This window comes from Vicia villosa, linkage group LG4 (genome assembly GCF_029867415.1).
Source record: "Vicia villosa cultivar HV-30 ecotype Madison, WI linkage group LG4, Vvil1.0, whole genome shotgun sequence".
In the NCBI taxonomy this organism is placed as follows: Eukaryota; Viridiplantae; Streptophyta; class Magnoliopsida; order Fabales; family Fabaceae; genus Vicia; species Vicia villosa.
Genome location: NC_081183.1, coordinates 122400752 through 122472840, shown reverse-complemented (window position 1 = coordinate 122472840; position 72089 = coordinate 122400752). Strand labels below are relative to the sequence as shown.

General features: G+C 34.6%; 2 protein-coding genes and 1 pseudogene across 2 annotated transcripts; 2 read left to right on the top strand and 1 right to left on the bottom strand.

Annotated features, from left to right (window-relative positions):
* The first annotated feature begins 14735 nt into the window (after positions 1-14735).
* Positions 14736-21076, top strand: LOC131599606 (uncharacterized). Its single transcript, XM_058871899.1, has 6 exons — positions 14736-14768; positions 15232-15772; positions 16300-16779; positions 18443-18601; positions 18693-19114; positions 20224-21076. The coding sequence occupies exons 2-6, from the start codon at positions 15253-15255 to the stop codon at positions 20848-20850; spliced, it is 2208 nt and encodes a 735-aa protein (XP_058727882.1). The 5' UTR covers positions 14736-14768; positions 15232-15252; the 3' UTR covers positions 20851-21076.
* Positions 21077-35593: 14517 nt separating this feature from the next.
* LOC131597770 (nucleobase-ascorbate transporter 2-like) lies at positions 35594-57429 on the bottom strand (annotated as a pseudogene).
* Positions 57430-64103: 6674 nt separating this feature from the next.
* On the top strand, positions 64104-67078 carry LOC131597769 (uncharacterized). Its single transcript, XM_058870442.1, has 2 exons — positions 64104-64184; positions 66488-67078. Exons 1-2 carry the CDS (start codon positions 64104-64106, stop codon positions 67076-67078), a joined length of 672 nt encoding a protein of 223 aa, XP_058726425.1.
* The last annotated feature ends 5011 nt before the right edge of the window (positions 67079-72089 follow it).

Here is a 72089-nt window from a genome sequence, read left to right as displayed (position 1 = left end):
CTCTCTAATCAAGAGTCTTCGCTAATGATGTTCCTTTTCGGTAAGATATATTTTTATTTTGGCTTAATTGCAACTTTAGTCCCCCTATTCTTTCTTATTTTGAGTTTTAATCCCTCTATTTTAAAAACCAGGATTTTGGTCCCTTTTTTAAGTTTTGTTTTGAAAATTGTAATGAAATTTTTTTTAGATATTTATTAACTTTTGTTTTAAGTTTTTTTCAAAATTGTAATGAAAAAAAAAACCCTCCAGAGAACTTTAGATATTTATAACTATTGCTTTATTTCATTAGTATGGGACAACTTGTAATCGATTTGGTGTTTTGTTAGGCCTAAATAAAACTATTTAGGTCAAGTGAGCGACAACTAACTTAATAAATAAATTTCTTAAGTTAGTTAGTACACATAGACGATCTAAGAAATTAAGGTGAATTATATATATTTTTTATTTAATAATTGTTAGGTCATTTTTAAATGCACCCGACCTAACTAAGTTACAAATATTTACAAAATTGCCACCGTAACGCTTCTTAAGTCAGGTGGCAGGTGAATTGACATAAAAACCTATGTTAAAAAGATATTTTAGTACTAGTGAGATTACTTCACCTCTTTAGTATTCTTGTCATACCCCAAAATTTGCCCATCATATTTATGCATATTTCAGACTTTCAAATGCTCAAAGATACACAAGAAGGAAGCATGCAGTCTCTCTCCTAAACAACAACCTCTAAACTAGGGTTTTGATTCTCTCAAAGTAAAATCAACTTCTGATATCTCAAGTGTACTTCATGGTCTCTCATATGCCTCAAATGATCCTCACGCCTAATTGCAAGCTTTGATTCACAAGATTGATTAATCAACTGCTCAAATGATCAATAGTCGACCAGTTTGACCTAAAAGTCAACTGTAGTCAAAGTATAGTCAAAACTTCTGATTTTTGGTCAACATCCTCATTATGAAGTATCATTCATCATTTGATCAAGGATCGATCATGATTCATCAAGAAAAGATCATAAATCAATACATTCAAAGGTTTCTAAATTAGGGTTTTCTAGGAGAAAGTCAACTGATCTTTGACCAGCCATAACTTTCACATGGAACGTCAGAAATTTTCCATCCAAAGCTCAATTTGAAGGAAATTGAATTCCCTACAATTTTCTTGATTCGTAATAACACGTTTTCTTTCCAAAATCATAACCCTAGCATGCTCTCCTATATATATCCAAAGCATTCAACACATAAGGACAAGGATGGCTGCCTAAAAAAAACACGTACAGAACTCTCAAAATTCTCTCACAAATTAGGGCAAACGAGTTCTTTCCTTACAGCCGTTCTCATTCAATTCTAAGCGTCTAAAACGCTTCATGAGGCTCTCAGGAGTTGATCCATGTTCTCCATCACCTTTAAAGACAATCCAGAAAGCTTCTCATCGTTTGCACCATTTAGGTACGAACGTTCGCCATTGATAGAGCTCCAAGGTCTTTCTTTCTCGTTTTCATAGTTACGAGCGTCTTTATCAAAAACTAACCATGCCATTGAATTCCTAGCATGCCAATTAGTGGGGCTGGGTACGATTTATACTTGTTCAATGCGTTTTGTTTGAGTTTCAATGATTGCAGGAAATTGAAGGAATTTTCGCAGGAAAAGTCATGGGAAAAACCGTAGGTATTTCCGCAGGTTCATGAGGTTAGAGATGATGAACAGTATTCTTGACTCTTGGACCATACGCGTGGCTGTTTCACGCATCCTCATTCGCTGGCCAAATATCACATTATCTCTCTTCCACGCGTGTCCCCATACCACTCGCTAGTCAACCTGCGCTGAATCTGTCTCCCATTCTATTGGCTAGTCAACAAAAACAACACACTCACTCCAACTCTCATTGGCTGCAGCGCGCGACAGTGGACCCCAATTTTGGTCTTTTGAATTTTCTATTTAGTTCTTTGAATTTCGTTATTATAGTTTGTTGTGCGTCATATTTACAAAACAAAATATTTTGCTTGTTGGTGAGGACTATTGGGGAGTGAGCGAAGAGACTGTCGTTCGAGTCTTACCAGCGACATTGTTTTTTTTCATTTAAATGTCACAGGTTTATTCCAGGTTCCGTACCTACTGCTTACGCGGACTATCATGTGCACGCTGTTTGTAGCCGATTGATCACCCCCAGATCAAATCTAATGCTCCAGCACTCACCAGTACACCATGGACCTTCAGATCCACACCACAGGGAATAAACGCCCAGGTTTCTTACTTTTATTTATTTATAAATCTTGTTTTAATTTTGTTTTTTTGTTTGTTTAAAACCATTTATTTATAAATTTTCTTTTTCCTTTTTTAAACAAAATTGTGATTTAGAATTAGTTTATTAAATTAGGATTAGTATTTAATTGCCAATTTAGATATATATTTTTTTTAATTAAATTAATTAGATAATTAGGAGTGGTACATAATTTTCTCTTAAATATTTAATTTAGTTTTAAATTAGGATTTAGTCAAATAATAAAATTAATTTAAGTTTTTCTTTAATCCTGATTTTTCCAATACGATTCTCTTCTCATCTCAAAAATCCATTGAATGTCGCATGTATGAGTATTTGCTATTTAATTTCCGTCATTAGTTAAAGTATGTTTTTTATTTATTTAATTATTTAATTTTCGTCATTATTTAAATCATGCTTTTATTTAGCTATGCTATTCATTTAATTATTTAATTTCTGCCCTTTAAATTCTAGAAGGTGTATAGGTCGCTTATTCAGTTTTTGATGTAATAGTAATTAGGACATTTTAATTTCCCGCACTTTATGCTTTCTGCATTTTACTTTCCGCACCCATAAACTGTTTTAAATTTCTGTATACTATTAACTGTGTGGTTAGTAAAATAGGGAGTGGCAAGATAAATGGACATAGATCACTAATACAAGATAAATATTCGAATTAATCACATGATTGCTGCACACACACACCTTTAGGGTAACTCCTCCTACGTTGCCTTTCGATCAAAATAGTCAAGTCCCTTCGAGCGTAGGGACTCCTTAGCCTGTTGCCTTCGATAAAATCATCATAGTCCCTCAATATAAAGATCATAGTCCCTTCGAGTTGCCTACGATACATATGATCTCGTCCCTCGATGTTGCCTCGATAAATGATGATCGTCCCTTCGAATGCTAAGGAGTCTTTACATGTTGCCTAAAAAGACTATTATATCCTTCCCTTAGACTACCTACCCTCTTTATGGTAGGGACAGTCTTGTGGTGAACGATTATTCTCGATGACCCGCACATCCAATTGAAAGACTTCCTGCCCTCTCATGGTATGGATAGATCCTTTCGCCCGAAAGACTTAAAGAACAAGAAAGACGAACTTAGGGTAGTTAGTTCTCAATTGCTTGCTCAATTCAAACAAATTCAAAATACTTTTCACACCTCTTTTCAAATACTTTCAAACAAGGTCACGCTTATTTACAAGCTAAAGTCCTTAATGAAATCTTTTTACTATTCACACACGACACTTCAAACTTTTCAAACATTCAAGCAAGTGAGCTAAGCAATTAAGAGCCCATGGATAACCATGGATGCAAAGGGTGCCTTACACCTTCCCTTTGTATAACTTACCCCCCGAACTCAAAATCTTTCAAAGGCCTTTCCTGTTCTTTTTGCCTTTCCAATTGGAAAAAATAAAAGTCGGTGGCGACTCTTGCTATCCGCAACATTTCGATATAAAAGTCAGTTCACCGTATTACAATTCTCACTAGACATAATTAGAGATATGAGATGAGATTTTTTAAAATTTTCAATGTGGTGGAGAAACTGCTATAACTGTTAGATGTATGTTAATAGGATTGTATGACAAGATAAAACTGAACATAGCTAACAACTAATCCAAGATAAAATATGTGAATCAAAACGCATCTCACACACTCACCTTTAGGGTAACCTCTCTCGTTTCCTTTCGATTAACATCGTCAAGTCCCTCGAACGTGAGGATACTCTTAGCAAATGTTGCCTACAATTCAAATCAACATAGCCCCTCCGATATAAAGATCATAGTCCCTTCGAGTTGCCTATGAGAAAATGATCTTGTCCCTCGATGACGCTATGGTAAAATGATGATAGTCCCTTCGAATTGGTGAGGTATCCTTGCATGTTGCCTTCTATGACCCTTCAATGTCCCTTAACATCCAATGCTTAGGATTACCTACCCATTAATGGTATGGATAGTACTATCACTCAAGAAAAGGCATAGAATAGGAAAGACAATCTTTAATAGGTAGGTCCTCCTGATTGCTTATTCACAATACTCTTTAAACCTCACATTTCTTAAAACAACTTCAAACAAATACTATGTATATATCCGTACAAGGATCATTATAAAGTAAAAGCCTTTTCAAGAATCTTTCTCAAATATTTTCAAGATAATAGATGTCTCTGAGTGAGACCAGCTTTTTGAGGGCGCATGTGACAAAAAAAATCTGGTTAGTCGCTAACAGATGTCTCTTCTCTCATACCGTATGCATGGTTAGGGTAATCTCCTTCATAGCAATAGTGTAGCGTAAAATCTGGTAGAGGATAGAGTGAGAAACAAAAGTACAGAGGAAGAATCTGATGTGGAAATGACGCTCCTGGAATCATAGGTACGACCCACTATTTTTGCGCAAGATTTGTGTTTTTTTTTAGTAGTGAATCGATTTGCACAGGGTAGCAATCGATTGCACCAGAGCGAAACGTGAAGAATGAAGGAAATTTTCAGCTTTTTGAGGGTGATGTCACCATTTGCATGTGTGGGAAGAATGTTATAGATCTCATATTTAATTCCCTACTTCAAAATGATCAAATCTTATCATGTACCCTCGTTTGATAACATGTGCACCACTTGATCATAATTTTGGCTCCAAATTCATTTACCAAGCCTAATTTCATTTACCAAGCCTAGCTCCAAACCACCACTAATGCCAAGCCTAAATCCTATAAATAGAGGCCTCTACCTCTTCATTTGACAAACTTTGATAGTCAAACTTACCTTGCTAGAATTTCTCTTGAATCTTTTCTCTCTCCAACTCTCTCCAAAAACCACCTCACTCAAAGTTCATTTTTTATAAAGTTAGTAAGATACACATTGAATATTACTAATCTTTGAACTAAACCTTCAACTATTCCCTCTCTTCTTTCATTTGTCCATCATTAATTGTGGAATATCAAAGCATTGTTGTTTGTTCTTGAAGTAGATTTAAAGTTTTGAGCAAGAAAGTGGTAAATCACTAGATTCATTCCTTTCTTCAAGATGTGATCTATTGTTGATTATGTTTGCTACACCTCAAGATCACAAGGTGTTTGGTATAATGTTTAAACAAATTTTTCTCCCTTTGATTGCTGTTTTTTACAAAAATGCATAGTGCAATCGATTGCTCTCTGTGCAATCGATTGCACAATTGTTTTTATGCGCAGATTTTGAAAAACTAAAGAGGTGCAATCGATTGCGTGCTGACAAAATGATGTTTTTTGCCTTTTTTAAACTTGTTTTGGTTCTAACTCTTCTTCTACTCCTTTCTTTTGATATTTTCTTTGAATCACAAGTTTAGATGTATAATTCCTCTCCAATGTCAATGGACTTAGGGCGTTGATAGCATGAAAATCCGAATCCGCAATATTACGTGATTGAACTTGAAGATGGAAGGAACTTTTGAATGTGGTTCCATCTTTCATTTCTTTTTTATTTTGGTCGATCAAAATCTTCAACATTATTGGAATTCTTTTGGATTCTAGATGAAGATGAGACCGCTACCTTTTTTCTTTTCGTGCGGTATTGCTTTTGGAGAACGATCTACATATCGTTTTCTAGCATGCATTAGCACTAAAATTGTTGACCGGCCTCGTTGTAGGGTGAATTCTACCTTAGTCACTTGAAGATCGCTTAACATAGCGCAACATTTCGTGTACCGAATTAAAATATCCAATATGGCAAGGATTGTATGCGGTTGGTTTAAGACTTATGATTTTAGCAAGCTTTAGATGAACTTTCATTGAATTTAAACCCGAGATCATCATTACTAACATTTCGATGATATACTTAAGAAGTTTCAAGATGGTCATCTTGCTAACAATTAACAATTGACTTTAATTTCTGCACTATATTATATTGTTCTTTATATTTTCGCTTTATGCTTTCTTTTATTTTCTCCTTTATCATTCATCATGTTTATGTTTCCGCTATTTTTCCTTTGTCCATTTGGACGTTTTGTTTATGTTTCCGCTATTTTCCCTTTGTCCATTTGGACGTTTTGTTTATGTTTCCACTATTTCCCTTTTTCCATTTGAACGTTTTGTTTATGTTTCCGCTATTTTCCTTTTGTCCATTTGGACCACACTCTATTTTGTGCTAAAACATTAATAAACAACTTAAAACGATAAAAAACACTTAAGGCTCTATGGACTATTGGTTACTATCCCGAGAATTTTGGAGACCTGGACCTTTTGGACTTAGAACCTTTGGACCTTGTTATTCTGTTGTTGTTTTGGCTGGCATTGGATTGTTGTGTATTTGTGTGTGCAGGTATTTCCTTGAAAGTCCTTGATGGTTAATTCCAAGGCATTGTGATAAGGAAATCATCTGTACACAGCCGTTACTCTGCTAAATTTCCGTCAGAGTTTTATCATATATTCCAAAGGCTTGGTGCAAGTGGTGCTAAAGATAATCAAGTTCATCTGGATCTCCAAGTGGTAATGTGTTGGTTTAGTGTTGGTAGTCCAAAGGATTGGAAATCTTCCTTGACTCTTAATGTCAAGTATTGGCTTCTTATTTTGGTTAGATAGTTCTTTCCTTAACCTTTTATTTTGTGGTCTAGGATATTCCCTTCATCTCCTTCCCCCTTCTTAGATTTTCAAAATCTTCTCCCTTTTTCAAAAACCTTCTTATGTTTGCAAAACTCTTTTAAATATCTTTGTTTAAAAATATCTTTGTCCTTTGCTGGCATTTCTTTCAAAGTTTAGACGCGATTAATCGTTGTAGTGAGTTGCGATACCCCATGATCTTGATATTGATTGATATGATGGAATATTTTCCACTTGAGAGAACTAGTGGCATACTTGTTGATTTTATCCAAGTTGGAGCCCTTCTTTCATTTGTGACGCAAAGAAACTATATGTTCTCATGTTTAAGATCAATGGCTGAGTATTCTCTCCGACACGATAAAGTGTTTATTCCTTTTAAAAAAAATTATTCCCTTCTAAGTGGAACTACATTAGTTTTGACTTCCGCATTGCACTGAGGAGATATGTAGGCACAAGATGTAATGTCTTGCCGAGCTTATTTTAAAAATCAAACAAAACCCTTTTCTTTTCACACATAATATCTTAAAACACAGATTTTCAAAAAGGTTCATGTGGAGTACCACAGATATGAGGGGTGCTTAAAACCTTCTCCTTGTATAATCAACACCCGTACCTAAGAGCTCTTTTTGTTTTAAAAACAAACGTTTGGTTTATTTCGCTCTTTTCCCATTTTCTTTGGAAACAATAAAGCGCGGTGGCGACTTTCATTGAAATAATGAGTCAAGTCAGTCAATGGCTTTGATCTCAGATTTTCTCCGCCATAACAAGGGGTTAGGGAATATCTTAATTTAGTGTGGAAACTGAAAGTTCCCTCAAATGTCAAACTGTTTGCTAGGAGGTTATTGTTGGGAAGATTGCCTATTAGAGATCAATTGAGGAGAAGAGGAATTGTCATGGATGAAAGGGGTTGTCGTTGTGCATTTTGCTTTAGAGAAGATGAGAATTCTAGTCACTTGTTCGAGTCTTGTTCCTTACTAGTAGGATATGGAATAAGATTTGTGAATGGATTGGGGGATCGACGATTTTATAAGCGGAACAGTTGAGATCATACCTATTCTTCAACCATAAAGTTAAGGATGTAGAAGAAAGATTAACTATAAGGATGATTTGGTTAGCGGTTGTGTGGAACATCTGGTTGATGAGGAATGCAATTTTGTTCAATGTTAAGTTTTCAATTTCGATGATTATATAAGCGCTATAGTGTTTGCCTCTTCGAAGTGGTTCAAATAAGTTAACGAGTCTTTTTTGTTTCGTAATTTCCACTTTTGGAACACTTTACCTCTCTCTTTTGTATAAAGAGGTGAGGTTTGTTTATGGTTGATCCCGAATTGTTGTACTCCTTGTATTCAAATCTAATGGTTCTAATGAAACATTAATTATTAAAAAATATATATGATAGTGAATTGGTGGGGTTGAAAAAACATTCTTACTATTTAAAAAGAAGCTTTAGACCAAAGACTCAAGTTGCAAGAATCATAAATTTATTAAAGTAAAAATGTCGTGTCTAGAAGCTTTAGACTAGAGAATCAAGTTGCTAGAATCGTAAGTTTATTAAAGTATATATGTTGTGCCTGAAGTAAAGAACTTAATAGAGAATTCGAAATGTGTTTAAAAATTGTTGGGCATAGGAAAGTAAGTATCTTTGGGTTATCTTGGATGATTTATTGGAGCATAAAAAACCTCATAATTCATCAAAAATAGAGTATAAAAAAAATAATTCATGCCAAATGTCGAGCATGCCTATTGCAAAATTTGGAGTTTATAGAAATGGTTTTTTTTATAGGCAATGGGATTTATCATGACAGAAATATATAAACAACTCTATCATGACAGTGTCAAAAATAAAATAAAAAACTCTATCATGATCAATTTTCATTTTTATGTAAATTATTTTCAAACTTTCATTAAATGACAATTTCTATATTTTATTACTTTGTACTTTAAAATGTCTCTAAGGTGTCAACTAAGCCGTACAAATCAATTTTCATTTTTATGTAAATTATTTTCAAACTTTCATTAAATGACAATTTCTATATTTTATTACTTTGTACTTTAAAATGTTTCCAATCCCTATTTTCTATTCTTTTAGTAACAATTTAAATATTGTCCTAAGTCATGTGTTTTGGATTTTTTTTTGGTGCAGACAGTAGCAAACATAGTCTACATAGTCTATATGATTCGTTTGAAATAAATATTCTTCTTTGACTGCCCCGAAAATTTGAGCAGTAAAAGTAGAAATCAAGTTGGATGGTGTCAATATACAATGGATTGAAATTACTAGGTTATGCTTGCGCAAGTTTTGTCGAAATTGTAGATATTATAATATGTAAATAACATGATATCTTATATTAACTCATAGAATGAACTTTAATTTTTTATATTTTAAGTGCAAATGTTAATAAATAAATCTCATAGATTGATTGATTGATTTTATGTTTGAGTGATATTTATATTAAATCTTAGTAATTATCGAAATTGTAGATATTATAATATGTAAATAAGATAATATTTTAGATTAGATTAATTCATAGAACTAACGAATATTTTAGTTAGGTCAAATTAAGAAATTAAGTTATCAATATATATATAAAATATTATTGATATTTATTTATTGTAAGGTCGAACAAAACAAAAAATAAAGATATAATATAATAAAATATTACAAATAAAAAATGTATACATAATTTTGAAATGTATAAGAAAATAGAATCAAAGAATAAAGAAAAAAATAGTATATTATAATATATAAATAACATAATATTGTATATTAATTCATAGAACTAAAGAATATTTTAGTTAGATCAAATTAAAAAATTAAGTTTATATATATATATATATATATATATATATATATATATATATATAATTTATAAAGTTAGTTTTATACAATATTATTGATATTTAATTATTGTAAGGTCGAACAAAACAAAAAAGTTAAAGATAGAATATAATAAAATATTACAAATTAAAAATATATACATAATTTTGAGATGTATAATAAAATAGAATCAAAGAATAAAGAAAAAAACAGTACATTTTTTTAGGTAAATAAAGAGTTTAGAATGAAAAGACATAAATCATTTCCCTATAAAAAAGTTAAATATCATAATTACCTTTAGTAATCATTGATTAATATGTTGCAACTTTTATTTTATAATTTAATGCATGTGATTGCAAATTTTGATTTCTTATTCTTTTAGTACTTACGATATGTATTTTTAAATTATTATATTTGAGAAAATATTGTACTTTTATATCTTACAAAATTATACTGCTTTTACAATATTGTATGATTTACCTAAAAAAATATAATTTTGAGAAAATATTATAAAATAAATAAATCCAGGACATTAATGATACATTGCTGCAAGCTTACCACCAAACCATGCTTGTTTTGTTGTTTATAATTGCAAATCAGTTCTATATATTAATACTCTATTATTTTTCAATAATATATAATTTAAAAAAGCTGTACATATATAAATATAAATGTATTTTAATTAATGTTTTTTTTATAAAATATTTAATTAACGTTTTTAATTATCGTTTTTAATTAACTTTTTTTTATAATTACGTTTTTTTAATTAACTTTTTTCAATAATTACGTTTTTTTAATTAACTTTTTTTAATATATAAATGTTAATTAAAACCTCTTTTTAAATATGTTAAAAATTTATAAAATGTTATAAAATTTATAAAATGTTATAAAATTTATAAAATGTTAAAAATTTAAATTTTTTTTAATTAAATCTATATATATATATATATATATATATATATATATATATATATATATATATATATATATTTATTAACGTTTTTATTTACGTTTTTATTAAAAATATTTAAATTTTTTTTAGCAGAAATATTTATAAATTTTTAAAAAATATTTAGCAAAAATATTTAAAAAATTTATTAACGTTTTTAATAAAATATTTTAAATATTTATAATAAATTTATTAACGTTTTTAATAAAATATTTATTAACGTTTTTAATAAAATATTTTAAATCTATATATTTATTAACGTTTTTAAATATTTTAAATCTATATATTTTAAATATTTTAAATCTATATATTTATTAATGTTTAAAAGTATTTTAATTAACGTTTTTTTATAAAATATTTAATTAACGTTTTTAATTAACTTTTTTTATAATTATGTTTAAATGTATTTAATATGTACAGCTATTTTATATAAACATTATATATTATTAATTTTAAATAATGATTTTAATATTTTAATAAACATTTTTTTAATAATAAACATTTTTAACATTTTAATAAACGTTTTTTTAAATATGTTATAATATGTTAAAAATTTATAAAATGTTATAAAATTTATAAAATGTTATAAAATTTATAAAATGTTAAAAATTTAAATTTTTTTTAATTAAATCTATATATATATATATATATATTTATTAACGTTTTTATTTACGTTTTTATTAAAAATATTTAAATTTTTTTTAGCAGAAATATTTATAAATTTTTAAAAAATATTTAGCAGAAATATTTAAAAAATTTATTAACGTTTTTAATAAAATATTTTAAATATTTATAATAAATTTATTAACGTTTTTAATAAAATATTTATTAACGTTTTTAATAAAATATTTTAAATCTATATATTTATTAACGTTTTTAAATATTTTAAATCTATATATTTTAAATATTTTAAATCTATATATTTATTAATGTTTAAAAGTATTTTAATTAACGTTTTTTTATAAAATATTTAATTAACGTTTTTAATTAACTTTTTTTATAATTATGTTTAAATGTATTTAATATGTACAGCTATTTTATATAAACATTATATATTATTAATTTTAAATAATGATTTTAATATTTTAATAAACATTTTTTTAATAATAAACATTTTTAACATTTTAATAAACATTTTTAATATAACATTTTAATAAACATTTTTAACATTTTTATTGCCCAGGTTTTTTGAACACGTTTTATACATATATAGGTATATATAGGTAGTTTATTAACGTTTTTGTTTTATTAACATATATAGGTAGTTTACTGAATTAGTATACTTGGCAATTAACTGAAACAAGCATGGCAATAAAATTAGTATACTGAATTAGTATAGAAGAAGTACTTGGCAATTAAAATCAACAAGACAAACATGGTTTGGTGGTAAGCTTGCAGAAATATAATCTTAGTGACCTGGGTTCGAAATATGGTACGCGCATATGGTACTCATATTAACATATTTAATTAAATGTTGAATAATAACGAGAAAAAGTTTACAATTCATTTAAATAGTTTTACAAATAATTCCAAAACAAAAACATTTATATATAGGAATAATTAACTATTGATTCAAATATTTTTATCTATGGAATAATATATTTGATTTGTAAATTGAGTTTAATCAATTATATTAAATATTTATTATTAATTGTATTATATAATTTGATAGAATATTTCTTCATTATAATTTGTCAATTTAAGATTTTTGTTATTATAAAATATTTTAATTATCATCAAATATTTTTAAACAATGTTAAAATTAATTTATTTTTGTTTTAAAAATAGCATCAAAATATTGAATATTAATAAAAACATGAAGTTATTGGTAAAAGAAATTGAATATTAATGGGAACATGTAGTTATCCATCAAAATATTGAATATCAATAGTTTTTTCGGTACATGAAGTTATTAATCAAAATATTGAATATTAAAGGGAATATTAAATTACCGGTCAAAATATTAATGTATTGAATATTAACTGAAACATGAAGTTACTGATAAAAAAATGACATGTTAACGAGAGCATAAAATTACTGCTCAAAATATTGAATATTTACGAGAACACGAAATTTTTGATCAAACTATTGAATATTAACGGGAAAACAAAGTTATTGATCAAACTATATGGAATATTAACCGGAACATGAAGTTATTAATCAAAATATTGAATATTAACGAGAACATGAAGTTAGTAATCAAAATATTGAATATTAACGTGAGTATTAAATTTCAGAGCAAAGTATAAAATATTAACGGGAACATGAAGATACTGCTAAAAATATTGAATAATAACGGAAACATGGCATTATTAATCAAACTATTGAATATTAACAGGAACAAATTTGGAATATTAACGGAAACAAGAAATTAGTTATCAAAATATTCAATATTAACGGGAACATGAAGTTATTGATCAAAATATTAAATTTTAACAGGAACATGAAGTTACTGAATAAAATATTGAATATCAACGAGAACACGAAGTTACTGATCAAAATATTAAATATTAAGGGGAACATGAAGTTACTGGTCAAACTATTTAATATTAACGGGAAATGAAGTTTATTGATCAAAATATTGAATATTACTGGGAACACGGAGTTACTGATCAAAATATTGAATATTAACGGGAGCACGAAGTTATTGATTAAAATATTAAATATTAACGGGGGCACAAAGTTAATGATCAAAATTTTGAATATTATCGAAAACATTAAGTTACTGATCCAAATTTTAAAAATTAACGGGAACAAATTTTGAATATTAACGGGAACACGAAGTTACTGATCAAAATAATAAATGTTGGCAGGAACTCGAAGTTATTGACAAAATATTGAATATTAACAGGAACACGAAGTTACTGATAAATTTTTGAATATTAACAGAAACATTAAGTTACTGATAAATTTTTTGAATATTAACGGAAACGAATTTGGAATATTAACGGGAACACAAACTTATTGATCAAAATAATGAATATTAATGAGAACAAGGAGTTACTGATCAAAATAATGAATATTAACAAGAACATGAAGTTACTGATCAAAATATTGAAAATTAACGGGAATACGAAGTTACTTATCAAAATAATGAATATTAACGAGAACATGAAGTAACTGGTCAAAGTATTTTTCTATTAATTATGTATTTTGAATGAATCATTATTATAAATGGAGTTTGTAGTGGTTTCTCACTGGCATACAAGGGAGAGCTGATAGTTTGAGATTGGGCTGATAGTTTGTAGTTATAATTGAGCCAAAATAATTAATTTTCTCCTTAGCTAGCAAAAAATAATCGATTCTCCTTAGCTGATAGTTTGAGATTGGACTAATAGTTTGTAGTTTAATCAATTATATTAAATAGTAGGGCCGTCTTTGAGGGCGTGCAAGGCGAGCTACCGCACAGGGCCTCAAATTTTTTACGATTAAATTGTAACTAAATAGGGTCTCATAAATCTTTGTCACAGTTAAAATGAGGGTAAATAGAGCCTCTAATTATTTTGTCATGGTTGAACCATGACTAATCTACACAGAGCCTCCAAAAAATTGAGACGGCCTTGTTAAATAGTTATCACTAATTGAATTATATAATTTGATTGAATATTTCTTCACTATAATTTGTGAATTTGCGATTTTAAAATTTTCCTTCATTATAATTTGTCAAATAAAATATTATTATTTTTATAATTTTTTTAATTTTAATCAAAACTTAAACTTTTACTAATATCTTTTATTTTTCTCAATCACAATGCGCGAAAACGACGCGCGCCCGTGCGAACGCACGGGTAAGACACTAGTTTTGGTCAATGAAAACTTCTAAAGATATAAAGTATTAATGTTGATTAAAAAGTTAATTAAACACGCTTGTGGTGTTAGCTCAGAAAATAGGAGCTTAGTTTAGTAATTATAAGATGCTGAGTTTGAATTTTTTTTACTGAAATTAACTGAAATTATTTTTACTGTAGATTTACTTTTGAAAAGATATTTTTCCTGGCATTCATTTCTTTATGCTTAAGGGATGTTGTCCTATTATACCTTGCTTCATTTATCACAATCTCCTTTTTATCTATGCTTGCTTCACCTTTGAGATTTGTGGTGTGTATATAACTCCAACCACTACAACACATATTTCTATCTCTCCCCTTCACTCTCCAGTTTCCACTTTCCACTCTATCTTTGGTATGTTGTGCCACAAATTACTACAACAAAAATCAGTCTATTATACATATATTTATTACTTTAAAAATCTGTGTTCTCTCTTATACATTGCTTTATTAATTGTTAATTTCATTTTTTATAATATTTCTTAGTAGTGAAAACTACATGTTAGCCGCTGACTGAACATAAATTTTCGTTATATTTGTGTTCTGTGCTTGGAGTATTTAACATCCATGACGTTTTTCTTATATTAATTTAAGTTAAATTGTAAATTTTAAATTCATTCACATTTATTTTTTTATTTTAAGGAAAGGTGAACCTATATTTTATTTCTTTATTAAATTTAATATGAATTTTATAAAGAATTTTTAATTAATTGAGTTTATTTTTCAGCATGAGCTTAATCTTTTTATGTTATACTTTCAAGTCGTTATCACTTATCTCGTATATAGAATAGATTAACAGAAAACATACATCATTGCAGATAATACAATTTTCTAGAAAAATGGATACGACCATGAGCATCGTTGAAAGACGGTCCGTTTCAGAGCCACCATGCTTCGATGCTAAAAATTGTGCGGAATGGAAGAAGAGTATGATGATATACATACAATCTGTCGACTACAAACTTTGGCTTGTGATCAAGAATGGACCAAAAGTTCCGAAGAAAACAATAAACGGTGAAGAAATTGAGAAATCTGAAGATGAGTTCAATGATGAAGACATGAAGATGATGGAACAAGAAGCAAAAGCAAAACATATTTTATGTTGTGCCTTAAATCCAGTTGATCTTAAAAGAGTTTCAAGTTGCCATACCGCAAAGGAAATGTGGCAGAAGTTTGAAAACATAACTAAAACAGATAGCCTTATGTCAAAATTTCGCCACACGGCGTACTTAATCCATGCGGCAAATCGTATAAAGAAAAGGAGGGCTCATGAAAGTTATTTAGAGGCAGTATCAGGAGTACACGTCCAAGCAGAGGCAGCTCCCAACACTTCTAACTCAGTAATTTTGGAAGAAACAAGTATTGTTCTCTCTCACAAAATGTTTGGTACTTATATATAATGTCAGTTATTACTGAACACTCAATTTAATAATTTTGTTCTAATGTTAAAAATTAGGTTCTTATCAAAATGACGCACACAAATTCAGAAAGAGAAATTCTATTTATAGAATTAAGGAATATTTTCAATTATTATCAACTACATATTCAACAATAAATTTTCTTTTATTTTACTTTTAAATTGATACTAAAATGACATATATTAGAAACCAATTTTATATTAAATTTTTAAATTTTGAGATCTTGTTTAGGTATCGGCCCTTATATTTTTCAACCTCAAATTCAAAAGTATTAATTTCTATAGCTGCGTAGAGATCAAAGTTCTGAGCGCGATTACTATGGCCATTGTTGGTCTCGCAAAAATCTCAGCCCTAGTGTAATATTGATATGAAATATTGCATAACAAATTGGAAATATGTATTTTCAATTTTTATCCACCACTTCTATATTATTTAGATCTTTTAATTGTTTGTATAATTTTGTTTTAGGTGATGATCTTGAGAAAGGGTTTTCCCACCTTTGTGTTTCCATTGAGAAGCTTGCATTAGAAGGGAATTGGCAAGCAGCAAAGGGCATGATAGAAAAAGAAAAAAAGTTGATAAATGCTCCCATAACAACTTCGAAGTTTAGACTACTGCATATTGCAGCAGCTGCAAATCAAATTGAATTTGTGAAGCAGCTATTAATAATGATGGATAGAGATGATTTAGAATTGAAAGATCACAATGGCCATACTGCTTTCTGTTTTGCTGCTGCAGCTGGAAACATAAAAATTGTTGACTTAATGCTGCGAAGAAACGACAAGTTACTAACAATAAGAGATGTAGATGGATATACTCCTATTCAGAATGCTGCTCTGCTAGGAAGATGCAAAATGACATGGCATCTATATGAATCCACCAGACCTTATTTTCAAGATGAAGATTGGAATTTATTATTCTTTACTTGTATAGACGCTGGCATTTATGGTAAGTTCTACTAACAATTGTAATTCATTATTTTTCTCCAAAATGGGCAAGTTTTTTTAAATTTGGATATTAGCTGCTATCAATAAATACCGCACTCAGAACATCAATAGTCATTCGTTTAAGATCAAACGATAAAAAATGCATTTAGTAATTTTTTATTTATTAGTAAAAAACAAACTTGGTTTCAAATTATTTGATCTTGATAGGTTGACCGTCAATATTCTGATCACGTGAATGTAAAGAATAACTTATTGCAGGGAATATTGAGTTCAACATTTAATCTTTATTTGGGAGTTGAATTTTTGAAGGGTTTTATAATGGAAGACTATGTCTATAAGTGTTGATATTTTTAAAAACTTTAAAAAAAATATGATTTTATATGATAATGTAGTTTTTTTATTTTATTTTAAGTAAAGAGATATAGAAACAACCCTACAATACCTTTTCCTCCAAAAACTACCTCCAAATCCAAAAACAGTAAACAAACAATTATCAATGCCTTAAACTCATCTTATGATTAGAGGTGTCAATTTAAGGGGCCAATTAATTTGGGCCCTAAGCCCCTATAAAGAGAGGGCCTAAAATAATTTTAAAATAGTAAGCCCTCAAATACATAGGGCCTAATATTAGAAGACCCCAAAATTTGAAAAAGGGCTATAAGGCCCCAAATAAAATAAAAAACTTAATTTTAAAAAATAGAATAAAATCAAAAAAATAAATAACTTAAAATAAAAAATTTTAAAAATATGTTTAAAATTTTCAAAAAAAAAAACTTGTTAAATTAGTTTTTTTTAAAAAATTTAACAAAAAATAAATTAAAAATTCATTTAAAAAATTCCAGCCTGTGATACATATGCTTAAAGGTACTGCTGATGTGCAGGTTCCACCATACCCCTCTCCTGTTAGTATTCAATATTCTCTAATTTAATAACTTGGTAAGCAAGGTTGGCAGTAGGTGCTAAATGCTAACATTGTTGTGTTGTTTTAATTGATTTGGATTTGGATTTATGTTTCTTCAAAATTAGTTTTTCTTTGATATAAATAAAGATTACACAATTATTTTGTTTTGTTTTGGATAAAGTTAGCTTGAGTATATTAATAATCAAATTTTATGTACAAAAATGCATGAGTATGATAGACTTCGTGCGTGTATGATCACAAGAGTGTTTATGTTCTAATTATGTGAGATTATGAATGAATCTCCAACTCTTGGGCTGGAATATTAATAATATTAATAGGTGGCTTCACGGTGCAGGGGAAGCTTTGCTGAACGGAAAAAGATAGAGTCTTGTGCTATTATGCTACAGGAAATGAAGTTTCTATTAGTTTTTGGATTAAAATAAGGCCCCTTCAATAGGGCAAAAAAAATGCATTATATAAAGGGCCTAAAATTTTAGGGCCCAATATAAATCTCAAAAATTTGAGGCTCAATATAATAGGGCTTTAAGACTTTTAATTATAGGAGTTCTATTGATTTTGTCATTTCAACATTGATCAATTGAAAGAATGTGAATGACTCTTAAATCCTACTATTTAAAGACGGTGATGTCAACTGTCATCATAGTTTTGACGTGATTTTTAAGCATTTGACTTAATATATTAGTCTTTAAATTATCAATTATGAAAACGTTGATCCTAATATTATTTTTTTCCGTAATTTAAGACTTAGCCTTAAAAATGGTAAAAGATAGGAATGCACTAGCTTTTGCACGCGATTCAGAAGAAAATACAGCTCTGCATGTCTTGTCTCAAAATCAAACATCCATGGATTCTTGTTGTCATGATCCAGAACATGATGATAGTTCCAGAATGATCAATCCTGGTAAATAGATACAATTCCATTTGATTTTATTAATATTTTTTTACAATTCTTTAATGAATTTTATGTCGATTAATAAAGTTTTTTATTGCAGACGTGAGAAAAGCTGTGGTTTTCCAATTGGTTAAATTTCTCTGGACTACTATTCTTGATAAACACAAAAACTCGAAGGATGAGTTAAAAAAAATAAGAAATGAACCTTCTAAACTAATATTTGATGCTGCAAAAGTTGGAAATTTTGAGTTGTTATCAGAGCTTGTTAGTGGTTATCCTAATTTGATATGGGATGTGGATAGCGAAAATCGAACTATATTACACTTTGCTGTTTTGCATCGCCATACCAGTTTCTTCCACCTTGTAAATAAAATAGGACAAATAAAAGGTGCCATCGGGGAATATAAAGATAAACATGGGAACACGATATTGCACTTAGCTGCAAAATTAGCACCAAAAGGTCAACTTGACTGGGTTTCTGGAGCAGCTTTTCAAATGCGTCTCGAGTTGTTATGGTTTGAGGTACAATTCCTTTTTCTTGTTGCTTTTAATTTTCATAAAGTACTGGATGGTTATGAACTTTAAGGCTATGTTTGGGAGTTTGGAGGGGAAGGGAGGGAAGGGTTTTGGAAAATAGGAAGAATTAAGTGAAAATAAGAAAAGGATTTTGGGTAGGAGGGTTTTGGAGGGTTTGGTTTTATTCATAACACCAAAAACCCCATAAAATGGGGGAACTCAAAAATTGTATTGAATGAGGGTTTTGGAGGGTTTTGGAGGGCTTACATAAATCATCCAAATATCCTTTAGGTTGTTATACTATTTTGAAAATTAAGAATTTTGTAATGATAATGACTCTTTTATCATTCTAAACAAAATCATTTTTTCAAAAAATGTCAAATATTTTTCTATATTTTTTAAAAAATTCGTTTTCGGAAGCCTTCCCCTCCCCTCCCCTCCAAACTCCCAAACATAGCCTAACTGTTTTATTTAATTATAAAATAATAAACTCTAGCTTCCTAAAATATTTTGGTGGGATAATTAATTTGGCTTAATACCAATTTATTACTATAACACTTTATGACAATGATTAAATATTTTTTTTATAATTAGGTGGATGTTTTTAATTTGATATATATGTATTATATGTAATAACTTTAATATTGCTCAATATGAAGTAAATTTGTACAATTAAGTCGATTTCACCTAAACTAAACAAATTAATGAAAAAATTTGAGTTTGATGTGAGAAGACAGTATTCACATTCATGTCCTATGTATAAATAAAAATTTATATTATAGGTGAAATCCAAGACATGTAGAAGCTCATTGTTCCAACTTTGAGAGTTGTATATAACTAACTACTATAACAATGTAAGATTAGCCATTTAATACACAGGGATCATCAATTATACATGATATAGTACATCTAACTAAGATATACATAGTTTAGATGGACAAGGGTTTGTGATTCTTAGGATAACTAAAAATGAAAGTACAAAATGTTAATGCTTAAGAATCTTTATTCTTTATAGCCAAATTTACTGTTTTATGTAAATTATATCCTATTCTACTACATAAATTAAACACAAACATATTTTTACATATCTAATTTACTACATTGTCATATGATAGAAAGTAAAACAGGTAATGATGCCAGCACAAATAAAGTTGAGAAATTCAGAAGACCTCACTGCACAAGAACTATTTTCAAAGGAGCATAATAATCTAAGGGAAAGTGGAGAGGAGTGGATGAAAAAAACTGCTGAGTCTTGTACGCTAATTTCAACTGTCATTGCTACTGGAGTTTTCACTGCTGCAACTAGTTTACCAGGAGGAACTAATGATGACACGGGAAAACCAAACTATTTATCTAACACATCATTTTTGGTGTTTGCAATATCAGATGCATTGGCACTCATCTCATCTTCAACGGCAATATTGATCTTCTTATCTATTCTTGTCTCACGCTATAGAGAGTATGATTTTAATAAATCATTGCCTTTAAAGCTAATATTTGGATTGATCACATTATTCATCTCTATCGCAAGCATGATGGTAGCATTTAGCAGTGCCTTCTTCATTATATACTATCATGGTTTAAAGTGGGTTCCTAGTTCCATTGCAATACTTTCTTCCATCCCGATACTTTTGTACATATGTTTGCAGTTTTCACTATTTTCAGATATTATTTACCCAAGCTACTATTGGAGGAAGATATCTATGTCTGGTAAAAACATGCTTGATGTACTCAAGAAGTAAAGGATCATTATTGTAAGGAAAATGCTTACGGTAAAAGACAAGTGTGACACCAAAAAATGCAAGAATCTTATTTTTTGGATGGTGTCAATTGAAATTTGAAGCATCTAAATGATTTTCATTTTGTTGAGGTGGTGAGTGTTTTCATTCTACATTTTGGCTTATGTAACCTTGGATTTGTATTCCCCTCTCTCCGTCTATAAATCATTAGTAACAAACATCATTACTCTCGTTGTAATATGTACTGAATTTATTTCTATAAATTGTTGATTTAAGTTATAATATTGAAATTGTTCCGTTTTTAGTCATATTTGTTTGATAATTCATATCATGATATTACCCTTAGTTCAGTATATAATATCACTCTCTAATTTATTGAGAAATGATGTTAGTGACGAAAGATTACTCATAACTAGTTCCATGAAGAAGTATACCTATCTAAAAAGTATAAAAAAAGTATAAATATTAACGATTTCCTAATTTTTAAATAAGACTTTAATATGGGGCACTTATATATTTTCGAATCCCTCCAAATTTTGAAAATAACTATTTTCCTTTATTTGAACCTGTTGCGGTTTGGGAAAAAGAAATGATGGGACACTGATGATAATCTTCTTGAATGAGGGCTTTGATCTCCTTTACAGCTGCAAGGAGTGGACCTGCATGGTTAACACTCCAACGCTCAAGCCAGGTCAATATTAAAAAAGAGTAAAGTGAAATTAGAGACCAGAGATTGTGTACTTTCTAAGAGAATTTGAATTGTTTTATATGATGAGTTGAGTATAGTGGGCTTGAGACGGATTGGCCCTTGGCCCATTGGGTCTTTGGTCGGTCATTGAGGGAGAAGGGGTTAGTCTTACATACCATTGGTGTATTCCTTTTCCACCTTCAGTAAAAGTTGTTGTGTCTTTTGTATCTACATCTTCAGTAAAAGACGATGTTTTGATTCTTTCCTACCTTCAGTAAAAGCAGGTAGTCCACCTTTAGTAAAATTCGGTGCATCTTTTGTATCTACATCTTCAATAAAAGTCGATGTTTAGATCCTTTCCAACCTTCAGTAAAAGATGGTAGTCCACCTTCAGTAAAAGTTTGTGCATCTTTTGTATCTACAGTAAAATGTCCATGTTTAGATCCTTTCCTACCTTCAATAAAAGCTGGTAGTCCACCTTCAGTAAAAGTCGGTGCCTCTTTTGTATTTACTGTAAAAGTCGATGTTTAGATCCTTTCCTACCTTCAATAAAAGCTAGTAGTCCACCTTTCATTAAAAGTCGGTGCATCTTTTGTATCTTCATCGTCAATTAAAGTTGATGTTTAGATCATTTCCTACCTTCAGTAAAAGTCGGTAGTCCACCGCCAGTAAAAGTTGGTGTATTATTACATCTCTAGTGAAAGATGATGCTTTAACCTTTTTTGTGCGTAATATTTTCCCCAATAAAGTATCTTTTCCCAGCAAAGTCTTGTTTTCCCCAGTGGAGTTCTTCCCACAAGACATTTGTCTTCCACGGTCAATTTCTTTCTTCTTACTGGTGATGTTAGGTTTCCCAATATTTCACAATCATGACTAATGCATTCATTAGCATTGCATTACATCTTAGGTTAAAAAATTTGTGTTTTATATTTAAGTCTCTTCAATCGTGTCGAAACAAAGAATTCCAATCATCGTTTCATTTTCATCTTTTGACCCTAAGATCATAATCCCAATTTTTCACAATCACAATTTTTCGTGTCTACATCTTTTGACAATCCCAATATTTCACAATCCTAATTTTTGACCCTAAGATCATACATCATTTGCATCTTAATCATTAATCAAGAGCTTCATCTTAAAGCTTTATTTTTGGTGTTATGCTCACTTCATCACTGAGGGGAACCATCAAGCACCAATGTTTGTTTTGATTGTATATGTTATACTAACCAAAATACCAAAAATATTGCTTAATTTCTTTTGTATGTTTGTGTTTTGTAGGTATCAAGCCAAAACATCCATTAAACAAGGCATCTTCAAAAAATCTGACAGGGGAAATCGATTTCCCTTTGGATGAAATCGATTTCCATAGTGCCAAATTCTCACTTTTTCACAGTGGAAATCGATTTTCCTCCTGGGTAAATCGATTTCATGCAGCAAATTTAGGCCAAAAAGAAACAATTCTCAAGCTTAGTGATATTTGACACCATTTTTTGGGAGAATATTCTTGATCTCATAATTTCATGCCTCATCATAATTAAATCCTATCATACACCCTCATTTGATGACATGTGCACCACTTGATCATTTCTTGGATCACTTTTTATTATTATCAACATTCCACATCATTGCTATAATTAATTTCTTTCATAAACCTCATTTAAATCCCATTTCTTACCAATTAAATTCAAGTTAATCTCCAAGGGACAATTACCAATTTGCCACTACCCTCACTTCCAATTCTATAAATAGAGGCATCCTCTCCTTTAATTCACAAGCTTTTGATAGCCAAACTCACCTTGCAAAAATTTCTCTAGAAGCTTTTGAGAGCCAAAATCAGTCTTGCGAATTCTCTTCCCAACCTTTCCCAAATCACTCAAAGCTCTCCCTCTCCAAAAAAGTTAGTGAGATTCACAGTGAATCTTAATAATCTTTGAGCTAAACCTACATCCAAACACATTTTCTTCATCGAATCTTGGTAGATCAAGGCTTGTTGGTGTTTGTTCTTGGAGAAGTTGATTTCAATTGGTAATTTCTAGATCCACTTCCTTCCTTCAAGATGTAATCCTTTGTTGATTATGTGTGTTACATATATGGTGTTATTTTGGTGCTATTTGATGGTAGTTTTCATGCACAATTGTATCTAAGATCACAAGGTGTTTGGTTTTATGTTTAAACAAGTTTTCTCCCTTTAGAAAGTGCACTATTTTTCTGAAAAATGCACTGATGAAATCGATTTCCCTCTGGATGAAATCAATTTCATGCTGTTGTTTTGCGCAGTTTTTGAAAAATGCAGTTGATGAAATCGATTTCCCTCTGAATGAAATCGATTTCATGCTGACAGAATCCTGTTTTTTGCCTTTTTAAACTTATTTTTGATGATTCCTCTTCTCCTACTCCCTTCTTTTGATGTTTACTTTGAATTGCATGTTTAGAGATCTAATTCGTCTTCAAATTCAATGGAATTAGGGTGTTGATGTGATTCTCTTTTAAATCAAATTTGAATTTCTCTTTTTCCTCCATTATGCTTGAAATTGATATCCATTAATCACTTGAATCACAAAGTTGAGTTCAACAAGAAACCAATCAATTTCTCCAATTGAACTTGAATGAATACCAATCCAATGATAATTCCAAATCAATTCCAATCCTTAATGAACACAAACCATTCTACGTGCAACTTCAATGTACCCGTAATTCGATTCAATTAAACTAGCAATAATAAGATTGCCTCGATCAAGATTGAGCCCACAAATTCATATCTCGCGCCATGGCCCAAAGATTTAACGATTCAATCCACTAACAACTTACATTGAAAAGAAAAAGCTAATACCCTTGATGAATTAAGATGTCCATGAATCAACCCGAATTCCACATTTCAATGCATACAGAAGAACCAGTCGACACAATCTTATCTGAAGTAGGAAACTCAAAGATTTAGAGAAACCCTAACACTCGAAACCCTTGATCCCATGTTAGATTTATTGATGAATGAATGCCATATGCAAATGATCTAACAGAAAGTATGCAAATGAAATGCAAAGCCTAAGCCAAATAAAACTAGAATCAGGAGGGCAAATTTTGGGGTGCAACAGACACGGGCGCCCGCGTCAGCTTCTGTTAGCTTAAATTTTATTTTTTTGGTCCCATGCCTCCTAACACGTCCCGTGTCAGCCCCCTACTTTAGAATTATGCTTTGAGGTTCTCATCAAAGTTATAGCCCTTTTTGTTAGCAAAATTTTGCCGCTAGAACCACCTCATTCCGAGTTACAAAGCTCTAGTTATGATCAAAATACTACACGCTTGTCACGAGATGAGAAACATGCTGAAAATTTCCAAATCCCACACTTGCTAACACGGGCCTTGTCAGCCCCGTGACTTTCATCTCTTTTGCACTTTCTTGGCCACGCTTCATCCTAACATGGCCAGTGCCAGGTTACCTGGGTGGTCGCGTCAGGCCTCTTGTAGCATGATTTTTCACTTCCTTAAAAACTCCGCTTGTTGTACCTTTTCACATTGATTTGTCTCGATTTATTCCTTTGAGCCTGCAAACTGTACAATACACAAACAAAGCATAAAATGTAGAAGAATGAAGTAAAATGCTTGACAATATAAAGCAAAGATGACTAAAATAAACGGTAAATAAACATGTAAAAACCACTGATCAGTACCGTACATCTGTTCGTACTTCAATAGGGGCAACTCCCTTTTCTCTGGTTTATGGTATGGAAGCAGTGCTCCCCATTGTGGTTGAGATTCCATCGTTGAGGGTTTTAAGGGAACCCGAATTATCTAAGGCGGAATGGTGCCAGAGCAGGTTTGATCAATTGAAATTTGATAGAAGAATAGAGAATGACGGCTTTATGCCATGGTCAGTTGTAGTAGAAAAGAATGAAGAAAGCTTTTTATAAGAAGGTTCAACCTCGTGTATTCAGAGAAGGTGAACTCATGATCAAAAGGATGTTGTCTTTCACCTCTAATTCAAGAGGCAAGTGGACTCCTAATTTTGAAGGACCGTATGTTGTTAAGAAATCCTTCTCTGGAGGTGCATTAATTCTTGCAACTATGGATGGAGAGGAGCTCCCACGTCCCGTGAATGGTGATGTAGTAAAGAAATACTTTGCCTAAAAATAATAAAAGAACAGCTCGCTAAGTTGAAAACCCGAAATGGCGGCTTAGGCAAAAAGGAGCGTCTCGGCTTAATTCTTTCCAAGCCGTCAAAATTTTGTTCTGACAACTATTGGCTCATTTTTTGCAGATGATACCTCGAGTGTCCTGCTTGAGACATGCTTAAATGTACTACTGTTGTATTCTGTCTATAATGAATCGATTATTGAGCTAGTTTTGGAAGCATATACATCAATAGCATGCATAAAAAAAAGTCATACATTCATTTTGCCGTCGGGGAAAGTTTACTTTCACCTGAGTCTCCTTTCACATAGAGAATCTCTAGGCAAAAAAGTGTTCACTTCCTTTTAATTCCCCACTGAATTCGTTCATCAAGGATGATCTATTTTTCAGTACTTCTGTTCGAGCCTATTCATGAACTGAAAAATCTAGTGAGCTATGCCCTCACTCGATCAAGTCTTATTTGACAGTTTCATTCTAGTTGTTCGTGGATTTAATTTCAGTTGTGGATGACTCTTGTTGAAATCGTGAACTTGTGTTTGCAACCTTGATCTTTGAAAAACAAAGTTTGTTGATATACCTTTGTTTTCTTTCCTACCTTCAGTAAAAGCTGGTAGTTCATCTTTAGTAAAAGTCGGTGCATCTTTTATATCTACATCTTCAGTAAAAGTCGATGTTTAAATCTTCTCTACCTTCCGTAAAAGCTGGTAGTTCACCTTCAGTAATAGTCGGTGCATCTTTTGTATCTACATCTTCAGTAAAAGTCGATGTTTAGATCTTTTCCTACCTTCAGTAAAAGTCAGTAGTCCAACTAAAGTAAAAGTTGGAGTATTCCTTTTCTACCTTCAGTAAAAGTCGGTAGTCCACCTTCAGTAAATTTTGGTGAATCTTTTGTATCTACATCTGCAGTAAAAGTCGATGTTTAAATCTTTCCTACCTTCACTAAAAGCTGGTAGTCCACCTTCAGTAAAAGTTGGTGTATTCCATTTCCACCTTCAGTAAAAGTTGGTGTGTCTTTTGTATCTAAATCTTTAATGAAAGTCGATATTTAGATCCTTTCCTACCTTCAGTAAGAGCTAGTAGTGCACCTTCAGTAAAAGTTGGTCCATCATTTTTATCTACATCTTCTGTAAACGTCGATGTTTAGATCCTTTCTTACCTTCAGTAAAAGCTAGTAGTCCACCTTTAGTAAAAGTTGGGTATTCCTTTTCTACCTTCAGTAAAAGCTGGTAGTCCACCTTCAGTAAAAGTCGGTGCATCTTTTGTATCTTCATCTTTAGTAAAAGTCTTTATTTAGATTATTTCCTACCTTCAATAAAAGTCGGTAGTCCACCGCCAGTAAAAGTTGGTGTATTCTTCCATCTCCAATGAAAGATGATGCTTTAACCTTTCTTGTGCAAAATATTTTCCCCAGTAAAGTATCTTTTCCCAAAAAAGTCTTGTTTTCCCCAATGGAGTTCTTCCTACAAGACATTTGTCTTCCATGGTGGATTTATTTCTTCTCCCTAGTGATGTTAGGTTTCCCCATATTTCATAATCATGTCTAATGCATTCATTAGCATTGCATTACATCTGAGTTTCAAAAATTGTGTGTTTTATATTTAAGTCTCTTTGATCGCGTCGAAATGAAGATTTCCAATCATCGTGTCACTGGATAGAAGAAACTTAAATAAGGGCATCTGTCATACCCCAATTTTTGACCCTAAGATCATACATCATTTGCATATCAATCATTAATCAAGAGCTTCATCTTAAAGCTTTGTTTTTGGTGTTATGCTCACTTCATCTCTGAGGGGAACCATCAAGCACCATTGTTTGTTTAGTTTGTATATGTTATACTAACCAATATACCAAAAATATTATTTTCTTTCTTTTGTATCTTTGTGTTTTGTAGGTATCAAGCCTAAGCATCCATTAAACAAGGCATTTTCAACATTTCTTACAAGGGAAATCGATTTCCCTTCGGATGAAATTGATTTCCGTAGTACATTTTACGCCAGATTCTCACTTTTTCATAGAGGAAATCGATTTACCTTCTGGGTAAATTGATTTCATGCAGCAAATTTTGGCAAAAAAGGAACAATTCTCAAGCTTAGTGATATTTGGCATCATTTTTTGTGAGAATATTCTTGATCTCATAATTCCATGTCTCATCAAGATTAAATCCTATCATACACCCTCATTTGATGACATATGCACCACTTGATCATTTCTTGGATCACTTTTTATTATTAGCAAAATCACATTGAATCTTACTGATCTTTCAGCTAAACCTTCATCCAAACACTTTTTCTTCATCCATTCTTAGTAGATCAAGGCTTGTTGGTGTTTTTTCTTGAAGAAGTTCATTTCAATTGGTAATTTCTAGATCCACTTCCATCCTCAAAGATTGATCCTTTGTTAATTATGTGTTCTATATCTATGGTGTTGTTTTGGTGTTATTTGATGGTATTTTCGTACACAATTGTATTCAAGATCACAAGGTATTTGGTTTTATGTTTAAACAAGTTTTCTCCCTTTAGATGCTGTTTTTTTCTGAAAAATGCACTAATGAAATCGATTTCCCTCTAGTTGAAATCGATTTCATGTTGTTGTTTTGTGCAATTTTTGAAAAATGCACCTGATGAAATCGATTTCCCTCTAGATGAAATTGATTTCATGTTGACAGATTCCTGTTTTTTGCCCTTTTCAACTTATTTTTGATACTTCCTCTTCTCATACTCCCTTCTTTTGATGTTTACTTTGAATTGTAAGTTTAGAGGTGTAATTCTTCTTCTAATTCAATGAACTTACGGTGTTGATGTGATGAAAATCATAATCCACAATATTAAGTGATTGAACTTGAAGATGGAAGGAAACTTTAATCTAATTCCACCTCTTCTTCTCTTTTATTTTGGTCGATGAAAATCTTCGATATCATTGGAATTATTTTGAGTTCTTAATGAAGATGAGACCATTACCTATTTACTTTTTGTGCAACATCGCTTTCGGAAAATGATCTACATATCGTTTCTCTCGCATGCATTAGCACACAAATCGTTATTTACCGGCCTCGTTGTAGGGTGACTTCTATATAAGTTACTTGGCGATTGCTCAACATAGCGCTACATTACTTATCCCGAATCGGAAAGAAGATAAAAAATGGCAGAGATTGTATGCGGTTGGTTTATGACTTATGAAAGCTTATCGTGTAGTTGTTTTGATTCTATCAATCTTCTGATGAGCTTTCATTGAATTTAAACCCAAGTTCATCATTCACTCACCATTGATCTTTAAAAACTTACAATTAACAACTAACAATTAACTTTACTTTTTACGCTCTTTATTACATTGTCTTTTATTTTATTTTCCGCTTTCTTCTTTTATTTTCTCATTTATCATTCATCATCTTTATGTTTATGCCATTTTTTTCCTTTGTCCATTTGGACGTATGTTTATGTTTCCGCCATTTTTCTTTTGTCCATTTGGACCATACTTTACCTTTGTGCTTAAAACACTAATAACAAACTTGAACAATAAAGTAGACTTAAGGCTCTTTGTGGACTATTGGTTACTATCCTGAGCACTTTGGAGATTTAGACCTCTTGGACTTAGCATTAAGGATCCTTGTTACCTTGACAACTCTGGACCTTGTTATCTTACTGTTATTTTGTCTCGAAGTCCTTGGAGTTTACTCCAAGGAGTTGGGCTGTTTTCTCTATGTGTATGCAAGTGGTTCTTTGAAAGTCTTTGATGGTTAATTCCAAGGTATTGTGATAAGGAATTCATATGTACACAGCCGTTACTTTGCCCGATTTTTGTCAAGAGCTTATGATGCATTCTAAAGGCTTGGTGCACGTTGTGTTAAAGATAATCAAGTTCATCTGGATCCCTAATTGGTATTTTGCTGGTTTATTGTTGGTAGTCTAAAGGATGGGAAATCTACATTGACTCTTAATGTCAAGTGTTGGCTTCTTATTGGTTAGATCGTTTTTTTACTTAGCTCTTATTTTATGATTTAGGATAGTCCCTTCATCTTCTTCCCCCTTCTTAGATTTTCAAAATCTTCTCCCTTTTTCCAAAACTTTCTTATGTTTGCAAACACTTTAAAAAAAATATTTCTTTAAAATATCTTTTGCACTTGTTGGCATTTCTTTCAAAGTTTAGACACGATTAATTGTTGTAGCGAGTTGTGATACCCACGATTTTGATATCGATGAATGTGATGGAATCTTTTCCACTTGAGAGAGCTAGTGGCATACTCGTTGATTTTATCCAAGTTGGAGCCCTTCTTTCATTTGTGATGCAAAGGGTCCATTTGTTCTCATGTTTAAGATCAATGGCTGAGTATTCTCTCCTACGATAATAAAGTGTTTATTCCTTTTAAAAATCTCCCCTTTTAAGTGGAACTACATTAGCTCTGACTTCTCCATTGCACCGAGGAGGTATGTAGGAACAAGATGTAATGTCTTGCCGATCTTATTTTAAAATCAAACAAAACCCTTTCTTTTTGCACACAACATCTCTTTTACACAGATTTTCAAAAAGGTTTCTGTGGAATACCACAGATATGAGGGGAGCTTAAAACCTTCCCCTTTTATAATCAACATTTGTACCTAAGATCTCTCTTTTTTGTTGTTTTTGTTTCAAAAACTTTTTTTTGGGTTTATTTCGCTCTTTTCCCATTTCCTTTGGAAACAATAAAGCGCGGTGGCGACTTTCACTGAAATAATGAGTCAAGTCAATCCAATGGCTTTGATCTCAGATTTTCCCCACTACACCATTCTTGACATTAGCGGTGACGTGACCAGCGAGTGCAACACAATCCATAGAGTGCATAAGTCTACTTGAGTGGGTGTGTATCCATGAGTGGAAATATAGTCATTGATCTTTTTGTTCTCTGTTTGCAGTTATTTTTAATCCTTCAACTCTTGTGGCTTATAAATAGGGGTGAATTGAACAGTTGGGAATTTACGCAAATTTTTCAGCTTTCAAACTTTCATCTACATTCTGAAAAATGTCCTAGTTCCTCTTTCTTTGAAAACCAATTTCTCACATCCTTGCCATAGAAATTTCAACTCTTGCATTCGAAGCGTACCTTATGGTTTTTGTGGCCACTTTGATAGCGGGGAAAGAAACATCTCCTCTGATTACTACAAAGAGTGTTCGGGACGAGGAACAAACATTTCTCCTGGGTGAGACTTCTCCAAAACTGGTTCATGTCGGTAAGGGCAATATTTCTCCCTTTATAGAGATGACGTACTTTTTCTCTTCCCAGCTTTCATGCGTTGTTGAGGAGGCTGCTATTGTTTTTTTGTCATCAGATTTATCATTCGTCCAAAATATCTTTTTGAAAGGAATAAGATGCAAATGGCTTATGTGATTACTCACAACATGTTTAAAGTTGCATGTATCTTTTCTCTTGTCTCTATTGGACAGGGTGACGTATAGTCCCATGTAAATCCTTAAAGGAAACACATATTTGGAAGAACAAAGCAGAAGCTATGGAATTGAAGTACACAAATCTTCACAAAGAACTCCTTGTACTGTAGGAGCAAATTAAAGCTACTACTTCTTTGCAAGAAGAAGTGAAAGAACATGGATCTCGTTCTATCTTGGTTGCTCGTGTGACTGAGTTGGATGGCTCTCTCCAAGATGAAGAGTAAAGATACATGGTTTCTTCTAGGTCTCTTGAGGAAATGGCTCGTCAAGCGGAAGAGCATCAGAAAGATGTAGAGGCCTTGAAAGTTATTTTGGACGAAGTGGTCGGTCTAAAGACGGCTTTCCCTGATGTACTTTTTCAAATTATGAAGGATGTGATTGAAGTTCGTAAGCTAGTGGGGGAGATGGAAAACAAGTTCTATATGAGTTCAACAATTTTTGTTGAGAACCTAGATCCATTTAGATTCACTTCTAAAGTGAATTTGTGAGGTAGCCCCGGTGCCTCAATTTCAAATGCTCCAAGTTAACTTACTTTTTGCAATGTATCATTTACTTTCATGTAAAGTTCATTGGTTTTTGCACTGTGGGTGTAACAATTTTGGATAATTAATGAGATGTTTACCTTGATATCTCAAATGTTGTTAGATTTAACGCCCTATGTTGGTATTTGCTTTATTATTATCCTTATTCAATATTTGTTACGGCTCTAGGCTAGCTCTCTTTATCTCCAAGGTATTTATTTAATTTTTCAATTCTTATTATGACGGTTTCCAACTATCATTATTTATTTTACATTTAATTTTAAAAGAAATTATGGAGGTTTGTAACCCCCACTAAATATATTAATATAAAAAAACTAACCAATGTGTAGAAGCTTATAAAAAGAGCCAAAATCATGCCATTGAAAATATCTTATAATTTAAACAATACTAATAATAACAATAAGTATTATTGCTTGATACTAACTAGAATGGAACTGAATACAAGAAAAAGGTCAAGAAAAGGCCTTATACATTAGTTCAACAGATGTAAAATGAAGATTCATATCTCTGACAAACTTACTAGTGTAGTAAAACAACTTAAAATAACTAACACATACAAAACTTTGAGATGGTAACTAGTCAGAGACCCGTGCTGTCGTCCGGGTGTATTATTTGTGGTGTAGTATTTTTTGAAAAATACGAAAAAAATATAAAGGAAAGAAGTTTGACCAGATTGCATATGTAAAATGGAAATTAACCATTTAAAAAAAGTTTAACTAATAAAATATTAGTAGTATAAAAATTAGGTTCTAAGTTAAAATAATGATCCACAAAAAAGTTTAAGATAGGTCAAGTAATCAAGAGCAAGAGAATATATACTTCGTAATGAGATTTAATAGATAAAATAGCTAAGTTATAATGAGAAATTTTAAATTGTGTAATCAAAATAATTTGATTGTTAATACATATTCTAATGGTTATAATTTATTCTCTCGTGTAATATGATAAAAAATTTTGAAATCAAAATATTACAACAAATAATATGATTATACAAAATATAATGGTAAACTTGACAAATGATATATTTAGATACACATGTGAATTTAAATAGAATTACATAATTATAAAATAAACAATTACTATAAAAACTCAATTGTATTAAATAATAATAAAAAACTTGTGACATGGAGAAAGAAAAAAAAAGTTGCTTGGAGCTGGATCTGTAGGGATCGCTTTGTATTCGCACTATGTTTTTGATCTATTGATATATCCTTATTTAAAAATAATAATAATTTGATAGTGACCCGTAAGATAAAAAATTGGTTGTACTGACACATTTTTAATGATAATAATCAAAAATATGATAAAAATATTGAATTATTACATTTTAAAATATTGATTATAAAGTACTTTCAAGTGGTTATGTATAATATAAAACTAATTAAAGTCCTATAGAAGCTATGAAACAAATAGACATGAAACAACAAATAGAAATTAAGGAACAAAATTGCACCCAAAAGTGATAATGCATACAAACTACAACTCTGCAAGGTAATAACACAATAAAAATGATAAGACATAAATTTTTTTCAAACATCCTGATATATCTATTCTACACTTTCCAAAATAAATAACTAATATATTCTTCATAACATTGTAAACCAAAAAATTAGTATCATTTTCCGATGCACTTTGGAATAAAAAATTAGAATAGATGTATATATAGAGTTTTAGTCTATCTCTTCCTTTATAATTCAAGACGATGTCAGTTATTTTTCTTAGTTGAATTACAGCCAATTGCAAAGAAATACTAAGACAAAAGCATCACATTTAAGTCATATAATGTGGCACGACCTTATACATACCATATTGAAAAATATATCTAGCACTTCTCCGAATTCTTGTTAAGTATTAGAAATTCAAACATGCAATTACATTCTGGCAGGTTTTGTGTTAGATTAAGTGATGATAGTAGGAGTAAAATTATATTAAACCTATGTAACCTTAAATAAGGTTTTAAATTTTAATTGGTGTCAAATTCACTACTTTGAGTATATCTTTGTTGTTAAAAAAATATGGTTAGCCCTATTTATCATTTGAACTAATAAACTCAGATAGTAAGATTCAAATCCAATAAGATTATTACCACAAGAAAATGCAGTCAAATGGAATCCTACACTTTAGTTGGTACACCTTCACAGTTTCATTGTAGTAAGGCAAACAAATTAACAATAATGCACACAACATAAGTCTTACTCAAAGTATAAGTCTTACCTAAACCTCATTCACTCAATTCAAACATCATGCCATAACCAAAACCAATACAAATTCTGATGTAAACTAACAGCCACACCATTTAATCCATGCCAAATATCATAGCTGCACCAATTAACTCCAAACAAAACACTGCATGAACACAAAAAAAACTTCCAAACATAACTTTAGTATTGTAGCATAGTGTTTACGGTGATTTCCGGTAAATAACCGCTAGTCTTCCAAATTATGAATATCCTTGGTTACTTGCAGGATCAACTAGATTGATCCTAGGACATGTGTCGAAAAGTTGTCTTTTGAGATGATTTGGTTCATGTTCTCTTGGTTTTTTATTCTTCTATAATGAGATGGTGTAAATCTATGAATAACTTGCGAAATAAACTAAGTAAATGTATGACGAAACATAAATTGGTTAGACAATAAACATAAATAAACTTCAACGAGAATGTAAAGAAAATGTAAATTGCTAGAATAAAATGACTTAACGAAAAAGTAAAGGAATGTAAAAGATACTTCGATTCGATAATAGAAATACAAACATATGTAAGGTGTTGGTGTTACACGTACATTTCTCAGCGAAAACTCGTTCTCTTAACACTTGATACTTGAGCGATTTGTGTGTAATTTGTACAAAATGAACACCCTGGATCCTGATACTAAGACCCTTATTTATACTAATTCGACCCTAACGGTCCTACACTAACGAAATGCCACGTTGTCGACATGCATGCGTTTCGAATCCCTGGGGTGCCATCTGTCCTCGTTGATTTAAACAGAACATTTCGAAATTCAAAACTTCCCGCTCGAACCTTATTCGATACATGGCAACGTGTTCTTCATGAGAATGGGTCAAAATACTTTAAGTTCCAACAACTTTGTATTTCGAAGGCCATTAAAAGCTTTGAGGACTACCTATCTCGATTCAGCTTCGATTCTAGGAATCTCCAACATATATAATATTTTCCAGAATAACAATCCAAAGCCATTCTCTCTTCAAAAAACTTAAATCTTCGAAGAACATACATAGCGGTCGAAATCTCCAGCTAACACATAGTGACTATTCTAAGCCTTAGTATGCCAAAAAAATGTAGTAAGACTATTAGCATATCCTCCGAAACATATATTTCACCCCTTCACCCTTGCACTGTAAACATATATTTCAAGTATACCAGTTCATGTATATCTGTCTCATCTACACGAAAATGAACAGTTGTTAGTGCATATCCTCCGGCATCGGTTGCAACGGAAACAGGCTGGTGGACAACTGCAGCTTTTAGCATCAGTTGATGCCTTCCATAGCTGCCATTGCTGATAATGCCCAACAACTTCCTGCATCAAGTTTTATACCATCATCATCCCAGCTAGTCTCTAAACACAAATTTAAAAAATGTTAAAGCATGATCTTTAGCTCTCGAAATCGTCAGTAGATAAATTTTAGAAGACTTAAATTTCTAATTGCAAACATTGAAACATTTCATATAAAGATCTTATAGATTTAACATTAGGTCATGTTTGGAAGTGAATTCTCTACCGTTGGACAACTAACTACATGAGGCTCAATTATAACTCTGCAACTAATTAAACTATTGAGGACTATGAATTGTGTATGTATGTATATTGTAGTGTTATTGTTACTATGGAGATTTTTTTAATGGCTGCAATCTTCTACAGTTGAAATTTAACTATTAAGGATCATGGTTAGTGTATGAACGTATATCATAGTGTTATATTTGAGAAAACACAACAATATAGTTTGTCACTCACCTAACATTGAGAAGAATATCATAAAGCCAACAGAAACTTGAATGACTCTTCGACTTCCGACACGGTTGCTTCCTAGAAGTCCTACATTCTCTCTGTCATGATATTAAAAGAATCAATTTCTGTCTCTAAAAAATGAAAACTATGAATGAGAATATGTTTAATAGCACATACACTAAAATGATTAAACCAGTCAGTGTTCTGAAAAGGCCATTTAGCAAAATTCTAATTCCCTGCCAACTGATACCACGACTTAGTACACGAGCAGGAGGTGGTGTGGCACTCGCTAGACGCGAAGCTGCCTTGAATGCTCCAGCTAACTGTCAAAACATCAAAGGCGGTGACCGTTTGTTTAGAAGTTATACGGCAGAGCATCAAATGTTTATGTATTTGAAAATACCTCGATTAATGAGACTAAAACAGCAGCCATCATTCCAAAAGAATGTCCAGCATCAAATGTAGGAGCACCCCATTCAAGAGGGTATGGGATCTTTATCCTGCAGTAACATGTTCAAGAAATCAACATCATTTTTGCTACCCTAATACATAATAACATAAACATATTAAACAATCAAGATGATATTGGTACCAACCAAGGAGCAGAAGAAATGAGATTAGCCCTATCTGTCCTGCAATTATGTTGCGTTAAATCCGGTTGGTGTTTGTATGGTTCACTCTCTATAAATAGATGTGCATATGCCATATCACCGTTGTCGATATGAGTAGCGCAAATCACTCTAGTATCAGTACATGTCTTGTCTGAAAAATTTTCAAGTACTACAAACAACATTTCATAATACTTTAAAATCAATTTCAAATCAATGCAGGTGTAACAATTTGAACAAAAAAGAGTAAGACAATTAAAAGCAATTTTCTTACTAAACACTAATCCAAATTTTCTAATCCAATTATTTAATTTGTACCTTGTCATACCCCAATTTTTGACCCCCCTGAGATGACATATCTTCAGGATTTTCATCAATTCAAAGCAAGTACCCAGAGCAGCCTGACATTCAATCGAGGGTGTTCATAGACAAGAAAACTCAGGCAAAGGATCAATCAATAGAGGGATTAGTCTCTAATACAATCATAAAACTCAAAAGCCTCATTATTACACCTATGATTGATTAAGACACCCAGTCATCTAAGCACATGATTACTCAGATCAACAGACTAGGGTTTGGAGCCTATCAAGGACTAAAATCAGGGATCACCTTTGGGAAACCCTAAAAAGCCCCAGGGAACCATTCAAAGACATTAATCATCTTCAAATAACTCTTATTACAAGATCTACTGGACATCACACTTCAATTCAAAGTCTACAGTCATTATTTTCACATGGTCGACAAATTAGGGTTTTGACCTAATTCACCAAGATAGTTGACTTTTTAATCAGGGCATGAATCCAAAACTCAAGACATGATTCAAGAATCTCTACTACCTCAATATAATCCATTTACATCATTCATTTGAGGAAAAGATCTTGTTTCTACACAAAAGCCCAAAAATTCACTTTGTCAGGAAAAGTCAACTGTGTGGGATCATCATTGACTTTTAAGGTTTTTGGTCAAAAAATGACTTTCAAAGATCAATATCATCAATATATGGATGTCAAAGTCATTTGACCAAAGAAATTCAAAGAAATTCATCAAGGAGCAAAAAGTCGGGAATTAGGGTTTTTTAAGGCATGGTGAGAACTCAAAATTTCACCTACACAACTCAAAAAACTTCCAACATGAAAGTTGTAGATCTTGCAAAATAAAACAACATCTTACAAAGGAAATTTTTTCAAAAGATCAACCATTTAAGGGTTTTGACCTCCAAATTCCTGTTTGAACGTAGTCGACATCAGAACTCATATGGTGAGTAGAGGAGGAATTCAAGGATTGCCCTCCAAATTCCTGTTTGACCAAGCTCGGTACTTCGTCAGCATCCAAGATATGAGCGCTTTTGAGGAAGTCTTGGCTTTGCTTATCTACGGATTGTTTTTGTTCCCTAACATTAACGATTTCGTCGACATCAACGCAATTAAGATCTTCTTAATTGGAAATCCAGTTCCAACCTTGCTTGCGGATGCTTATCACTCTGTGCATTCAAGAAACCTGCAGCGAGGAGGATTAATCACATGCTGCGTACCGTTGTTATACGAATGGTTCGTTTCGCACCTGCCAAAGTCTAGCACTTTCTGGAATATGAGGGATGGCCTTTACTGGTCACAGAAAATCATGTCTCTCACTCATACAGACATTGATTGGTGTAGTCCTGACAACGATGAAACCAAGATCATCTTCAGTTGCGGAAGTTTTCCCAACATACCCCTTATTGGAACTAAGGGAGGAATAAGTTACAATCCAGCTTTAGCCCGTCGTCAATACGGCTATCCCATGAAAAACATTCCAAGTAACATCCAATTGGAGGGTCTGTTCTTCAAGAACATCGACGATCATGGCAACATGCTGAAGAAGGAAATTGTTCAAGCCTGGCGTCTTGTACACAGCAAAGGGAGAAGATTGTTAGGAAAACATCTTTGCATCTCCCTGGATCCTTACCTTCAATGGGTACGCGTCAGAGCGTTCAAGCTCAGGATGCCATATCAACATCAAGAACCTATTCCCCTAAGGGAACCAATTTACCTTTTCTCCACCGATGTTGAAAAACTGCAAGCGGCATTAAACAAGGTATGCCAAGAAAGGAATGCTTGGAGGAACAAGTATCGAATTGTCAACACGGAAAATGTTGAAATTCAGAACATCCTAAGAAGGAAGGATGAGTTACTTGAAGTACTCGATCGACAAGTGACACAAACGTCACTTTCTCATCATATCCCTCCTGCTTCCTGGATCATCGATCAGCTCACGTCAGAGAACGCTCAGCTCAAGAAACAAAAGAAGATATTAGAACTTGAAGTCGGCTCTTCATCAAAGTTTTAGAGTCCTTTAAAAGTGTGTAAAAACGGCGTTTTCGCTTAATTAATAAAAGTTTGATGTTTCATAACGTAATTATGGTGTTTCCTTGAAAAATAATAACTTAATTGCATATCATACATCGCTTTAGTCGTACGCACTGACACGAGAATTGTCGCGGATCTAATAGTCACTTTCCTTTCTCCAGAAAGAGAGGAGGAGAAGGAGGTGAACCAAGACTTTCAAGCTGTCTCATCCATACAACACTCGTTCAAGTCGCAAGAAAAGAATGGAAGACTTTGAGCAAGAGAATGAAGAACTCAGGGAAGAGATTAATACTCTCAAAGGTACTGTTGAAAGGCTCAATAGTATGGTAGAAGCCCTGGTAGTTGCGCAGAATCGACCAACGCCAGAAGAACCACAAAGGACTGTGGTTTCCGAGATTGTTTCTACTCCTATTCCTCAGTATACCATGCCGCCTGATCGACCTTGGGGCATGCCGTATAACTTTACTCCAGAAGGGTACATACCTCCAGTTTCTGAAGCTCCAAAAGTCACCATGGATATGCGTCCACCGGAGGGTTACAAACCTCTGGAAATTGAAGTTCCAAGAGCAACGGCAATGGGTTTCGCACAACAGAACGCTGAGATTCCAAGATCTGCTGTCATGGCTTCTCCACGGCCTGACTGGTGCTGCACTCAAATGGTACATGAACTTGGACAGTTCAGAGATTCGTACTTTTCGAGACCTCGGAGAGGCCTTCGTCAAACAGTATAAGTACAATCTGGATATGGCTCCCGACAGAGATCAACTCCGGGCCATGACTCAAAAGGATAGAGAAAGCTTCAAGGAATACGCTCAGAGATGGCGTGAAGTTGCTGCTCAAATCTGTCCACCACTTGAAGAGAAAGAAATGACAAAAATCTATCTCAAAACTTTGAGTCCATTTTACTACGGACGAATGGTTGCAAGTGCACCAAGTGACTTTACCGAGATTGTAAACATGGGTGTGCGTTTAGAAGAAGCAGTTCGAGAAGGACGCTTGAACAAAGAACCAGAATCTTCTGTTGGTCCAAGGAAGTATGGAAGTTCTTTCCAGAAGAAAAAGGATCAAGATGTCAGCAATGTCTTACACAAAATCAAGAAGAAATTCCAACCTCAAGTTGCAACAATAACTCCGGTTGTTAACTCAGCGCCAGCTTATCAACCTCAGGTCTCGCAACAACAAACTCAACAAAGGTCGCAGCAACCTCAGCAGCAGGTTCGACCTCCAAATTACAACAATCGGGCTCCAAGGTATCCTGCCTTTGACCCCGTACCAATGCCGTATGCAGAATTGTTTCCAACATTACTGGCAAAAGGACTCATTCAGACAAGGAGTCCTCCAAATCCTACAAACAGTTCCTCACCATGGTATAAGGCTGACCAATCTTGTCCCTATCATCAGGGGGCACCAGGTCACAATATTGAGAACTGTTTCTCTTTCAAGATTGACGTCCAACGATTAGTGAAGAGCGGAATGCCATCCTTCAAAGATACTAATCCAAACGTCCAAGCAAATCCTTTGCCGCAGCACAAAGAAGCTTCAGTAAATCTGATAGATCAACACCCCAATGTCATTCAAATCTACGACATTCGTCAGATAGGGGAAAATCTTGTCAGGATGCACGCTAAACAAGCTGGGTACGGTCATGTACCACCTCACAACTACTTCACATGTGAAATTTGTCCAAAGAATACTCAAGGATGTGCCGTAGTTCAAGCTGCATTACAAGAACAAATGGACTTAGGATGGATTCAACATATCCGAGTAAGAACTGAACATGACATCAACATGGTTCAAGGATGTCCAGGAGAATACAAAATCTACAAAGTTGAAGACCTTGAAGGATCGGTAGTCAGGTTCCACAAAACTTTAAATGGACTTGCCTACTTTGGAACAGATTTCCACGCTTACAGTAGATGCAGAATCTGTCGAAGAAATTCACGAGGATGTTTGCGTGTTCGTAACGACATTCAAAAGCTAATGGATGACAATACCATTACTGTTCTTGCCAACAGAGAAGATGATGAAGTCTTTACCGTATCTCCTCAAATTAATCAAGATGAACCTATGCAAGTTAAGTATGACAGCAGGAAGACAGCAGTTGCACCACTAGTCATCTACTTACCAGGTCCTGTACCGTATGAGTCCAGCAAGGCTATACCATACAAGTACAACGCTACATTCATTGAAAATGGTAAGGAAATACCATTACCGTCTGTTGTCAACATTGCTGATGTTAGTCGAGTCACCAGAAGTGGACGAGTCTTCAACAGAACAACGGAAAATGTGGAGAAACCTTCGGAGGAAGTACCACATAGGCAAGATAATCATCCAACCAATGCTGTTCAAGCGAAAGAAAATGATGAGATCTTGAAGTTAATCCAGAGGAGTGAATACAACATTGTAGATCAATTACTACATACTCCGTCTAGGATATCTGTTCTCTCCCTGCTATTGAGTTCTGAAGCTCATAGGGAAGCTCTACAGAAAGTTTTGGAACAAGCTTTTGTAGAACCAAGTGTTACAATAAGCCAATTTAACAACATCGTTGCCAACATCTCTGCGGGAACTAGCCTAAGTTTCTGTGACGAAGATCTTCCTGAAGAAGGGGTGGACCACAATCTTCCACTTCACATCTCAGTTGGCTGCATGGGTGATACACTCACAGGAGTCCTAATAGACAATGGATCCTCTCTCAACGTCATGCCGAAATCAACATTGTCAAGATTATCTTTCGAAGATTACCCTCTAAGAAAAAGTCATGTCATCGTCAAAGCATTTGATGGATCAAGAAAGTTAGTTTTCGGAGAAGTAGATCTTCCCATAACTATTGGACCTCAGACGTTCAAAATCACTTTCCAGGTTATGGACATTCCAGCACAATACAGTTGTTTGCTAGGTCGCCCATGGATTCATGAGGCTGGGGCAATTACTTCAACACTTCATCAGAAACTGAAGTTCATAAGAAATGACAAATTGGTAACCGTATGTGGAGAACGAGCTCTGATCGTCAGCAACCTGTCATCATTCTCCGACATAGAACCAAAAGAAGTTGTTGGAACTAAATTCCAAGCACTTTCCTTGGACAAAGGAAAGGAGAAAGCAGCGTCTATTTCTTCATACAGAGATGCAATCCAAGTTGTAAAGGATGGCACTACCAGTGGTTGGGGGCACATTAATATTCCTACCAACAACAAGAACAGAACAGGAATTGGATTCTTCCCGACATCATCAAGAGCTATCCCAGGGATTGAGGTAGTTCTCCCAATTCAAGAAACTTTCTGCAGTGGAGGTTTTCTTCAACCTGTTCAACAAACAGTCAATACCATCGGTACGAAAAACACCGATGAAGAGGAATGGTTATTCTATCTTAACAAAGCAGGATACATCTCCCTACCAGAGTCTGATTCACCTTGCTGTTATCCGACTAAAGGATCTGAAAGTAAGACTCAACCAAGCAGGGATGAAGTTACTGACAGCTTCACCACCAGAAGTCATGGTTCATCAGAAGAAGTTCCTCCTATCCCCGAAGAGACTTGGGATACATTAGGAGAACCAAGCGGAAAATTCGACTACATGGTGAAATACTCCGCTCCTGAAAGTTCAAGAATCTCTCTTGAAGACATTGTTCCAACTGGATGGAACATTGATTATGAGTACCTCTCTCAGCCAAAAGAGATGTATAACCCTTGCTATTCATCATCAGCATCTGGTGAAGTCATCATTGAGGATTATATCCCCAAGTCACCTTCCGAGGCTACGGATCTAGAGTTCACATATCTAGTCAATGCCATCTTGGGAGAAGAGCAAGACCAAAATACAGAAGAGGATGATCTCGAAAGTGTCTCCGACAACGAGTCTCTCCATTCAGAAGATTGGAAGTTTCCTCAAAAGAAAGTTCGACATACTCCACTTGGAAAGGGGTATGCTCACACCGCTCAGTCTGCTGAAGTAGAAGAAGATCGTCTGAGTGTTGCAAAGACAGTGGTTGGTAAATCAAGACCTACCACAGGCCAGCTTAAGCCTAAGGTTCCAGATTACTTAGTGCACAATGGGGTTCGCCACTATTGGACAGCTGTTGAAGTTTCAACTGTTGTTCGCACTCCTAAGTAGGAACTTTCACCGTTATTTTGTCCTCTCACCATAGCCCAGGGTGAAGAGATGTTTCATAGGGCTTTGCATTTTACTATTTCTTAGGAAAATGTCCCTCTTTGCTTCGCCCAAAGCAATAGAGTTTTGTTTTATAGGGTCTTCGTTTCAAGAAGTGACTGTCAATAAATAAAAATGTCATTCTGTTCATTCGTTAGTTTTCCCTTTTCTTTTTTCGGAAATTGGTAATCCTAAAAAACACCCTTAAAAAACATCAAGTATTCCATTAACTGCATACACCGAGTCTTCCCTCGTTGTCTAAATAAAACTTATCACACATATGCAGATTAATCATAAAATACCCCGTTGAAACGTGCGATCGTATGACTTCTCCAAGCTTTGAGTTTCCTGTATTCGAGGCAGAGGAAGAAGAAGACGAAGAAATATCAAAGGAAATTTCACGGTTACTTCAACAAAAGGAAGAGGCCATTCAGCCATACAATGAGCCTCTAGAGATCATTAACCTTGGTTCCGATGGAAACAGAAAAGAGGTTAAGATTGGCGCTTCGCTCAGTTCAGAGATCAGAGAGAGTTTGGTACAGCTGCTCAAAGAATTCTCAGATGTCTTCGCTTGGTCTTATCAAGATATGCCAGGGTTGGATATCAGTATAGTGGAGCATCACTTGCCATTAAAAGCAGAATGCCCTCCGGTCAAGCAAAAATTGAGAAGAACTCATCCGGAGATGGCCATGAAAATCAAAGAGGAAGTTCAAAAGCAGATCAACGCAGGTTTCCTCGTCACTTCAGAATACCCTCAGTGGTTAGCTAACATTGTTCCCGTTCCTAAGAAAGACGGAAAAGTCCGCATGTGCGTCGACTACAGAGATTTGAACAAAGCTAGCCCTAAGGATGATTTTCCTTTACCACATATTGATATGTTGGTGGACAGTACAGCAAAATCCAAAGTCTTCTCATTCATGGACGGATTTTCAGGATACAACCAAATCAAAATGGCACCTGAAGACATGGAAAAAACAGCTTTCATCACCCCCTGGGGCACGTTCTGCTATCGTGTTATGCCTTTTGGACTAAAGAACGCAGGGGCAACTTATCAAAGAGCCATGACTACGCTTTTCCACGACATGATGCATAAGGAAGTGGAAGTCTATGTGGACGACATGATCGCCAAATCAGAAAATGAAGAAGATCACATACAGAATCTGACAAAGTTATTTCAACGCTTACGGAAGTTTCAGCTTCGCCTGAATCCCAACAAGTGCACCTTTGGTGTCTATTCAGGAAAACTCCTTGGTTTCATTGTCAGCAAACGAGGAATTGAAGTAGATCCAGACAAAGTCAAGGCAATTCAAGAAATGCCTTCGCCCAGAACCGAGAAACAAGTTAGAGGATTTCTTGGACGTCTGAATTACATCTCGAGATTCATATATCTCATGACTGCAACTTGCGCTCCTATTTTCAAACTTCTACGGAAAAATCAAAGTTGCGTCTGGACAGACGATTGTCAGAAAGCGTTCGACAGCATTAAGGAATATCTGCTCGAACCACCCATCTTGTCTCCTCCAATGGAAGGAAGACCTTTGATAATGTACTTAACCGTCTTAGAAGACTCCATGGGTTGTGTCCTTGGACAGCAAGACGAGACAAAGAGAAAAGAGCATGCCATCTACTACCTGAGCAAGAAATTCACTGACTGTGAATCCCGCTACTCCATGCTCGAGAAGACATGTTGTGCTTTGGCCTGGGCTGCCAAGCGTCTCCGCCAGTACATGATTCGACATACTACTTGTTTGATCTCTCATATGGATCCAATCAAGTACATCTTTGAGAAGCCTGCTTTAACCGGGAGAATTGCCCGTTGGCAGATGTTGTTATCAGAATATGACATTGAGTATCACGCACAGAAAGCCGTGAAAGGAAGCATTCTAGCTGAGCACCTGGCTCACCACCCACTCAATGGTCATGAATCAACCAGTTTCGACTTTCCGGACGAGGATGTCATGTACCTCAAGATGAAAGATTACGACGAGCCACTACCAGACGAAGGACCTGAGATAGGATCCCAGTGGGGCTTAATCTTTGACGGAGCTGTCAATACTTATGGACAAGGAATTGGGGCAATCATTGTTACGCCTCAGGGTACCCATATTCCGTTTACTGCCAGATTAACTTTCAAATGCACAAACAATGAGGCCGAATATGAAGCTTGCATCATGGGTCTCGAAGAAGCCATGGATCTAAGAATCAAACACTTGGATGTGTACGGAGATTTGCTTTGGTCATCAATCAAATCAAAGGAGAATGGGAAACACGCCAACCAGGGCTAATTCCTTACAAAGACTACGCGAAAAGATTGTTACCATTCTTCGACAGGGTAGATTTTCATCACATTCCTCGTGAAGAAAACAATTTGGATGATGCATTAGCCACACTCTCTTCCATGATTAGGATAAATCATTGGAATGACATTCCTCGGATCGATGTTATGCGCCTGGATAGGACCGCTCATGTGTTCACAGTAGAAGCAATCATCGACGACAAACCGTGGTATCACGACATCAAGAACTTTCTTCAAAAGCAAGAGTACCCTCTTGGGGCGTCAAAGAAAGATAGAAAGACTTTGAGAAAGTTAGCTTGTAGATTCTTCCTGAATGAAGATGTTCTGTACAAGAGAAACTTCGACATGGTTCTGCTCAGATGCGTTGACAGAAAAGAAGCAAAAATACTCATGAGAGAAATACACGAAGGTTCCTTTGGTACTCACACCAATGGACATACCATGACAAGGAAAATACTGAGAGCAGGATATTATTGGCTGACGATGGAGTCAGATTGCTACCAGTACGCAAAGAGGTGTTACAAATGTCAGATCTACGCCGATAGAATTCATGTGCCACCATCTCTTCTCAACATACTCTCTTCCCCTTGGCCTTTCTCCATGTGGGGAATCGACGTGATTGGAATGATCGAACCAAAAGCGTCCAACGGACATTGCTTCATCTTGGTAGCTATAGACTATTTCACCAAATGGGTTGAAGCAGCTTCATATGCAAACGTTACAAGACAAGTTGTCGTCAGGTTTGTCAAGAATCACATCATCTGTCGCTACGGCATTCCTAGCAAGATAATCACTGACAATGGGTCAAATTTGAATAACAAAATGATGAAGGAGCTTTGTGAAGAATTCAAGATCGAACATCACAACTCATCTCCTTACAGACCAAAGATGAATGGAGCTGTAGAAGCAGCTAACAAAAACATCAAGAAAATCATTCAGAAGATGGTCATCACTTACAAAGATTGGCATGAAATGCTCCCGTATGCTCTTCACGGTTACCGTACATCAGTACGTACTTCGACTGGAGCAACTCCTTTCTCCCTTGTATATGGCATGGAGGCAGTCCTACCTATAGAGGTTGAGATTCCATCAATGAGAGTTTTGATGGAGGCAAAATTAACAGAAGCCGAGTGGTGTCAAAGCAGATTCGATGAATTGAACTTAATCGAAGAAAAGCGCATGACAGCTTTATGCCACGGACAGCTATATCAACAAAGAATGAAGAAAGCTTTCGACAAAAAGGTTCGACCTCGCACAATCAAAGAAGGCGACCTTGTACTCAAAAAAATTCAATCTTTTCTCACAGATTCGAGAGGGAAATGGACTCCCAATTATGACGGCCCCTACGTGGTCAAGAGAGCTTTCTCAGGAGGAGCCTTAATACTCACGACTATGGATGGAGAAGAATTCACCCGTCCTGTGAACGTCGACGCAGTCAAGAAATACTTCACCTAAATAATTAAAAGAACAGCTCGCTAAGTTGAAAACTCGCAAAGAGCGACTTAGGCAAAAAAGAGCGTCTCGGTGAATCGAAAACCCGAAAGGGCGATTCAGGCAAAAGTTAGAGACATAAAAAATAAATAATCAATCCCGGTAAGCTTAAAACCCGAAAGGGGTAGTTTACGCAAAAGTTAGGGATATATGGCAAGTAACTGTGTTCAGAACAAACTTGATCATTCAAAATCCATAGCGTAGTATTCATCAGCAGTAGGTCATCTTCTACGAAGCACGAATACAGCGCAACTCGGAGTGGAAGGGAAAGATAACGGTCGTCACGTTTCATCGTAGCCCTTTTCCAAAAAATTACCAATTTCCAACTTTGTAAAAACTCCATGGAATCAAGCATTTGGCTGATTACCATTCCATATATAATAATTTGAGCCTTGTGCTTTTCCTTTGCAATTTAGTCTTATTCAGTTTCTTGGAATGCATTTTAAGTTTAAACATTCAATTTCTTGAAACAAATGTTTTCATAAAATAAAAATGAATTTACTTGCAAAAATAAAGATGAAATTTCTTTCTAAGGTTTACAAACAATAGGAAGAATGCAAATAGTTGCTCCGAGAACAGTTGAGACTCCGGGAACCAAGATTTCCCCATGAGGTCGCTTTGCGAACATCTCCCGATGACGGATCTTTACTTCAATTCATATTACTTATTTCGGACAGCGGACAACTGATAACCAGATATTCCCAACAGAGTTCGAACTACAAGAAGAGGACATCTTCTGATCAACAAGAATTTCAGTCGTATCATAGGATTTTACATCCACGACAATTCCATTCACATTCACTTTACATTCTATCATTGTCATAATATTCATGCATACATTACATCATAATTGCATAGCCAAATCAGGCTTTGATCCTGTGAATGCCTAAGTCATTGAGGCATGAACTCGAGTTTCCCCTGCAAGTTCCGGAGAAACTCTTTCCTTCGAAACAACAGTTCATACACAAGGATCTCACCTAGCAAGTCAACAGATGGTAGTCTCCCTCAAATAGATAGTTTGTTCACTTTTGGAATTCCTCAGCCGAGAATCTCCTGCAGAGCGACATTCGACAGTCTTCTTCAGATAAGATAGTCTGCGTCACATTTTGGAATTCCCTATAGGTTTGGTATTTCCCCAGCAAGTTCAAGTGATGCCACTTCTTGTCAAAGAAAATAATTCAGAATCTCCCAGCAGATCGACAAATGATTCCCCAGCGGAGTCAGCGAATGATAGTCTTCGTCCAGAAGATAGTTCAGATTCCCCAACAAAGTCAGCAAATGGCAGTCTCTTTCAGCAGAAGACAGTTTGCTCACTTTCTTTCATGACAAGGTCGACAAATGGCAGTCTCTCCCAGTAGAAGACAGTTTGTTCCCCTAGCAATTGGCAAATGGCAGCCTTTCCCCAAGGAAAGACAGTTTGTCTGTTAAATACTCAAGAGATCGACAAATGGCAGTTTCTTCGAACAGTTTGTCTGTTTCTGGGATGTTTAACTCCCCGCAGAGTTGATGAATGGCAGTGTTCCTCTTAGGAAAACAGTTCGTTGATTCCCCAGGCATCAGTTGACGAATGGCAGTTTTCACCCCGAAAACAGTTCGTCCGCCTTCAAACAAAGTCATTAGCCCCTCAAAAGATCATGAGGCCATATGACATTCTTTCAAAGACGTCAAGTCAAAAGGGAAGGTGGTGAAGTTTCTCTATTTACCGTCAAATGGTATCTTACCTCCAAGTGCTGGTAAGAAGTTTGATGAGGAAACAAACCTTTGAAGTTTCTTTACAGCCGTCAAATGGCATCTTATCTCCAAGCGCTGATAAGAAGTTTGACGAGGAAACAAACCTTTGAAGTTTCTTTACAGCCGTCAAATGGCATCTTATCTCCAAGCGCTGATAAGAAGTTTGACGAGGAAACAAACCTTTGAAGTTTCTTTACAACCGTCAAGTGGCATCTTATCTCCAAGCGCTGATAAGAAGTTTGACGAGGAAACAAACCTTTGAAGTTTCTCTACAGCCGTCAAATGGCATCTTATCTCCAAGCGATGGTAAGAAGTTTGACGAGGAAACAAACCTTTGAAGTTTCTTTACTACCATCAAATGGCGTCTCGTTTCCAAGTGCTGATGAGAAGTTTGATGAGGAAACAAACCTTTGGAGATTTTCTCTTTATCTGAGATATTGTCCAAACGCAACCGAGACCAGTTTCGAGATATGGACATCCGAAACGAGGAGAGGTTGTTTACCTTTTTCTAAGTATCAGCACTTAGTTAAAGAAGATGGATTGCGCATCCTACATTGCCATCCATTCACCAGAATCCACATCAAGTATTTCTACAGGAGTTTGTCTCCTCATCCCCCGCCAAGTGCGACAACGGGATCAAATCATACAAAGATTTTATCAATTACAACATCTCAGGAGCGCCCAAAATTCGGGCATTCTTGGATATTTAAGTCTCTTTTACGCAGGAGAGATCGAGATCTCAATCTCTCTCCCTCCAGATAAAAGAAACTTAAATAGGGGCATCTGTCATACCCCAATTTTTGACCCCCCTGAGATGACATATCTTCAGGATTTTCATCAATTCAAAGCAAGTACCCAGAGCAGCCTGACATTCAATCGAGGGTGTTCATAGACAAGAAAACTCAGGCAAAGGATCAATCAATAGAGGGATTAGTCTCTAATACAATCATAAAACTCAAAAGCCTCATTATTACACCTATGATTGATTAAGACACCCAGTCATCTAAGCACGGGATTACTCAGATCAACAGACTAGGGTTTGGAGCCTATCAAGGACTAAAATCAGGGATCACCTTTGGGAAACCCTAAAAAGCCCCAGGGAACCATTCAAAGACATTAATCATCTTCAAATAACTCTTATTACAAGATCTACTGGACATCACACTTCAATTCAAAGTCTACAGTCATTATTTTCACATGGTCGACAAATTAGGGTTTTGACCTAATTCACCAAGATAGTTGACTTTTTAATCAGGGCATGAATCCAAAACTCAAGACATGATTCAAGAATCTCTACTACCTCAATATAATCCATTTACATCATTCATTTGAGGAAAAGATCTTGTTTCTACACAAAAGCCCAAAAATTCACTTTGTCAGGAAAAGTCAACTGTGTGGGATCATCATTGACTTTTAAGGTTTTTGGTCAAAAAATGACTTTCAAAGATCAATATCATCAATATATGGATGTCAAAGTCATTTGACCAAAGAAATTCAAAGAAATTCATCAAGGAGCAAAAAGTCGGGAATTAGGGTTTTTTAAGGCATGGTGAGAACTCAAAATTTCACCTACACAACTCAAAAAACTTCCAACATGAAAGTTGTAGATCTTGCAAAATAAAACAACATCTTACAAAGGAACTTTTTTCAAAAGATCAACCATTTAAGGGTTTTGAAAGTTTTGAAGTTTTAGGTCATAAACACTTAGAAAATTTTCTAAGTGTTTTAACCTAGTTTTCATCCAACTTTGGGCTCATTTTTCACAAATTTCCCAAATGATTTTGAAGAAGACATAAACTAATGATTTGAAGTAGATGTTTAGGGCTTTCCAAATTGTGTTCAACCTTCTCCAAATTCAATTTGAGCTAGGAGTTATGCTTGTTCAAAGTTGGCCTCATGAAGTAAAATTATAGGTCATGTGCAAATTGGAACTTTGCAATTTTGTGCATTTTGCTTCACTAATGGATGCTACACGACCCATAACATGTCTGAAACAATACCATGCATTCATTTTCACCATGCCATGATAATTGAAGAAGATTCTAAAAACAAGAACATGTGATTATGTAATGATTACATTTGTGAATTTATGGCAAATTGATGAATCACCCAAGGAATCTTCTCATCAACCAATTAGAGCTCACTTTGCATCTGAAATGTCCCCTAAGATCAGATAGAATCAATGGATAGGGGAAGCTAGCCCGAAAATGCATCATTGCATTTTGGAGATTCTTTGAATTTCTTCATGGCTAAGAAACCAAACTCACTACACTAAGCAAGCTCACCACAGCCAATTGATCTGCATCCATTTGCCTATAAATACAGAGGCATTCCTCATTCAAAAACACACCAAAGCAACCATATTTCTTGCTTTCTCTTTCTCTTCTCATGTTCATTGTTTTTCAAAGTTCTTTGGCAAGAAGAATCGATTTCTTCAAACCAGAGCTCATCTTTGGGAAGTGAACATTCTAACATCTCAAGGGAGGTCATTTGAGGTGATCCAAGCACCTGGATCACTTCTGTAAGTGGAGGAACACCATTGTTGCTCTCACTTTGGAGCATTTGCAGTTGGAGGTCCATGGAGTAATTCAGGAGGTTCTGAGCCAAGCCAATCATCCAGGCACATTCCTCAGGTCATAGTGAAGCTAACCAGATGGCTGCAGCTCATCTGTAACTCAAGAATCAACACCCTCCATGCTCACTTGAAGCTGAAATCGAGGGAGGTCCATAGAGCAATTCAGGAGGATTCAAGCTCCAATAAGCATTCAGTTAGCATCATTGAGTCTCAGGGAAGCTATTGAGATCATTCATTCAAGCCCAGTTGCTCTCTATCATCCTCACGACCTCCATTTTCAGAGGTAAGTTTCTGAACTTCACCTCTCTAATTTAAGCACTCTTTGTGAAATAGCTCGATTCTATCTTGTTCAGCATCATCAGAGGATTGAAAACCCTCTATCATCATTCATTTATCTTTCAGTAGAGTCATTTAATTTGATTTTGAAATTTTAGGGTTCCTCACGATTTCTGGTAAATTAGTTAGATGTAGTTAATATTAATCCATGTTAGTTACATATTCAAAATCGTGAGTGAATTTAGAGCAAGTTTCATGTTTACATCGTTGCAAATAGTTGAGAAACAAGTAAGTTCAGAAATTCAAAAATGGAGAACTTGAGGTTGAAGACGAAGATGGTGAAGCGCGCCATTTTTGAAATCTCAGGGCAAAGTTTATTTTATTTTGAGTGATAGGTGTTTTATAAACGACTGAACAAACTTGCCCCAGTGGCCACACATATGCCCTTAGTCTCATCATGCCTCAAGTCTGGGGTTCGAATCCCCCTCGCCCCAGACTTTTTGCTTCATTTATTTTTCAATGTTTTGCCACTTGTTTGAAAATATAATAAGTTGGATGTGCCTCTTAAACAAACTGCGCGCGTAGCCCAGATGGTGGGTGTTTTGGCCAATGACTTGGAGGGCGTGAGTTCAACCCCTCTAGGTGACAAAACCATTTTTTTATCACTTTTCACACTAAATTTCTTCACAACTTCACACAATTAATTTACCTATCAAATTAAATCATTTTCACTTCATTTTTCATACACCTATTATTTAATATATCTATTTTGTGAATAGTCAAAAAAATCATAAAAATATTATTTATTTCTTGAATTTTAATTAGGTTTAAAATAGTATGTTTTTAAGTATTTTCTTAAATACTTTAAATATATATTATCACTTTATTTTAACCTAATCACTTTGTAAATAATTTTATGATAAAACCCTAATTGTTTAGGTCTTAATTAGTTAAAAAGTCTTTATTTTTACCCTAATTAAGTTGACTTTTGTCAATTTTCAAAACTGTTTTCAATCTCCGAATAAATCAAATGATTAAGGTTTTCAAACAACAAAACCTTGTATCATTCAAAATCATTTTCAAATTGCTCTCATAACCAGTACTGTAAAGTACTGGGCCTCTAATAGAGTGTAAGTCCCAAAAACCTTCTCTTCTTAGCTTGTTTTCAAAACTGTATTTTCAAAATCTTCTTTCTGTTTTCAAAACATTCTTCTGGTATTTGAAGGGCATTATTCCCGGTGAAACTCTTCAGATACCTATGTGACCTTTGTCCATCTTCACTTCTTCTGTTTTCAAAAACCATTAACTGTTTATCATATATATATATTCAACTGTTATCAACAAAACAACAAAAATTACTGTTGAGGCTCTGTACATACTTCTTCAATGGCCTCCACTCCATCCAGGTTAGGCTTTACAAGCTTTCAATTTACAGTCTTTATTTAAATTACTGTCAAATATAAACTGTGCATATATTAGTTTAGAACTATGTTTGAGTATAAACCCTAGGACAGTTAAACTATATATATATTATAGGAATATGGCCTAGGATTGAGAATGTCTTCCCGGTGAAGGCTCTTTCCTAATTAGAGATCTGTAGTTCAAACCCCCAAGATGAATTATTCCCGGTGAAACATCTTGGCAAAAACCTTAGAATCCAAATAATAGGACACATCCACCCAAAGAGGAATTATTCCCGGTGAAACCTCTTACCCACTTGCTTAGAGCCAAAATAAGTTCAAAACTACATAGCTTTCTCTTGTGCTATAACAAGGACCCTCGATTAGCCTCCTCTTGGGCTTTGTACAAGGACCCACAGGCTTCTTAAAAGCATTTCCAGCTTCCTCTTGAGCTTGTATACAAGGACCCATCAGGTTTCTTATAAACATAGGAACAGGTCTTTAGTCACCTTTTAGCCTACCCTGGTGAGTTTCTTCCAATTTAAACCAGACTTTAAACAAGCTAAGTTTGTCTCAATTTTACATTGAGTACGCCTTTTGGAATGAGAGACATGGACAGTCTCTGTCACCCTGATCTTCATCAATCCTCCTTAGCAGAGTCTAGGATCTATGTTTATTTTCTCCTCAGCATGTGTCAGCCTTCATCTTGGGCTTTAAACAAGAAGTCTCCATTAGATAATCTTTCTGCCAATCATTTCAATAAAATTCCCTGGAAAGGGTTAGCTTCCACACATTCTTTCATCTTCAACAAAATCCCTGGAAAGGGTTAGCCTCCAAAGTCAATTAAAATCAATCCATCATTTCAACAAAACCCCTGGAAAGGGTTAGCCTCCAAAGTCAATTAATAAAAATGTCAAAAAAATAAAGATTCATTTCTCTTAGGATATAATTTCCCCAAAAGAGTCAAAACCCCTGGAAAGGGTCAGCCTCCAAAAAACATGATAAAGTCAGTCTTTCACTAAATAATTTCTCCAGCTGAGTCAAAATCCCTGGAAAGGGTTAGCTTCCAAAGAAAAACAGTCTTTCAATAAATAAAATCTCCTCAGTAGAGTCAAAACCAATAAAAATAGTTAGCCACAACCTTGGGCTTTGTACAAGGCAGATAAACCATATTTTCATGTGTCAAAGATTCCTAACACCTAGGATCTTTTCCCATAGAGTCATCCATACTCAGTTTATTTAAGAGTCCGCCACAACCTTGGGCTTTGTACAAGGCAGAAAATAATGTTTTTTTCCCTAGCTAGAGTCAGCCACAACCTTGGGCTTTGTACAAGGCACATAAAATAGAGTCATTCATTCAATTATCCTCAACAGTCAGCCACAACCTTGGGCTTTGTACAAGGCACACAAATAGAGTCTCCCTAAGTAGAGTCAGCCTCAATTCTGGGCTTTGTACAGAACACTAAAATACCCTGTAATTAATCCCCAATGGAGTCATCTCCCAGAGTCAATAATAATTAATTAATCAATCAAAAAGCCTCAAGCTTGGGCCTCATACAAGCCAGCTAAAGTCAAATCTTTTATACAGTAAATAGACATAGCTTATCTCTATAGAGAGATATTTTTACTACTCTACCACATTCAAACAAACAAACATTTCAATTTCAATCAAAGTCTCCCATTTAGGACTCTGAAAGACATGCTCTGTCACATCCCCAGACTTGTACACTTTCCCTAATTTGGACGAGCAACTTTCTTTTATTTAAGAGGCATCTGACTGGCATACTTGCACACACAAGTAAGGTCCCCCTCTTGAATGAAATGAATCCAGTTATTCTGTCACTCCTTTAAATGTTTGTGGTAGAATAGTACAAATACCTCTCTGTAAAGATGATTTCATGTCACTTTACTGTAAACAGAGATTTAATTCCAAGCTTCAACCTTGAGCTTCAAGCAAGGCACCAAAAACATTTAATTTCCCTAGTTAGTTCCCCGAACTACATTAAGCTCTGACTTCCACTAGGGATATGTAGGCATGAGGTTCACAAGGAATCTCAGCGAGCTAATAAAATACCAAAAATAGTCAGTCTGTCTATCTGTCTGTCTTTCTTTAATCAATTCAATTCTCTCTCCTAACACAAAGGAGAAACTTTCCCAATCATTAGCAGCAAACACAATCACAATGACACAGAGAAGGTTCCTGTAGAGTACTACGGATATGTAGGGTGTTTAAACACTTCCCTATATATAACCGACCCCCCGGACTCCAGAATTTCTAGTCTAGGTGAAATCCCCACACTTAGCAAACTCCTAGGGTTTAGTTGAGATCTTTTTTTCCCTTTCCTACTCGTAGGACCAATAAGAAAGTTCGTGTGATATCGTAGGAAGAACTGAAATCAAATTCATCCCACCACGGGCGCATTCTCCTTCCAAATTTCGCGTGAAGGGTTTAGCGTGCCGTCCTCCCAAGTGAAACGGGGAGGTAAAGAAAACGACCACCACATACCTGGGAGAAGATTATAAACATGATTAGCATGGGAATTCCAATTTCAACACAAGTCTCCATCTGAAATAGGACAGAACAACATAATGAACAACAATATATGAGACAAAAAAGTTATATAGTAAAAGTCAGGTGGTTTGTGTTTTACTATACCACATGAAAGCCTTTGTCAAATTAACCAAAACCAACTAATGTAATTACTGGAACCATTCCAAGTGGGCTGAAGAATCTGCATTAAATGAAAAATGACATAGTTAATTTCATACTTGATAATACTACATATTTATATAATAATTTTCACTCTTTGGTTTCAAAAGAAATGTTTACCTAGAACAAATTGCAGTACATTGACTAAATCCCAAAATAATTTGTATACTTGATGCTACAATTCTACTCTTTGCAAAAGCAGCGGAAAAAAAAAACCTATTCAACTAAAGCTCAAAGGAAAACCATAAGAATTAGTCAGAGACAAGAAAAACTACAATGCAAACATAAAACAACATTTATATCCACATAAATCTATTCTGAAAAATCATAAAAACCAAAATGGAAAAGGGAAACGAAACCCTGGAGACAAGAAAAAGTATATTCACCTATGAAAGGCTTGAAAGCAGTTGTTCTACTTCTCCTCTGTGTAACCCAAAACACATCCTGCATCTTATTCATGTATAACCCGGGATCAACAGAGTTCTTCACTCGTATGAAAGCGGCTGCAGTATTAGGGAAGGACACTTTTAGGTAGAATGGTGGATGAAAGCGGCATCATTATTAGGTTTGTACAGGCATTTAGGGTTTGAGGAGAGAGAAGAGAGAAGAGGGAAGGAGAATTTGAATATGAAGAGAGAATGAATTGTGATGAGAGAATGAATCGTGAAGAAGGAAGATAGGAGAAAGAAGAGTGACACCTGGCAAAAGCATTCATTTTCATTGGACAATAAAAAAGTGATAGGGTTATTTTGTTAAATACTAAAATGTCCAAGTTGTAGTGTTAATTTTTTTTTAAGGGAAGGGAAGTTTAGGTAGAATGGTCAATGTCTTAGTATATGTTTGTATAGTAGATAGTAGATGAGTGAGGTTGAAGTTTCATCTTGAATTGCCTCCTCCTCCTCCTCCTCACCAGAACAAGTCCATTCCAAGTTCACAGCCAAGTCTTCTACCCTAACAAACAAATGCAAGGCACTAGTCCTTCAAAATTTCAGGCCAAACCAAACCAAGTGAAGTTTATCTCTATCAGTTATATCTTTGACGCAAAATTTTAAAAGAATAAAACAAAAAAGATACATAACTAATATGGTGGTTGGCACTAACATAAAATATAGAATGTTGGCTATAATTTACTTGTAGAATCCCGAAATTGACAATCCACCAATGACTCAGTTCCTCCTATCACCATAACATCTACATCCCCTCAATTTCTTTAACACCGACATCAAAACGAGGAATAATAACACCGCACTTGTTCAATCTTCCATTCAAAGCCATATCAATTTTACCAGCTCGGTGATCATCAACATACTCAAACTCCTAAACATAACATACAACCACAAGAAAACCATATCAACACATAAACCAATGGTCTACAATGAAAAAATAATTTTAATACAAAGAAATATAAATATAAAATAAATCACACTACAATTCAAAATGAAGTACAACAACTACAATTGGAAATACAACATCCTCATAAGAGAGGGATATCATATGAAAAATTATCTTAGGAATGAAAAAAAGTAGAAAAATTAATGGAAGAACTATTTAATAAGGAATTTTAACAAAGTGTACCCCTTTGAATCATCCAATGTATTCAGCTCATAGCTATTTGATTGATTAAGATAATGAAAGTTTCTTGGATTTCCTAATTTGAACCGTTCAACATCTTAGAGACAAGAAAATATCAATTAAACTAATTCACACAAAGCATATAGAAGCAATGATAATTTCTCAGGATCAGAATCTTGACAAACAGGTGATCGTTCTAGCAAATATGTTCTAATAGCAGCTTTTGAAATTCTCCCGTTTTGATCAAAGTGAATCTTTGCAAACTTACCAAAACGACCTAAAATATATTTTGTAAGTTTAGGACAATCTTTAAAATAACACTTAAAAGAAAGAATGATATTGTAGAGATTGTAAAGTTTATAAAAAATAAAAAATAAAATGAATGAATAAATCTTTTTTTTAATAGGTAATTCAATAATAGGGAGTATAAGGGATACTCCACCCAATTACAAAAAGTCACCCTCTATAGCAAAGGAGGGGATTGGTGTTCCAAACCGAAAAATTACACACGGGCGAAATAATAACATAAGAGGACATCCAATACCAGGACCTAGAAACAATAACCGTCATGATTTCATTGAAGCTAAATTCTGAATTAGTGAAGACGATTTCGTTCCTTACCAGCCATAAACTCCACATAGTTGCGAGCCACACAATTGCTACCGTGATTCTGGTCTTCATTTTGCTTAACATATTCCAATGGTGAAAGAAGTTTTGTAGCTCCTCCTTTGAAAAATCTAGATCATTTCCCAGCCATAATATAATTCTCCTCCACACTCCTTCCGATATTACACAGCTACCAAACAAATGCGACGTAGATTCTAACTCAGATTCACAAAGGACGCAAGTTCTGTCCAATGTTATGCCTCTCCGGTGCAGAGAAACCTTTGTTGGTAATCTATTTGTGAGGTATCTCCAACCAAACAGAGTTGTATTTGACGGCACCTTGATGCTCCGGTGCAGAGAAACCTTTGTTGGTAATCTATTTGTGAGGTATCTCCAACCAAACAAAGCTGTATCCAAAGGCACCTTGATGAATGAATAAATCTATTAACTCCTGTTTTTAATAATGTAAATCTGACACTAAAATTTTTCAACTAAAACGTTATTTTCTCATAGTGAAGTTAGGAGTGTAACACTCTTCTATGCCCCACATAAATTTTATGAATCAATCATTTTAAACAACAACACAAGGGTGTCACACGTCATAAAAACATACATAAATCAATCCTGCTCCATAACACGGGTTACTATAGTAAACAAGTAAACTAAACATTTTATATCTAGGATGCTACACGACATCCAATATGTTTGATTTGTACTTGAGATGTCACACGTTATCCAACACATTTGATTTGGGTGAAGAACTTATAAAAAAACAACGCAGCAGATTCATTATAAAAATTTAATTAATTCTTCTACGACTAAGGCTGAGTCTTAAACTCTACCATTCAAAACGTCAACAAAAGATAAGCGTCGTCAACACTCCATTCAACATCTTAGAGTATAACCATGAAATTAATAGCAAATACAGCTAAATACTCAACAAAGAAATCAAAAAGACAAGCGTCAACTTCAACCCTGTAGATGTTTTTGATTGGCTGTATTTTTTGGTAAAACAAATAGTGTCTTTATCATGTCAAGACCGGTGTCATGACATGCATTGTTTTGAAGTTTTTCTTGTGCAGGTTTTTACTGATGTCAAGACCGATGTCATGACATCCGAAGCTGCTGTGTTTTATTATGTTCTCAGCATGGTTGGTTGATCTGTTAAGACTTTGCGCGCCTCTTTTGGAAGCTTTGGATATTGATTCGCTTCAGAACAACGTTATGCGATGTTTATTCATAGGATCTTTGATTTATGGAAATGGTTTTAAATTAGGTTTAAAACTAATATTGGATCCAAGGCCCAGCTGCTGCAAGGTTATATATATCAAATGAAGAAGCTGCTGGATAGAGTTTTTTTTAGGGTTTGCCGTCCAGAAGTTTGTTGTGTTGTTCGTCTGTGTTCTAGATTTCTTGTAAGCCAAACAATCATCATGATGATTGTCTTGGTCTAGGCGTTTTTGTTTTGAGTTGTAAAAAGTACTCAAAGCTTTTAAGCACGAGTACTATTGTTCTTGATCAAAGCTTTTAAGCAAGATCAAGGTGTGTTTTGAAGAGTGTCTTCTTTTGCTTTTCGTCTGTTAGTTTTTCATCACTGCTGTGATTGAGGGGGAGTGAGTAGGAGCTCTGGTCTAGCTGTTTAGATTGAAGTTGCATTGGGTAGATATTAAGTGAAAGGCGTAATATTGAGTTGTATTACCTTGAATTAATATTACTTATAGTGGACTTCCTCCCTGGCTTGGTAGCCCCCAGATGTAGGTGTGTTTGCACCGAACTGGGTTAACAATTTTCCTGTGTTGTTTTTCTGTTTGTACTTTGTTCATTTGTTTAAAAACATTCAGATAGTGATGTCGTGACATCCTGTAAGACATCGCGTGTCTGAGTCCAGAATTTCAATTGGCATCAGAGCAGGCACCCTGCCTGTTTTTACTGGGTGAGATCTAGGGAAAGTATTTTCTGGTTCGATGGACAAAGAAGGTGGTGGATTTATAATGAGACCACCCATTCTGGATGGCTCTAATTATGATTATTGGAAACCTCTCATGGTGGCTTTTCTGAAATCTGTGAACAGCAAAGCATGGAGAGCTGTGAACAAAGGATGGGAACATCCTGTTATTACTGATAAAGATGGCAACAAAACTCTTAAACCAGAGGAAGAGTGGGACAAAGATGAAGAGGCATTGGCGCTTGGCAACTCTAAAGCTCTAAATGCTTTATTCAATGGAATTGACAAAAATATATTCAGACTGGTGCACCAGTGTGAACTAGCCAAAGATGTCTGGGATATCCTAAAGACTACTCATGAGGGCACCTCCAAAGTGAAGATGTCAAGACTTCAACTGCTAACTACAAAATTTGAAAATCTAAGGATGAGGGATGATGAAAGTATTAAGGATTTTCATATGAATTTACTCGATATTGCTAATACCTCAGGAGCCTTGGGAGAAAAAATGTTTGATGAAAAGTTGGTAAGGAAAATCCTTAGATCCCTACCTAAGAGATTTGATATGAAAGTTACAGCTATAGAAGAGGCACAGGACATCAGCAAAATGAAGGTAGAAGAGTTAATTGGATCTCTTCAAACCTTTGAGATGGGAATCAGTGAAAATTCTGAAAAGAAGAACAAGAGCATAGCCTTTGTGTCCAACTCTCAAGAAGAAGTAAAGGAAAGTAGAGAAGAGAATGTATCTGAATCTATAGCTATGCTTGGTAAACAATTCAACAAAATTATGAGAAGGATGCATCAGAAGTCAAGACCTAATGTCAAGAACATCTCATCTGACATCAATGGATCTTATGACTCTGGCAGAGGAGCTAAACCAGAAGAAAAGTACAATCACAACAAAGGGATCCAATGTCATGGATGTGAAGGGTATGGACATATTAGAGCTGAATGCCCTACCTATCTCAAGAAACAAAAGAAAGGATTGTCTGTCTCCTGGTCTGATGAAGATTCAGAGAGTGATTTTGAAGAAGAATCAGCCAAACATGTCACAGCCCTTACTGGAATTTGCAATTCTGATGAAAATTCTAGGAAAGACGAGCTAACCTTTGAAGAACTGGCAGGTTCCTACAGAAAGCTGTGTATCAAATGTGCAGAAGTGGTTCAACAAGGTGAAAAGCAGAAGAAATACATAGCTCAGTTGGAGGCTGATAACAAAGAGCTTAATGAAACTATATCTGAACTGAATGGTGAAACTATCCTGTTACAATCCAAACTTGATCAGATGTCAAAATCAGTAAAAATGTTGAACAGTGGCACGGATATGTTGGAGGAGATCTTGCAGGTTGGAAAAAGTTCAAGAGATATGTCTGGTATAGGTTTTGTTGGTGCAAAGAAATATGTCCAAGATAGTAGCAGAACTAAACCTGAAGCTGAGATGTTGAAGCCGATGTCAAAACATGTGACTCAACATCACGAGAAAGGGGAAATGAAGAGAAAGTTTCAAAGATGGAGATGTCATTACTGTGGAAGATTTGGGCACATTAAGCCTTTTTGCTTCAGACTACATGGATATCCAGATCAAGCTCCTTCTTACAAACCTAAGCAGATCATGCCCATCCAGAAGCAACAATGGAAACCTAAAAATATGGCCTTAATAGCCCATACATCTCTTAGAGTTTCAGCCAAAGAAGACTGGTATTTTGATAGTGGATGTTCCAGACACATGACTGGACTCAAGAATCTGCTTGTTGATATCAAAAGTCATTCTACTAGTTATGTAACCTTTGGTGATGGAGCTAAAGGAGAAATCAAAGGAGTTGGAAAATTAGACTGTTCAGGAGTGCCAAGTTTAGAAGGTGTTTTGTTGGTCAAGGGCCTGACAGCTAACCTCATAAGCATCAGTCAACTATGTGACCAAGGATACCAAGTCAACTTCACTAAAGCTGAGTGTGTGGTTACTAATGAAGAAAAGGAAGTAGTAATGAGGGGTGTCAGATCCAAAGATAACTGCTACTTGTGGGTGTCTCATGAATCCAGCTACTCTACTGTTTGTTCTAAAGAAGAAGAAGCAAAGCTGTGGCACCAAAAACTTGGTCACCTTCATCTAAGAGGTATGAAACGAATTATTTCTCTGGAAGCTGTAAGAGGAATTCCTAAGCTACAAATTGATGAAGGAAAAATATGTGGTGAATGTCAGGTAGGAAAACAAACCAGAATGTCACATCCAAAGGTTACACATCTGACTACTTCCAGAGTTCTTGAACTTCTACATATGGACTTGATGGGACCAATGCAAATAGAAAGTCTTGGAGGAAATAAATATGCTTATGTGGTTATGGATGACTACTCCAGGTACACTTGGGTAAACTTCATCAGAGAAAAGTCAGATGTGTTTGATGTTTTGAAGGACTTATGTCAAAGAATTCAAAGAGAAAAAGAAAATGGTGTTGTGAGAATCAGAAGTGATCATGGAAAGGAATTTGAGAATCAAAAGTTTGCTGAATTCTGCTCCTCTAAAGGAATACATCATGAATTCTCTTCCCCTATTACTCCACAGCAAAATGGGGTTGTTGAACGAAAGAATAGAACTATTCAAGAATCAGCAAGAGCTATGATCCATGCTAAGAATCTTCCTATCTACTTCTGGGCTGAAGCCATGAATACTGCTTGTTATGTCCATAATAGAGTTACCTTAAGAAAAGGAACCTCTACCACCCTATATGAGATCTGGAAGGGAAGAAAACCCACTGTCAAATACTTCCATGTGTTTGGTAGTAAGTGTTACATTCTTGCTGATAGAGATCACAGGAGGAAGATGGATCCCAAGAGTGATGAAGGAATCTTTCTGGGCTACTCTACAAACAGTAGAGCCTATAGAGTATTCAACTCAAGAACCAAAACAATAATGGAATCCATAAATGTTGTGGTTGATGATGTTCACAATCAAGCAGATGTCACAGAAGATGTTGGAACATTCTGGGATCTTACAGCAGAAGGGTCTACAAGAGAAGATGATTGCAGTCCCACTATCACAGAAGCTGAGCCTGAACCCCCTAACAAGAGTCCTTCTATAAGACTTCAGAAAGATCATCCTAAAGAACTTATTATAGGAGATCTCAACAGTGGAGTTATTACAAGGTCAAGAGAAGTTATCTCAAACTCTTGTTTTGTGTCAAAAATTGAACCTAAAAATGTCAAGGAAGCATTAACAGATGAGTTCTGGATTAATGCCATGGAGGAAGAATTAGGTCAGTTTGAAAGAAATAAAGTATGGGAGCTGGTACCAAGACCTAAAGGTACTAATGTCATTGGAACTAAATGGGTTTACAAGAACAAGTCAGATGAACAGGGAACTGTTATCAGAAACAAAGCAAGGCTAGTTGCTCAAGGATACACCCAAGTTGAAGGAATTGACTTTGATGAAACCTTTGCCCCTGTTGCCAGACTTGAGTCAATTAGGCTGTTGTTAGGGATTGCTTGTATTCTGAAATTCAAACTATACCAGATGGATGTGAAGAGTGCTTTCTTGAATGGATATTTGAATGAGGAAGTCTATGTAGAACAACCTAAAGGTTTTGCAGATCCAAACCACCCTGATCATGTATACAAATTAAGAAAAGCTCTTTATGGTTTGAACCAAGCCCCTAGAGCTTGGTATGAGAGACTAACTGAGTTTCTTACTAGCAATGGATACAGGAAAGGAGGGATAGATAAAACTCTCTTTGTTAAAGATGAAGGAGGGAAGATTCTGATAGCTCAAATCTATGTGGATGATATTGTATTTGGTGGGATGTCAGACAAGATGACTAGACATTTTGTTGATCAGATGCAATCTGAATTTGAAATGAGTCTAGTTGGAGAATTAACCTATTTTCTTGGGCTGCAAGTCAAACAGATGGAAGACTCAATCTTTCTCTCTCAGAGCAAGTATGCTAGAAACATTGTCAAAAAGTTTGGAATGGAAAATGCTTCTCACAAAAGGACACCAGCACCTACCCATTTGAAGCTGACCAAAGATGAAAAGGGAACCAGTGTTGATCAAAGTCTATACAGAAGCATGATAGGAAGTCTGCTGTATCTTACAGCCAGTAGACCTGATATTGCCTTTGCTGTAGGGGTATGTGCCAGGTATCAAGCAGAACCCAAAACCAGCCATATCAATCAAGTCAAGAGGATCCTGAAATATGTGAATGGTACTTATGAATATGGAATGCTCTACTCTCATGGGTGTGAACCCATTCTCACGAGGTATTGTGATGCAGACTGGGCAGGAAGTGCTGATGACAGAAAAAGTACTTCAGGAGGATGTTTCTTCTTGGGTAATAATCTTATTTCATGGTTCAGCAAGAAACAAAATTGTGTGTCTCTGTCCACTGCAGAGGCAGAATACATTGCAGCAGGAAGTAGTTGCTCTCAGCTTGTTTGGATGAAACAGATGTTATCAGAATACAATGTCACACAAGATGTCATGACATTATATTGTGACAATTTAAGTGCCATTAACATCTCAACGAATCCTATTCATCATAGCAGGACCAAGCACATTGATATTAGACATCATTACATTAGAGATCTTGTTGAAAATAAAACAATTGTCTTGGAACATGTTGCTACAAACCTTCAACTAGCTGATATTTTCACAAAAGCCTTGGATGCAAATCAATTTGAAAATCTAAGAAGCAAACTAGGCATTTGTCTTTGTGAAGGATTATAGCAATTAATTGGATATGGGACCAGCACTATTTCTCTCTTGACTGTCAAGTATACTCTGCTGATGGTGGTGATGATCATACTGTTGGTAGTGATGACTGCGGAGGGTAAGGATGCTGATGCCCGAACTAGTAGCTCCAATGATGTGGAGATGAGTATAGAGAATGATTCTGCTGTTTGGCTTCTTTTGTGGCTAGAAAGGGGGAGAAGTGATAGATGATGATGTAGTTGATGTTTTGGTTGTTGGTGTGGCTGCTGGGATTCTGTTTGGTTCCTTGGTTGTACTATGAGCAAGATGTTGTTGGCTAACAGAATTTATTCTGTTTTTGGATCCTTGTGTCTATTGGCTGCTGTGTGTATTCTGATCTCTGATGGTATCATCTATTATTGTTTTAGCCAAAAATTCGCCAAAGGGGGAGTTTGTAGATGTTTTTGATTGGCTGTATTTTTTGGTAAAACAAATAGTGTCTTTATCATGTCAAGACCGGTGTCATGACATGCATTGTTTTGAAGTTTTTCTTGTGCAGGTTTTTACTGATGTCAAGACCGATGTCATGACATCCGAAGCTGCTGTGTTTTATTATGTTCTCAGCATGGTTGGTTGATCTGTTAAGACTTTGCGCGCCTCTTTTGGAAACTTTGGATATTGATTCGCTTCAGAACAACGTTATGCGATGTTTATTCATAGGATCTTTGATTTATGGAAATGGTTTTAAATTAGGTTTAAAACTAATATTGGATCCAAGGCCCAGCTGCTGCAAGGTTATATATATCAAATGAAGAAGCTGCTGGATAGAGTTTTTTTTAGGGTTTGCCGTCCAGAAGTTTGTTGTGTTGTTCGTCTGTGTTCTAGATTTCTTGTAAGCCAAACAATCATCATGATGATTGTCTTGGTCTAGGCGTTTTTGTTTTGAGTTGTAAAAAGTACTCAAAGCTTTTAAGCACGAGTACTATTGTTCTTGATCAAAGCTTTTAAGCAAGATCAAGGTGTGTTTTGAAGAGTGTCTTCTTTTGCTTTTCGTCTGTTAGTTTTTCATCACTGCTGTGATTGAGGGGGAGTGAGTAGGAGCTCTGGTCTAGCTGTTTAGATTGAAGTTGCATTGGGTAGATATTAAGTGAAAGGCGTAATATTGAGTTGTATTACCTTGAATTAATATTACTTATAGTGGACTTCCTCCCTGGCTTGGTAGCCCCCAGATGTAGGGGTGTTTGCACCGAACTGGGTTAACAATTTTCCTGTGTTGTTTTTCTGTTTGTACTTTGTTCATTTGTTTAAAAACATTCAGATAGTGATGTCGTGACATCCTGTAAGACATCGCGTGTCTGAGTCCAGAATTTCAAACCCAATGTTACATGATTCAGAGTAAAATACCTACTACTCAAAACAATTAACTGAAGCAAGCTCCAATAGCTAACTTCCACTCACTTCCTTGGAACCTACTCCTGAATATTTGCACTGTGAGATATTGGATCGAACTCAAGTATGGCCGAAGGGTAGCTTCTTGGTTCGACAGGATTAAGCATGAAGTCAAAGGTTGTTCACATGCTTGTGTCGAAGATGCTAGGGTTGTTAGCATGTTAAATTAGGTTTTAGTTTTTAAACCCTAATTTGTTAAGTTAGCTTGTTCATTAAGTTGGCTTGTGTAATGGGCCTTGTGGAAAAGCCCATTAGTTAGTATGTTAGGTTTTATTATAAAGAGCATACTAGTCTCTCATCATTGCTAAGCTGCAAATCCTAATTTAGGGTGAGAGAGGTTATTTGTTATTCTTGTAAACTTGTAATCTTGTTTTAAGAGAAAGTAAAAGAATAGAAGTTATAACCAATTCTTGTGTTCTTCTTATCTTCCCTTATTCCTAAAAACGATGTCAAGAACAAAGTATAATAGGAATAAGGGAAGATACGAAGAACACAAGAATTGGTTATAACTGCTATTCTTTTCTTTCTCTTAAAACAAGCCTACAAGTTTACAAGAATAGCAAATAACCTCTCTCACCCTAAATTAGGTTTTGCAGCTTAGCAATGATGAGAGACTAATATGCTATTAATAATAAAACCTAACATACTAACTAATGGGCTTTTTCAACAAGGTCTATTATATAAGCCTACTTAATAAACAAGCTAACTTAACAAATTAGGGTTTAAACACTAAAACCTAATGTAACATGCTAACAACCCTAGCATCTTCGACACAAGCATGTGAACAACCTTCGACTTTATGCTTAATCCTGTCGAACCAAGAAGCTACCCTTTGGCCATACTAGAGTTCGATCCAATATCTCACAAATCTCCACCTTGGACCTAACTCTACAACATCAAGGGAACAAACTAGCTTTCTTCATGCAGCTATATCAACTGCATACAGTGGAAAAACTTGCAACTCAGCAATGTCTTGGTGATCATATCAGCAACATTGTCTTCAGTCGAAACCTTCAGCACTTGGACTTCTCCACGCTCGATTACTCGTCTGACGAATAAAGTTGAGAAATTCAGAAGACCTCACTACACAAGAACTATTTTCAAAGGAGCATAATAATCTAAGGGAAAGTCGAGGGGAGTGGATGAAAAAAACTGCTGAGTCTTGTACGCTAATTTCAACTGTCATTGCTACTGGAGTTTTCACTGCTGCAACTAGTTTACCAGGAGGAACTAATGATGACATAGGAAAACCTAACTATTTATCGAACACATCATTTTTGGTGTTTGCAATATCAGATGCATTGGCACTCATCTCATCTTCAACGGTAATATTGATCTTCTTGTCTATTCTTGTCTCACGCTATAGAGAGTATGATTTTAATAAATCATTGCCTTTAAAGCTAATATTTGGATTGATCACGTTATTCATCTCTATCGCAAGCATGATGGTAGCATTTAGCAGTGCCTTCTTCATTATATACTATCATGGTTTTAAGTGGGTTCCTAGTTCCATTGCAATACTTTCTTCCATCCCGATACTTTTGTACATATGTTTGCAGTTTTCACTATTTTCAAATATTATTTACCCAAGCTACTATTGGAGGAAGATATCTATGTCTGGTAAAAACATGCTTGATGTACTCAAGAAGTAAAGGATCATTATTGTAAGGAAAATGCTTACGGTAAAAGACAAGTGTGACAACAAAAAATGCAAGAATCTTATTTTTTGGATGGTGTCAATTGAAATTTGAAGCATCTAAATGATTTTCATTTTGTTGGGGTGGTGAGTGTTTTCATTCTACATTTTGGCTTATGTAACCTTGGATTTGTATTCCCCTCTCTCCGTCTATAAATCATTAGTAACAAACATCATTACTCTCGTTGTAATATGTACTGAATTTATTTCTATAAATTTTTTATTTAAGTTATAATATTGAAATTGTTCCGTTTTTAGTCATATTTGTTTGATAATTCATATCATGATATTGAGAAATGATGTTAGTGACGAAAGATTACTCATAACTAGTTCCATGAAGAAGTATACCTATCTAAAAAGTATAAATATTAACGATTTCCTAATTTTTAAATAAGACTTTAATATGGGGCACTTATATATTTTCAAATCCCTCCAAATTTTGAAAATAACTATTTTCCTTTATTTGAACCTGTTGCGGTTTGGGAAAAAGAAATGATGGGACACTGATGATAATCGTCTTGAATGAGGGCTTTGATCTCCTTTACAGCTGTAAGGAGTGGATCTACATGGTTAACACTCCAACGCTCAAGCCAGGTCAATATTAAAAAAGAGTAAAGTGAAATTAGAGACCAGAGATTGTGTACTTTCTAAGAGAATTTGAACTGTTTTATATGATGAGTTGAGTATAAAGGGCTTGAGACGGATTGGCCCTTGGCCCATTGGGTCTTTGGTCGGTCATTGAGGGAGAAGGGGTTAGTCTTACATACCATTGGTGTATTCCTTTTCCACCTTCAGTAAAAGTTGTTGTGTCTTTTGTATCTACATCTTCAGTAAAAGACGATGTTTTGATTCTTTCCTACCTTCAGTAAAAGCTGGTAGTCCACCTTCAGTAAAAGTCGGTGCATCTTTTGTATCTACATCTTCAATAAAAGTCGATGTTTAGATCCTTTCCAACCTTCAGTAAAAGATGGTAGTCCACCTTCAGTAAAAGTTTGTTCATCTTTTGTATCTACAATAAAAAGTCCATGTTTAGATCCTTTCCTACCTTCAATAAAAGCTGGTAGTCCACCTTCAGTAAAAGTCGGTGCATCTTTTGTATCTACTGTAAAAGTCGATGTTTAGATCCTTTCCTACCTTCAATAAAAGCTGGTAGTCCACCTTTCATTAAAAGTCGGTGCATCTTTTGTATCTTCATCTTCAATTAAAGTTGATGTTTAGATCATTTCCTACCTTCAGTAAAAGTCGGTAGTCCACCGCCAGTAAAAGTTGGTGTATTATTACATCTCTAGTGAAAGATGATGCTTTAACCTTTATGGTGCGAAATATTTTCCCCAATAAAGTATCTTTTCCCAGCAAAGTCTTGTTTTCCCCAGTGGAGTTCTTCCCACGAGACATTTGTCTTCCACGGTCAATTTCCTTCTTCTTACTGGTGATGTTAGGTTTCCCAATATTTCACAATCATGACTAATGCATTCATTAGCATTGCATTACATCTTAGGTTAAAAAATTTGTGTTTTATATTTAAGTCTCTTCAATCGTGTCGAAACAAAGAATTCCAATCATCGTTTCATTTGCATCTTTTGACCCTAAGATCATAATCCCAATTTTTCACAATCCCAATATTTCACAATCACAATTTTTCGTATCTATATCTTTTGACAATCCCAATATTTCACAATCCTAATTTTTGACCCTAAGATCATACATCATTTGCATCTTAATCATTATTCAAGAGCTTCATCTTAAAGCTTTATTTTTGGTGTTATGCTCACTTCATCACCGAGGGGAACCATCAAGCACCAATGTTTGTTTCGCTTGTATATGTTATACTAACCAAAATACCAAAAATATTGCTTAATTTCTTTTGTATGTTTGTGTTTTGTAGGTATCAAGCCAAAACATCCATTAAACAAGGCATCTTCAAAAAATCTGACAGGGGAAATTGATTTCCCTTTGGATGAAATCGATTTCCATAGTGCCAAATTCTCACTTTTTCACAGTGGAAATCGATTTTCCTCCTTGGTAAATCGATTTCATGCAGCAAATTTAGGCCAAAAAGAAACAATTCTCAAACTTAGTGATATTTGACACCATTTGTTGGGAGAATATTCTTGATCTCATAATTTCATGCCTCATCATAATTAAATCCTATCATACACCCTCATTTGATGACATGTGCACCACTTGATCATTTCTTGGATCACTTTTTATTATTATCAACATTCCACATCATTGCCATAATTAATTTCTTTCATAAACCTCATTTAAATCCCATTTCTTACCAATTAAATTCAAATTAATCTCCAAGGGACAATTACCAATTTGCCACTACCCTCACTTCCAATTCTATAAATAGAGGCATCCTCACCTTCAATTCACAAGCTTTTGATAGCCAAACTCACCTTGCAAAAATTTCTCTAGAAGCTTTTGAGAGCCAAAATCACTCTTGCGAATTCTCTTCCCAACCTTTCCCAAATCACTCAAAGGCAAAAAAGTTAGTGAGATTCACAGTGAATCTTAATAATCTTTGAGCTAAACCTACATCCAAACACATTTTCTTCATCAAATCTTGGTAGATCAAGGCTTGTTGGTGTTTGTTCTTGGAGAAGTTGATTTCAATTGGTAATTTCTAGATCCACTTCCTTCCTTCAAGATGTGATCCTTTGTTGATTATGTGTGTTACATATATGGTGTTATTTTGGTGCTATTTGATGGTATTTTTCATGCACAATTGTATCTAAGATCACAAGGTGTTTGGTTTTATGTTTAAACAAGTTTTCTCCCTTTAGAAAATGCACTATTTTTCTGAAAAATGCACTGATGAAATCGATTTCCCTCTGGATGAAATCAATTTCATGCTGTTGTTTTGCGCAGTTTTTGAAAAATGCAGTTGATGAAATCGATTTCCCTCTGAATGAAATCGATTTCATGCTGACAGAATCCTGTTTTTTGCCTTTTAAAACTTATTTTTGATGATTCCTCTTCTCCTACTCCCTTCTTTTGATGTTTACTTTGAATTGCATGTTTAGAGGTCTAATTCGTTTTCAAATTCAATGGAATTAGGGTGTTGATGTGATGAAAATCCTAATCCAGATTATTAAGCGATTGAACTCGAAGATGGCATGAACCTTTAACGTAATTCCATCTTTTCTTCTCTTTTATTTTGATCGATGAAAATCTTCGATATCATTGGAATTCTTTTGAGTTCTTAATGAAGATGAGACCGTTACCTCTTTTCTTTTTGTGTGGCATCACTTTCGGAAAATGATCTACATATTGTTTCTCTAAAGAGTCATCCCGTATGTATCAATCATGGGATACCTTTAAAGAGAGGAATTAGTCCTCATGACACAAGACTAGCTAGTCAAAATATCCAAACAAGCTCCAAGAGAAGTAAACACTTCAAACAAAAGCTCAAAATAATTCCTACTTAATGAATATGATGAACAAATAAGGTTTTGTGTAATTTGTGTTTTTTTCTGGGTTTAATGCTTGATGAATATGATGAACAATGTTTTTCTTTTTTTCTTTCTTACAATCTGAAGGGTTTTTTGGATAGGGAAGATGATGAAGATGATTGTTTTTTCTGAGAATTCTAGGGTTTCTCTGTGTTGTACTCAGCAACTGTGTATTTTGCAGATTGTGAACAATGCTCTCCCCCTTGGGAATTGTGCAATGATTGTTTTTATACCCATAGAATTAGGGTTTGATGTGTTAACATGCCTTTCTGAATTCTATATTAAGCTTAACCAAGCTTGATTTTCTGATTTTTGTGTGAAATGTGATTTTCTCTATAACTGCACTGTAACTTTGATGTGTTACTATGATGAAGCTCTTTTACTGAACTGTTATGCAGAATTTGTCCCTTTGTTTTTTACTGTGAACCAAGAAATCATTTTTTGTGATTTGTAGTAAAAAACTGAATTTGGATCCATGATTTGGAGTTCTAAAAATGTATGAGGCCTTGAATCTTGCAAGCATGATTTGAATCAATCAACTAAATATTCTGATTCCTTCACACAAACCCTAATGATGAACCTCTTTGAGAAATTCTTTATGTTTTTATTTTGTGGATTCAAACCCGTTCATTTCTTTCAAGTACTTGATGATTGGTGAGTTTGGAGGAAGGAAATGGAATGAAGATGGACATAGGAAAAATATTGATTTTTGTGTATTTTGTAAATGAACTTTTGGATAGATGTATGAACTTTGGATTTTACGTGAATGTGATTCTCTTTTAAATCAAATTTGAATTTCTCTTTTTCCTCCATTATGCTTGAAATTGATATCCATTAATCACTTGAATCACAAAGTTGAGTTCAACAAGAAACCAATCAATTTCTCCAATTGAACTTGAATGAATACCAATCCAATGATAATTCCAAATCAATTCCAATCCTTAATGAACACAAACCATTCTACGTGCAACTTCAATGTACCCCTAATTCGATTCAATTAAACTAGCAATAATAAGATTGCCTCGATCAAGATTGATCCCACAAACTCATATCTCGCGCCATGGCCCAAAGATTTAACGATTCAATCCACTAACAACTTACATTGAAAACAAAAAGCTAATACCCTTGATGAATTAAGAAGTCCATGAATCAACCCCAATTCCACATTTCAATGCATACAGAAGAACCAGTCGACACAATCTTATCTGAAGTAGGAAACTCAAAGATTTAGAGAAACCCTAACACTCGAAACCCTTGATCCCATGTTAGATTTATTGATGAATGAATGCCATATGCAAATGATCTAACAGAAAGTATGCAAATGAAATGCAAAGCCTAAGCCAAATAAAACTAGAATCAGGAGGGCAAATTTTGGGGTGCAACAGACACGGGCGCCCGCGTCAGCTTCTGTTAGCTTAAATTTTATTTTTTTGGTCCCATGGCTCCTGACACGGCCCGTGTCAGCCCCTGACTTTAGAATTATGCTTTGAGGTTCTCATCAAAGTTATA

Bases quoted from the DNA above. Each gene is read 5' to 3' on its own strand.
- LOC131599606 (XM_058871899.1), top strand. From the start codon at position 15,253: ATGGATACGACCATGAGCATCGTTGAAAGACGGTCCGTTTCAGAGCCA. The intron at 15,773-16,299 runs GTATTGTTCTCT...ATTTTGTTTTAG, and splicing joins AGTAATTTTGGAAGAAACAA to GTGATGATCTTGAGAAAGGG. The intron at 16,780-18,442 runs GTAAGTTCTACT...CCGTAATTTAAG, and splicing joins TATAGACGCTGGCATTTATG to ACTTAGCCTTAAAAATGGTA.
- LOC131597769 (XM_058870442.1), top strand. From the start codon at position 64,104: ATGACTGCGGAGGGTAAGGATGCTGATGCCCGAACTAGTAGCTCCAAT. The intron at 64,185-66,487 runs GTTTGGCTTCTT...TGACGAATAAAG, and splicing joins GTATAGAGAATGATTCTGCT to TTGAGAAATTCAGAAGACCT.